The sequence below is a fragment of the Triticum dicoccoides genome, chromosome 2B (assembly GCF_002162155.2).
Source record: "Triticum dicoccoides isolate Atlit2015 ecotype Zavitan chromosome 2B, WEW_v2.0, whole genome shotgun sequence".
Lineage (NCBI taxonomy): Eukaryota > Viridiplantae > Streptophyta > Magnoliopsida > Poales > Poaceae > Triticum > Triticum dicoccoides.
This window is the reverse complement of record NC_041383.1, coordinates 409473902-409540018: the sequence shown is the minus strand read 5'-3', so window position 1 is coordinate 409540018 and position 66117 is coordinate 409473902. Positions and strand designations below refer to the sequence as shown.

The window sequence follows — 66117 nt, the reverse complement described above, 5'->3', positions numbered from 1 at the left end:
GACATTGGGTGTGGTGTTTTGTTTTCAATCATTTGCTTCGTATTCTAACAGGGATTAGAGTATTGCTTCAGTACAACCCCTTGAAAAAGGTTTTTGAATTTTTATGTAGATCAAAAGGAGTATATAAGTTATAATAAGGGGTGATGTGGTCATTTTCATTCAGTGCAGATAACGTCAACTTCGATCTACTAACGCCATGATCGGTTTCCATATTCCTCGCGGCAGTTAGTTGCATATTACTAGATATATGGGCATGAGTTGAAGAACTGTATGCGAGTATTTATTCACATGGTCAATCAATATATTGATAACAGCTGTATGGTTGAATCTCGTGGTTGTATTTGCCTATCTTGGCTTACGACTTGAGTGATTTTGAGATAAGTGAACCACATTTGCACCAGGAAATTATGTGTAGGAATTGTGGAGGAGATTTATTCCATTGGTTCGTTAGTGCAAATCGTTGGGTGATTATCTAAGTGATGATAACATAAGTTACAATAAAAGGTCAAGATGTAATAATCGAAACAAGCACCTTCTAATTTCTAATCCCTGTCTTGCTATCGAAACAATGAAAACAGGACTATCAAAAAACAGGGTTTCGTCCCACTTTATATATACAGCACAAAGGGAGTAGGACTCTCAGCCCCCATTTCTAGGGCGTGTTCGGAGCTCCTCCCACTCCACGCTTCATAAATTCTTGAAGCAGATCTGAGCCGAACGAAATATCTGCGAGAAGCTAGCTTCAGGAAGCTACGACCGATTGCGGTGCAAAAACGCGAAGCAGCATCGGCCCAGCTCCACGGATTGGAGAATTGAAAGTTCGCTCAATTTACAAGGTGTTGCCACCGCCAAAGAAAACGGTTCGCTGCCCCCTCGCTCGAACAAAAGAATCTAGTGATCTCCAGCGAATCAGTACACCTCTTCCCACCTGAATCGATGCATTGGGCCTGAATTTGCTGCCTCTAGCCAGCCCAGTCGGTGCCAAATGGGCCACAACCCTCCCAGCTAGGCTCCACCGCTACGAGAAGTTGCCGATTCAAGCAGAACGGTTTTTGAATCGCCAGGTGAAGCTAGAAGCCACAAAAAGAAGCTGGATTTGAGAAGTTTTGTGAAGCTGGAGGAGATCGGAACACGCCCCTAATCTCTTATAAATTCTCATACCCTCTAACCTTACAATGTACTCCCTCTGCTCGCATATGCAAGATGTTTTGGATATTTCGATATAGACTGCATACAAAGTGAAATGAGCGAACAAACACAGTGAAGCGTGTTTATAAACATCTGATTCAGAAAAAAAACTGGAATATCTTATACTATTTGTTCCACATGTGAGTTGCCCTCACCAGACATGGTTCTAAAACGGAAGTGGTGTTTCTGCACACGAGCAGATGTAGTCCCTTTATCTGTGCCGATGATTATTGCATTGGGATGTGTTCTTAGTTCTTTTTTTGGGAGATACGGTAGCGTGGAAAATGGGATACAACGCGTAATACGGAAGGCAGTTTCCTGTACCGTGGGTCAGGATAACGCGAACGGTCAGCTAGACGTAGCCTCTTTGACGTATGTCTGCTATTTATGGGTCCTGCTATTCTCCCCCTCGAGTAGTGGGTCTGTTTGACGTGGTTCAGACATTTTTTTTTAGCTCTTTTTGCTTCCGATTCTCTGTAAACAGTCGCGAGTAAGCAGTACCGTATCACGTGCATGCCACAAGCCCCTTTTGTCCTCGGATTTTCTGGGAAAATATGGTATGCCCAATGTGCCTACCCCAACTGTTTTTCTGGAATATATTAATAAAAGATGAAAAATGAAAAAGGTATAATTTAAAATAAAATATTCTCCCATTTAAGAAAACCCTTACATTTGAAAAATGTTTGCAAAACTTACAAAATGCATGTCAATGTTTCAAATGTTTCTATAACTTTCAAAATGCTCACCAAATTGAAGAGAGAAATATTCAGAGACTTTTAGAAAAAAAGTTATTAATTTTATATGTTCATCGATTAAAAAAATTCATTGCATATTTGAAAGATGTCCATGGTTTATTTAGAAAAATGTATATCACTCATTTGAAAAACTTATCGCGCACATTAGGAAAATGTCCATAACATATTTTAAAATGCCCCATCATGTAGTTTGTAAACTTTTCGTAGTCTATTTGTTCTCGTGGATGTTCTATGCGTTAAATGGAGCATTAATTTGTTGAGTGCAACACATTTCAGAATCGAGCAAAGGAGATGGCAATATAAATCTCTAATGCCACACACCAGTAGTTCCTTGGAGCCGGGATTTAAAAAAAATGTTTTTTTGAAGTTTTCCAAAAATATTTTTTCCCTATGAGTACATACGGATGTTTCTATGTACCTATGGAGCTCGGATTTTCAAAAATAATCAAAAAACATATTTCAAATTTCCATAAATAATAAACTATTAGAGTTTTCACAGTGTACATATGGACGTTCTCTATGTACCTGTAAAAGTTTGCTAAATAATACGGAATATGATATATTATACACTACCCATGAAAGACATCCGACCCCGAAACAACATATAAACCTTTTTTTTATGTATTTGTCTTTTTTATAGCTGACATATCGTTTTTTATGAAATTGCATACAGATATACCAAACATTTATATATACATATACATAAATTTTCAAACTGTAAAGTTAATATTTTGAAACTTTTAGAAGTAAGATCCCTGCAGTCCGTTCTCCAGACTGACTATTTGGATTGTAGTACTACCACTGGCGTAAGCACTAATAAAGAAAATAAAGAGTACTAGTTTACTTTTTAGAAGAAAACATAAGGTTACTAGTTTGTTTCAGGGATTCTGGGCCGGGAATAAGTAACAGGGGCAGCAGCATTATTAAATCCCTGGCAAAAAGTGGGCCATGCGACAGAAGTGGATCAGAATACAAATCAATATACAAAGCTAAATACACAGCACACAACGAATCTTGCAGCAAACGAACCGGGTGGATAAAAGGAGCATCTCAGCTCGCGCTCAGGTCGACACTTTCGTTCTAAAACACACTTCATTCCTTTGAGTGTCTTCTCTCTTTATTTATTTATTTAGTTATTACTCCCTCTATCTTAAAATATAAGATCATTTTTACGCTATCATAGTGTTAGAAATGATCTTACATTTTTTTCGCCGAAGGGAGTATTATTTATATGCTTTGAGTTGTTTATTTGCTAACCTGATGAATAAACAACGGAATGTGAAGTGAAACCACCGAAGACAGGTGAGACCGCTTCGTCCCGACCGCTCCCGCGAGCGGCTGGGCAAAGCCCTAGGCGCCGCCGGCCCTAGCCCTCCCCCTACCTCTCTTTCCCCTCGTCGCCGCCAGAGGGCGCGGCTGGGCAAAGCCTGGTCCGCCTCGGCGGCGGCGGGGCTTTCTTCCCTCCTGGCTAGGCGGCGCGCGGCGCGGGACGCAGTGGTCGGCGGGAGCACCATGCTCGGCATGGGGCGCGGCGGCGGCGAGGCGCGCGGGCGGCGTAGGCGGGCGTGCTAGCTGCGGTGGCTGCGCGGGCTAGGTGGGGCGTGCCTGTGCGAGGATGGCGGGGCTGGACCTCTCGATCCAGATCTGGATCAGATCCCTCCGGCGGGCTGCTCGTGGGCGGCTCGGGCCATGGCGGTGGGGGGTCGTGGCTGGAGGTCGTCGGCGAGCTCATCGTGCTTCGAACGGCGGGCTGGATGGAGGCGCGTGCAGGGGCCCGATGGTGGCGGATGGTCTCGGCCAGATCTGTCCGTTGCCGCACCTCGCGGTGAGGGCCGTGGGCGGCGCGGGTTGGTGGCCTCTGCAGCGCTCCGACGTGGTGTAGGCTCCGACGTGGGTGGTAGCTTCGACGTGCTGGCTCGTGGTGGCTTGGACGGCATTTTTGGGTGGCTGTGGGTGGCTCACCGGTAGCGGGAGGTGCGTGTTCGGCGGCTCTGACGCTTGGAGCCCGGCGGGCGACGCGGGTTGGGCAGTGGTCCGGTGTGGTTGCTGCTCCGGTCGTGGATGGCTCCATGGCAGCTTGGCAGGTCGGCTGCGGTGGTGGCTGGCATGTTTCGGCGTCGGCTCGTCCATAGGCGGCTTGTTCGACCTTCGACCCCTCTCCTCATCATCCGGGTGCTACTTTTGTCGAAGGGCTGGCCTTCTCCCAGCTGCGGTCCATCACTCGTCCCGTGCACGGTGCGGCAGGATTGAGCCCGTCCCGCGCACGGTGCGGCAGGATCGACCTCGTCTCGCGCACGGTACGGCAGGACCAAGCTCGTCTTACGCCTGGTGCTGCAGGACGAGTCGATGGAAGCCAGTGGTGGCTGGCCTATTGGGTCTCGGCGTTGAGAGTCACCCAGGGGTGCGTAAGGTCCTACCTTTTTCGCTCGTCTCTTTGGTTGGGGTAGCGGCGGGTCTCGGGCGAGACGGTGTCGAGGTCTTGGATGCCGGGGCGGCGGCCCTGGTGGTGGTAGCGCGATGCTTTTGGGCAAAGCCCGTGGCTTGGTGCTGCCCGGTGGCCATGGTCGTGTGGGCGGCGTGGTAGCCGGGGTGTGGCGTCCGGTGGCGGTGAGTGTTGGCCGTAGTGAAAACCTGTTCCATCTTCGCACGGACCGGCGGCGGCGTGCTCGTACCCTTCTTGAAGGCGTCGTCGCGGCTCTCATTGCCCGTCGTGCGGCTCCAGGGAAAACTCTGATGCTTGGATCGGGCGGTGGCGGCGCTCCGGTGTCGTATCCTTCCTGAAGACGCCGCCTTTAAACCCACGGTTCATCGTATGCGACTTCATCTCTTTGCAGTGGTAGTGTTAGGAGTAAAGTTGCTGCGCTCGGCGTCTATGTATCCGGCCTTGGATGTGTGCGTGTGTTATGGTGGTGTGCGGTTGTACCGCGTTGTTGGTGATATTTGTATATATAAAGCGGGACGAAAGTTTTTTGGTAAGTGAAACCACATGACTGGAAACGGTTTGAATTTTATTACTCTTGTCGAATGAGATGAGATCGGGGCGCAGAAGAGTGATGTGCGCTGTTGTAAGACAATAGACTTTGGGGGGAACCGGCACAACCCTCTAGGGGTGGCCTATCGTATATATATATAATGAGGTGGTATACAACGTTACAATATACACATGTAAATACAATCTAACACCCTCCCTCAATCTTAGCCACTTTCTAATGAATCTAGAAGGGTAAGATTGCGCCTGCAAGTCTCAAACTGTGGCAAAAGCAATGGCTTGGTGAAGATGTCAGCAAGTTGATCCTTGGAAGAAATAAACTTGATATGTAGTTGCTTCTGAGAGACACGTTCACGCACAAAGTGATAGTCAACTTCAATGTGTTTCGTTCGGGCATGGAATACCGGATTTGCAGAAAGGTATGTAGCACCGATGTTATCACACCAAAGAACAGGAGGCTGTGATTGGGGTATACTTAACTCCTGAAGCAAGGACTGTACCCAGATAATCTCTGATGTGGCATTGGTCACAGCCTTATACTCAGCCTCAGTACTGCTACGCGAGACAGTAGCCTGTTTCCGAGCACTCCAGGCAATCAGGTTAGAGCCAAAGAAGACAGCATAACCCCCCGTGGATCGCCTGTCATCCGGATTGCCAGCCCAGTCTGCATCAGAATATGCTGAAAGACAACCAGAGTCAGACGGCCGAATATGCAAACCATGAGCCACCGTGAAATGAATATAGCGCAAAATCCGCTTAACAGCAGACCAATGAGTGTCACGGGGTGACTACAGATACTGGCAGACTCGGTTAACAGCATAGGAAATGTCTGGTCGCGTGATCGTCAAGTACTGGAGCCCACCAACAATACTCCGGTACTCGGTCGCATCAGAAGAAGAAAGAAGCACACCATCAACATCATTGAGCTTATCAGTGGTAGACATGGTTGTAGTCGTCGGTTTGCACTTAAGCATCCCAGCTCGCTGCAACAAATCCAGAGAGTACTTCTTCTGCGTCATAACAAGGCCAGCAGCACGAGAAGTAACCTCCACACCAAGAAAGTAATGAAGCTTCCCAAGGTCCTTGACCGCAAAATCAGCACCAAGTGAGCGAACAAGCGCAGTAGCAGCCGACTGAGAGGAGCTGACCAAAATGATATCATCTACATAGACCAACAAGTACATAGTAACCTCAGGCCTTTGAAGAAGAAACAATGAGGAGTCAGCAGTTGATGATGCAAAACCATGAGCACGAAGAGCCATTGCAAGACGAGCATGCCAAGCACGAGGAGCCTGCTTCAGACCATAAATTGCCTTGGACAGACGACAGAGATGATCAGGGCGATCCGGATCAGAGAAACCCGTAGGCTGGCGCATGTAAACCTCCTCCGCCAAGACACCATGAAGAAAAGCATTTTGAACATCAAGCTGACGAAGAAACCAACCTCGAGTAACAGCCAGAGAGAGAAGAAGTCTGATGGTAGTAGGCTTGACCACTGGACTGAAGGTGTCTTCATAGTCAAGTCCAAAACGCTGTCGAAAACCACGAGCAACCAGACGAGCCTTATAGCGCTCAATGGACCCATCAGAATGCATCTTCACTTTGAAAACCCATTTGGAATCAATGACATTTACCCGTGATTGTGGAGGAACAAGAGTCCATGTCTGATTGCGAAGAAGCGCTTGATACTCCTGCTCCATGGCCTCTCTCCAATGAGGAATGCGCATAGCAGCTTGATACGTGCGTGGCTCAGAGGATGGATCTGCGAGAGCAGCAGACATGCACGCCGCTAACCAAGCAACTGTGCCATCATGACGTTGCTTAGGCTGAAAAATGCCACTCCGACTGCGCGTATGTGGACGTAGAGCAGCAGCAGGAGCCGGCGGAGGCGAAGGTGACGGAGACGTGACGGTCGCCGGAGATGCAGGAATCACCTCAGGCGAGCTCGGGACAGACGACTCCGGGCTGCATGGCGAAGACTGGCCCGACGACAGGGGCTCAGAGGCCATGGGCGAACCGAGGGTGGGCGAGGCCAGCTCCGGTGACACCGGCCCAGACGGCCTTGGCGAGGCGAGAGCAGGCGAGGCCGGCCCTGGTGAGAAGGGCCCAGACACCCTGGCGAGGTAGGGGCGGGCGAGGCCAGGCCTGGTGATGACTGCCCCGATGCCCTGGGCGAGACGGGGACCGAGGAGGCCGGCCCAGTCGGCGGGGTTGCAGGGCGCGACGATGGCGAAGGCAGCCCAGAAGCCAGAGGCGACCGGGCCAGGACGTCGATCGGCCGTGCATGAGCACGGAAACCGAGGCCATGCAGGGGCGCCATGTGCTCCTCATGCACAACAGAAGGTGCCGAGGATGAAGGCGATGGCGACGAAGAGGAAGATGGCGCTTCCAGAATCTCCAAACGAGCCCCACGACCAGTGCCTGCACCATGGTTAGGCAACAATAGAGGAGAATATGCAACATCATCAAATTGGTCAGAAGCAATAGAGGATGAATGCATGACAGGTGGCTCGGTAGTGGACACAGGGAGGTTGGCAAAGGGAAAAACATGCTCATCAAACACAACATCCCGAGAGATGTAGACACGATTAGTGGGAACATGAAGACATTTGTATCCTTTATGAAGAGAGCTATAACCAAGAAAAACACACTTCTTGGAACGAAACTCGAGCTTACGCTTGTTATATGGACGGAGATGGGGCCAGCAAGCACACCCAAACACCTTGAGAAATGTGTAGTCCGGTTGTTCATTAAGGAGAACTTCAATGGGAGTCTTCATATTCAAAATACGAGTGGGAGTACGATTGATGAGAAAACATGCAGTGGTGAAAGCATCACTCCAAAAACGAAACGGAACAGATGCATGGGCCAAAAGAGTCAGACCAGCTTCAACAATGTGACGATGCTTACGTTCTACTGAACCATTCTGCTGATGTGTATGTGGACATGCTAAACGGTGAGTGATCCCAAGCGACTGAAAGAAGGAGTTGAGGTTGCGATACTCGCCACCCCAGTCTGACTGAACATGAACAATTTTGTGCTTGAGAAGGCGTTCAACATGTTTTTGGAACTGAACAAAAATGTCAAACACATCAGATTTACGTTTGATAAGATAAAGCCAGGTAAAGCGGCTGTAAGCATCAACAAAACTGATATAATAATTATGACCACTAACAGAAGTCTGAGCAGGACCCCATACATCTGAAAACACAAGTTCTAAAGGATGTTTCACCTCACGACTGGACTCCGAAAAAGGAAGTTGATGACTCTTCCCCTGCTGACAAGCATCACACACTGCTACATCTTTATTACTAGACACATTACGAAGCTCATGACGACGCAAAACATGCCGGACAATAGGTGTGGCCGGGTGGCCAAGACGAGCATGCCACTGTGACGGAGATACTCGAACTCCACTGAAGACGCGAGCGACGCCAGGATGCTCCAGACGATAGAGACCTTGGCAAAGCCGCCCACTAAGAAGAATGTCCCTCGTGCCCCGATCCTTAATAAAAAGATCAAAAGGATGAAATTCACAAAGCACATTATTATCACGAGTGAGTTTAGGAACTGAAAGAAGATTACGTGTCACAGATGGAACTCGAAGAACATTGCGAAGTTGAAGACTCCTATTGGCATGTCTAGTGAGAAGTGATGCTTGACCAATATGAGAGATGTGCATACCTGCTCCATTGGCGGTGTGGATCTTGTCGGATCCATGGTAGGGTTCACGAGTGTGAAGCTTCCCCATCTCACTGGTCAGGTGCTCTGTCGCCACAGAGTCCATGTACCAGTGGGATCAATGGAGTAGGACTGAGTGTGTCCCTGTGGCTTCTGCGGCGGCGGACGATCAGCCATGGCGACCTAACGAGCAAAGTTGCGTGTATCCTTCCCGTCATCGCCAAGACCAAGAAAACCCCGCTGGAAGCGCTTGTGACACTTCGAGGCCCAGTGCCCATCGCGACCACAAAGCTGGCACACACGTGGACCGCCAGCCCCTGGTAGCGTCGCAGTAGGAGGAGGGGCCGAGGCGGGTGGTGGTGACTGCCCCGAAGGAGCCTTGGATGAAGCAGAGGAGCGACCACCCTTGGTGGCGGCGTTTGCCGAGAGGGCGTCGTTGCCCCTGGATCGGCGCGTCTCGACTCGTTGCTCAGTAAGCAGGAGGCGTGAAAAGACCTCGTGTGCTGGCATGGGCGTGGAGTTGCCCCTCTCATTGATGATCTCGACTAGGGCGTCATACTCCTCATCAAGACCATTAACGATAAACGAGTTGAACTCGGTGTCGGTGAGGGGCTGTCCAATGGAGGCCAGCGTGTCAGCGAGACTCTTGACTTTGTTGTAGAACTCAGTGGCGGTGGAGTCAAGCTTCTGACACTCCCCAAGTTGGCGACGGAGCCCAGATACACGAGCCTGCGACTGTGCCGCAAACGAGCGCTCAAGAATAGTCCATGCCTCGTGGGACGTCTTGGCGAAGACAACAAGCCCAGCAACGGCCGGAGAGAGCGACCCCTGGATGGAGGAGAGGTTCGCCTGATCCTGCCCTATCCAGACACGGTGAGCCGAATTATAGACCGGACCATGCACGCTGTCAACCAGCGCAGGAGGGCAAGGGAGAGAGCCGTCGACATAGCCAAGCAGGTAGTGACTCCCAAGAAGCGGAAGAACCTGCGCGCGCCAGAATATGTAATTGTCCGACGACAACTTGATGGTGATGAGATGGCCGAAATGAAACGGCGGCGGCGGCTGCGATCCCATCGAGGAGACTGGCTGAGGTGAGAACACCGTGGAGACAGTCGGAGGGGCAGCCGGCGCGGTGACAGAGGGCGCGATGGCCGCGGTTGACGCCGCGAAGCCTGCCAGCGCGACGTCCTCCGCCACCAGCGGCGCAGTGGCCGAGGGCGCGACAACCGCGGTTGACGGGGCGGCGGTGGTGTGGGCCACAAGCGCCTGCCCGGGCGAAGTAGCAGCCGGCGGAAGCGCGAAGAGGGAGCCGACGCTCCGTGTCCCGATCGGCGCCTGAAGGGAGGCGGCATCCAGCGGCCTCGAGAGAAGTGCCGCGAGGGAGGCCGGCAGAAAACCGGTGGCGGTGGAGCCGGACGCAGCGGCAGACGTCATAGCAGTCGGGCGACGGCGGCGGCGGGCGCGGCGGCGGCGGCGGTGGCGGCGGCGGCGGTTTAGGGTTTTTAGGCGGAAGCGGACGTAACCTAGCGTGATACCATGTAAGACAATAGACTTTGAGGGGAACCGGCATAACCCTCTAGGGATGGCCTATCATATATATATATAATGAGGTGGTATACAACGTTACAATATACACATGTAAATACAATCTAACAGCTGTGCACGGTTCCGTTGAGCGGGCTCCATTTTCTTTTCCCATTGAGGACTGACTGTGAAGCCGGACGGACGTGGACGTGGACGTGGACGTGACAGGAATGTTTGCCTTGCCTCGGGCTCGTCCTGCTCTGCTGCTGCTAAACTGCAATCATCTCTCTTTGTCAACAAGAGGATTGTAGCCAAGTCGGGTGATGAGATGAGAGTGTCATCATCTCTTTGTACTGGGAATCCATCCATCACCCTTTTCTCGACAATGAGCACACAATTGATGATGCCACTAGCAAATGTCCAACCCAACTGCTCATAAAATATGGTTGGCACTGTTGATGGAAGTGACCACCGTATAGGGGGGAGAGGAATATACCGCAGGATGGTAAAGTACAAAGAGGAAGGGATGCTAAGTACAGTGTTGATTAGTACTCCTAGCTGATTGATGGACAGGTGCCTCCGCTGCTGTGTTGGTGTTGCTGCTGTGGGCTGCAAGGAGATTTGGATCATGCCCAACCCAGATTATATTATACTAGTACCTGTATCTAGATCACTCCTTCCTAGGCTCATCATAGAATGTAGCAGCTTCCACTGAAAGACCATTGGTTGTCTGTCTGATTTGGTCCCCCTGTGTGTGTTGATGGCATTTTACGTATGTGTGTGCTTGTTCTAATCTCACTCATGATAATTCATCTGTTGCATCGCCATGATTTTTATGCACAAACACTGCCGATGGATGTAGAATTTGTATCTGCTCATGCAAGTTGATGATCTGTACTGGCATATAATCCTATATGCATGCAGTATCTCCTAATGAATCAGCCCAATTATGCAGACAAGGCAAGATGATTTTTTTTATTACTTATTTTTTTTTAAAAGGTGTGTATTATATTAAATAATCAACATAGGTTCATTACAATCATCACCGACCAGTCGCAACACGCAGGCTGGAACTGAACCGATCAACACACCCTTACTCACACCACTCCTACCCAAACTAGCGAGAGCGTGGGCAACCCTATTGCCATTTCTAGAGATCTTATCAATAGTAAAATCAGGAAGTTGGCCCAGCAAACTCTGAATTTCCCTACACAAGCTACCAATGGGAGATCTATTAAAGTCCTTTGAAGAAATTTGTTGGATGACATTCACACAGTCGCTCTCAATAACTACTGGCTGGTCTATGAACTGCATGGTATCTCGGATTCCTTCAAGACAGGCTTCAGCTTCGGTCGCCTCAGCACTAGCGCAGTTAGTGATTGTGTTCCAAGCAGATCCAATCACCGCCCCATTTGTATCTCGTAGAACAGCCCCCCAAGCTCCATGGTTTGTCTCCTGAATAAAGCTTGCATCAACATTTAGTTTGAGCCAACCTGAGTTAGGTCTGGCCCATTGATAATCTGCAACTCTCTGTTTAGTCTCACGGAATGAAATGTCTGGCATCACTTTTTCTTTTCCTTTAAAGTCAGGTAGCGACTGTCCCGATCTGATCGCCGCATAGGAGCTAGCATAACTTTCTAGGAATTCTGCTGATGCCTTTATTGTATCTTTCCCGTCACCAAATATAATGTTATTTCTAAGGTGCCATGCTCGCCACCAGATGAAAAGGAGGTGTGTACGCTCCTCCTCATTCGCCTTATTACTTAGGTGCTGACACGACAAGTAAATATATTTTTGATAAATGAGCCACATGAAAGTTTTTTTTGGTTTTGTTTTTTGAAACCAAAGCCAGCCAGCCAGCCACCTGGAAGTAGATGAGCTGCACCAAGATCAAAGATCACGGGAAAGGCTCCTGACATCCATCTGTCAAAACAGAGTTTCCTGAGCAGGCCATGCTTCGGACTTGGTGAGGCCTTCATTAATTATAATTATATATAACAACAATAAAACAAACAATATAAAGGTGAACCAATCATAAAAATCATTAATAAAGTGACAAACCATTAGACAACAAAATCAAGTCTATCCAAGTTGTCATGCAGAATTATGGAACCTTCACTACTCGCTATACAAAAGGCAATAGTAATAAATTAGAGTCAGTGTTGCATTCACTATCATTCTGTGGCTTACAACAAATTACACTAATAGCTACCAGTTACAATGCTCTGATGCAATGACCAAGCACGCACAAAAACTCCGCGGTTCACAGTTCCAATCAGCTCTCCTCAATCTCTGGATAATTTGACAAACTAAGGTGAACTAGACTTGCAGTAAAATAGTGGCCACAAGGGCGCCAAAGCAGACGGCTAGGCTAAGCTCCAGTCTGTTGTGGTTGACACCTGAAAAAAAGGGATAGTCACTTTTACAGGCTCCAGAATGCACCACGACGGAGAAAGAAGAATATTTTAGCTTACCGTTTTGCGCCGATGTTGCTGCAGGCCTCTCTGGGATTATAGGTCCAGGAGCAGCCGCTGACAAAATTACCAAAAGTCAAGTGAAAGCCCATCTTCAATAAAAGCAACAAAAACAGCAGGAAGCTTGTGACGGATTGCAACTGTCGATGCACATTGAAGTACTCCAATGACACAACCACTTGGCTCAACTGTTCGCAGCACACAACTTTACAGCCCAGATGAAAGTTGTAGGCAATTTATAATAAAAAAAAGGCATAATGATAATGATTTCATTTCACGTTATTTCAGCAAAAGAGAGATAACATACTACAGCAGATTTAGATAGAAGATTTCAATTTGTAAGTAGCCTACTCTGCTGAATAGTTTAAATTTTGAGAAACAACCACAAGAGATCAAGTATGTAAACAACTGCATAATCAGCACCATAGGTAGATAACATACATTTATTGCATGTCGAAGCCGATGCTTGCAAAGAAGGCGACCATGGGGCAGCTATGTTATCATTCAGATCACATGTGAAACTAATCCCAGAAGAAGGGTCAAATGATGCATCAGAGGGCATACTTGGAAGAAGGCATCCAGATTCTGCATCCAACCACAAAGCACGGATCAGCAACAATATATCAAGCCTAGTTTCTCAAGCTGTTTTCAAACTTATGGTGCGAAATTCAATGTAACTAGTAAGGCCTAAAACTAATATCCCAACCAGTCTGGGCAGTATAACAGAACTAACTTGTTTGGGACTAAAGGCTTTGTTGTTGTTGTTATATAACTGGCAGCTATTTATCTCAGTGTATTGGTTTCTTCTTAGTAGGAATTAATATGAGCATATTAAGAGTTTAAGATTTCAACTTATATATGTCTTTCCATCTCTGGATGGTAGCAAGTGGAGTCCTCTCCCGAACTGATTTGAGACTAACTACAATTCCGTATTGAACTGATTCATACAGCTCTTTTTAGTCAGAAATGATTCATATGGCTGATTAGAACAACAAGAGTTGGCGTAGGCTAGAGCTGAAACCCTTTTTTTTTCGGAAAGGAGGATTACCCCCGGCCTCTGTATCGAGCGATGCACACAGCCATTTTATTATATTGTTCAACAGAACCCAACAAAACAAATACATGAATCAACCCAAAGCCAATGTCCTGGCAACAATGTCGCTACACCTAAAGCCCTGACCTCGCATCAACACACACCATCTAATCCGGTAGCCTCATCAGGCTGCCTGCCGGCAAGCCGAGAGCAACCAGTCTAGCTAGAGCCTCTGCGCGCACCGCATGCGCACCCTAGAATCAACCGCCACCATCTTCCCCCGTCCCACCTGCAGGAGCGGTCAACGCATTCACCTCGCCAGGCCATTCTGCCATTGACGTCACCACGACGCCAGACAACGCCACCATCCTGCGTGCGTCCATCAACATGTGTCTGTCGCCGAGACTCCGCTGCGGTAGATGCAACACCGCTCCTCCTCTTGTCCCCTCCAGCCAGCACCTGCTCCAAAACGTTGCCCCCGGAGGAACCGCCAACGTCCGATCCGGGAGACCCAGATCTAGGGTTTCCCCCGGAGCATCCGGAACGAAGTGATGACGGTTGCAACCAACGATGCCTTCTACAAGGAGACGACACCTAAGATGCCGCCATCGTCCCCCATGACCGAGGTCGACACAAATTTCGCCAGCAATCGAGGCACTCCAAACCAGCAGCAGGCCAGATGAGCTATGCCGTGACAGCGCACGCAGCCGTCAGTACGCCAGCAGGGAACCAGCAACCCTCGCTTATCCCTCAACGCACCGCCGACCGACCATAGGCAAAACCGACGACGGATCTGGGTGGGGATCAGATCCACGGCCGCCACCGCGCCCACCATCGCCTGAGACGTGCGATATGCGGGCTATGGAGGCTAGCACGGCCACGGCATGACCAGGGGCGCTGCCCTGGCCACTGTGCGCAACTCCCCCTAGGCCACGCCCCAGCCACACCAGGAGGTCGCCGCAGCATCAAGCCGCCACCGCGACAAACACCGGAGGCAGCAGCAGATGGGAAATCAGCAGCACAATGAGGTCTCTAGCGGCACTAGGGTTCGCCCCTGGCGTCGCCCTGGGGAGACGACGCGAGGGGGTTGCGAATCCGTTTCTCTTCGTCTGTTTTGACCTTTTCCCAGACGTTTTGAAACCCATAAGGCCATAAGATCTCGAAACCAGGCCATGGTTCTGGCACATGGATATTTAACTTCCATGCACCCATGTCCATGGCTAGTTCTTTGGTGCTATTCCAATCGTTCAAATCTCTCTTTACGGACTCCTCCTGTATCAAGTTTGGTCTACCCCGACATCTCTTGACATTATCAGCACACTTTAAGCGTCCGCTATGCACTGAGACTTCTGGAGGCCTGCGTTGTATAAGCCCAACCCATCTGAGACGATGTTGGACAAGCTTCCCTTCAATCGTGCTGCCCCAACTCTATCACATATATCATCATTCTGGACCCAACCCTTCTTGTGTGGCCACATATCCATCTCAACATGTGCATCGCTGTTACACCTAACTGTTGGACATGTCACCTTTTGGTTGATCAACATTCAGCACCATACAACATTGCAAGGACGAATCGTTGTCCTATAGAACCTGCCTTTTAGCTTTTGTGGCACTTTCTTGTCACAGAGGACACCAGAAGCTTGGCGCCACTTCTTCCGTCCAACTTTGATTTGATCGCTCACATCTTCATTGATATCACCATCCTTCCACGACCCCAAATATCGAAAGGGTCCTTTTGAGGTGTCACTTGCCCATAAAGGCTAATCTCCTCCTCCTCCTCCTTGTGCCTAGTATTACTGAAACCGTACCTCATGTACTCATTTTAGTTCTACCAAGCCTAAAACCTTTCGATTCCAAAGTCTGTCTCCACAACTCTTAACTTTCTAATAACCCATGTCTGACTATTGTTGACTAGCACCACATTATCCGCAAATAGCATACACCATGCGATATCTCCTTGTATATCCCTTGTGACCGCATCCATCACCAAAGCAAAAAAGACAATGGCTCAAAGCTAACCCTCGGTGCAGTCCTATTTTAACTGGAAAGTCATGAGTGTTGCCATCACTTGTCACAACATTATCCTACATGTCCTTGATAAGGGTAATGTACTTTGTTGGGACTTTGTGTTTCTCCAAGGCACACCACATTACATTTCGCGGTATCTTATCTTAGGCCTTCTCCAAGCCAATGAATACCATATGCAGGTCCTTCTTTTGCTCCGTGTATCACTCCACAAGTTGTCGTACCAAGGAAATGGCTTCCACGGCCGACCTCCTAGGCATGAACCCAAACTGAATTTTGGTCACACTTGTCATTTTTCTTAAGCGTTGCTAAATGACTCTCTCTCATAGCTTCATTGTATGGCTCATCACCTAATGCCATGGTAATTAGTACAACTTCAAACGCCCCCCTTGTTCTTGATTGGTACCAATATACTCCGCCTCCATTCTTCGGGCATCTTTATGATCACAAATATTTTCCCTTTATTACTTTACATCTAAATGATCGCAAACATATACTACAAGCTGATCAATCACATTTCCTCATTCCGATTTCCGCCTTTAGGAAAGGAATCATGGTTTACACCCTTATAAAAAATTGTGACATGGTTCATGGGTGGCGGCATACTCTCCGGATAGGCCCCCCACCTACTTCGCTTTAGGCATGGTTTTGGTTTTTTATGACTTTGCTAGATGCCGGCATTTTGTGTGTCTGTGTGTAGCCGTGTGCATCCTAACTATGCAAAGGTTGGATGTGTCTCATTTCTTGTATTCTCTTGATGCGACAATATGAGTCAGTAAAAGCGCTCTTTATCAGGAAAAAAAAGAAAAAATGTGACGACTTGAAATTTATATCGCTGGCCTCCTATTAATACATATTTATCTGGCACAATGTTTAACATATACTGTTATTTTTTATTAGACTCGGTATGTTTGAAAATACAAGCATGGTGAGTACTGAATACGCAACATTAGTCACATTGCAAGTAACACCGTATTCGTCAAAGCGTAAACAAAATGTGGTATGACACGCAAAAAACGTTAATATTTTTTCTGAGAACAAAAAAAATGCATACTAGCCAAAATATATATAAAACAACTTGAAATGCCAAATTACCTTGAGATCCAACTGCATGCCAAATCATAGGGGAGTCGGTCAAATGCACATACCCAAGACAAAAAAAAAAGATCAAGAATTCAGTCATTACAGATACATAAGATGCAAATTAAAATATGACTCTACTGCAAGTATCTAAGTAAAATATACTGTCTAACTTACCTTGAAGTGAGAAATCCTTCAATGTTACTTGGCATGAGCTATAAACATTTGTGCTGACCTTCATATCTTGTAATTTTGCCCCAAGGACTGAGGCACAATTCAAAGCTTGCAAATTTGTTATGAAACTTTGCTTTTGCAAGTGAGATACGTAACTGTCCATCGCCTTGCAGCATACAGTAATGTTTTTAACTGTACCACCACACTCCTTTGCAACCTTACTTGTGTCTGGGAAGCTTAGTGGGCAAACTGGAAGGTTCAAATGAAAAAAGAAAATCTCAGCAGAAATGCTGCTGCCAGTGAAGAATTGAGAATAAAATTGAACCTAGCACCTATTTAAATAAATTAGAAACTAAATACAAATATCCAGGTATGGCACCTGTTCCTCAAAAGGCAGAGTACAAGAAACATTTTTAATCTGACAAATATACATTCATGGCAATTCTGATGTATTACTGCACTAATAAATATTTTATTCTTTCGATCTAATTGATATGTTCAAGCCCTGTCACACCCAACACCTTGCTGGTAATGGCCCACATATTGTGAGAACCTTGCATATTGCTAACACGAAGATTGAACTGAAAAACTCAAGCTCCTATTGAGTCATAGGCCTTAACGCAGTCAACTTCATATATGAGCAAATCATTCCATTTATCCGCTCGGCCAAACGAAAAATTCAAGCACCCATGTACACAATATTTGGTGTCTTGCTTTAAATTGCGATATTTTTGTCTGAGCAAATAAAGTATGGTGGTATGGTGCTTAAAGCTAAATGTCTGTCGCAGCCTTTTCCTACCTATATAGCCATGAGAAGATTGTAATATTTCACACACACACATATACATATAGTAATGCTATGCATGGGTATTATCTTTGTGCTCCAACAGTATGTTCTATGGGGCTAGACAAGTGGAACTGGTGACACACTATCAGTTTAATGGGTGCAAACATTGGCTTTCTGTTACAAAATTCAAGTAAATCAATCTGCCTGCTCAACAGGATAATGACATAAATGTATGCAGTCGTTCTAAAAGACTAAGATCTACTGACTGATGGGATGATAATTCAAATTTAAGCAAGTTATTAGTTTGAATGTACGTACCTCCATTGACATTACAGTTTGATATCTGCCTGAGCATTTTGGTTGCGGATGATGGCTCAAGCCTGCTGGATAACCATCTAAGTACAACGTTCCTGCAACTGTCAACTTTGGGACTGGCAGTGTCGCTTGTCAACGCAGCGTCCTTGGAAGAGATTTTGCGGGCAGCATCACTTATAGCACTCTGGCATGTCTGGCTGCAGCACTCGTTAACAGGATCGACCTTCCGGCAGGCCTCGAGGAGCTTTGATGAGTCGACGACGCTCTCAAACGCATCAACGGTGCTAACGGGGCACGACCCCTCGGTGGCATTGGAGAGGTGGACGGAGCAAATGCTGCGGAGATCATCACTCGCGCCCTGGCTCATGAGCAGCTGCTGGACGTCAGAGAGACAGTAGTTGGCAAGAGTGGGATCCAAAGCGAGGGACCCCGTCTGCTTGCTGGACTGTCCTATGAGGATGGTGAGAGTGGCCTGGAGCTGGGGACAGCAGATGACATTGGCGAGGAACGGAGCGAATGAGGCGAAGCAATCGACGGCCGTGGTGGTCATCAGGCCATTGATGGCAGTGAAGTTCAGTGAGCATTTGCCTGCATCGAGGGGGAAGGAATTCAGTTCACAGCTTAACCTGACACTGACAAAATCGAAATAGAAATGTGCAGTGAGTTGGGACCTGACAACTTGGGCGTAGAGTTGTTGTAGAAGGGCGCGAGAGGGGCAGGCGCGAGGAAGGGGACGAAGGGCTGGGGGGAGCCGGTGGGCGAGAGCTCCGGCATGAGGCCGCCGCTGTCGTCATCTTCCTCCGCGTGGTCGATCCGGTGGAGCACCGGCGGGCCCTGAGCAAATGCCTGCCCGGAATTCCCCAACAGCCCATGTAAACCTGCACATTGACAAGTTGGCAGCCCAAATCAGTGGCTTGTTCCCGCAGCCAGGATTTCCGCAAACCCCGCCTTCCATGACAGATCAAAAATCGAGAATCAGCACCAACACTGGCTAGGACCAAGCATTCGTATGTTCGGCGGCTGGGCACACTTCAGTGATTTGCAAGAAAGGGAAGAATCGGAGTCTGGCTAGGCAGCAGATCAGCAGAGTGCTACTCACATAGGCAGGAGAGGAGAGCGGCCGCCACGGACAGCCGGCCTGCGGGTCCCATACGCCGGCCGTAGCGCACGGCGAAGGCGGCTGCGGCTGCGGCAACGAAGAGGAGGAAGAAAGAGCAGAGGCCGGAGAGGGAGGGACGGAGCCGCTGCTTGTGTGTGAGTGTGAGAAAAAAAGGGAAGTGGAGAAAGTGGACAGCTAGGGGAGCGCCCCGAATTGCTAGGCACACCCAGGATAAGATCTGCTGGAGCATTTGCCTTCTTGTTTCAACGCTAGTACTAGAACGACAAGAGAAATTCAAGATAGTATCAAACGTATTCTTATTTTACTTTTTTTTTAAATCTTATAAGGTGGGCCACAGACAATTTTTGTCAACTTCTCCATGAGTCAACACTTGCTTAAGTCAGCCACCTCGAGCCTCTCTACTTTATTCCTTAGGCGACAAGTTGAGTACGTAACAATATATTGTTTGACATGCCATGTGTTTCTTTGTATCATTTGACCATATAATGTACAAAGATCCTGTTTGTTATTGTAGATGGAGTAAATTTTACTATTTGCCCCTAAGCTTCTTGTTGTGACAGAATACCCCATTGTGTAGAATTTTCACATTTTACCCAATTTGACGAAACGTTGTTATATAACTTTGACGCTTTATCCCTGTCCTCGGGCTGCGCCCCGCGGCCTGTCAACAAGGCCAACATAAGGTGTAATGAAAAACTGAACCCCAAAAATCGGCCAGAGTAAGTCGTTTATGTAGCAAGCCAAATCAGCGCTGAAGCATGGGGTCGACTTGTTGGATTGGGAAAAAAATAAAAGGGGTAAAAAAGTGGCAGCAGTTTATTTAAATTGAGAAAAAATATGAAAATTCTGCTAAATGGGATATTTTCTGTCACAACTGCGAAACTTAGGGGTAAATGAGATTTACTCTATAAATTAATATCTTGTTGTTTCCTTTTGGTGATAGTATCGCCGCATATATGCTAAAAAATGGTATACCTTGAATATCCAAGATGTGTTTTTGCAGGTTATCAATGATCATGTGGCATCGCATGATTGTAAGGCTTTTACCTGTGAAGTTTATAATGACACTGCTTGCTGTTGTGGCAGATGCAACATACTTAACTTCCTACAAGATTGAGAAAGTCTATGCTCTGTTTTGAAACAAGAAGGATGACTGAATGGTTTTGCTCCCAACATTGTCTTGTCTGATCCAGCATCATTCCAGCATGGGAGTGAGTGGTATGCTTTGGGGGTACATATGCACGGGTAGACGTGAGGAAAGAGGAGTTGGGGTGCTGGGAATTGAATATCAGCATCAATGCTCTTCAATACGCCCTGCCACCACGTTGCCTTGTCGCTGACGTATGGGGCCGTGCACGCGCAGTGAATTTCCCGCGGTCGCCACCCGTTGTCCGTTGATCAGGTAGATCATGCCCACAATTACTACTCGCACTCGCTAAATATAAGAGTGTTCATTATATTAGTAGTGTCAAAAACGCTTCTATATTATACTGCTCCCTCCGTTTAAAAATAAATGATCTAATTTTATACTATGATTCAATTTTAATATAAAATTGAGTCATCTATTTTGAAACGAAAGGAGTAGGATGGAGAAGCAGTAACTTTCTACTCGCTGGAGACATGTCCCTGACAGCCGGTACCCACGGCCTTTTAACCCGGCGCTAACGTACCAGTTGGATGTTTGATGCTTCTCGATGGGGGAGCGAGCATACAGATACACCCATGGAAGTCAGAGATGACCGGCGACTAATGGACGTAACCGCTTGAGTGCCTTCAAACCAAATCAACAATATGGCCCTTTTACGGCTATATTTCTTGGGTGGTGATGTGCATGATGTTGAACTCATGTTACTAATGGAGAGAGGCCGACTGCGAAGAGCTTTCTAACAGTTCCACTATGTAGCAGCGAACCATTCACCACACAGATGCTTTGAGATCCGTGCGTGAGTGGGCCCATCCATATGTATAACCCTATATTGTGGTCGTCTATCTCTCGTATCTCTGCATGTAGTCGAATTAGTGTCAGGTTGAATGGGCCCGTATCAGCTACACAATACATACGCCTATGATTTGCGAACCAATTCGTGGTTGAATGGTTAGAGGAACAGTGACATCCCTAGCTTACCAGGATTCAAGTCCTGGTGCTCGCATTATTCCTGGATTTATTTCAGGATTTCCGGCAATGCGCTTTCAGTGGGAGGAGACGTTCCTATCGATGACGAGACGCCTACGGTGACTTCGTAAATCTCGAGATGATATGTCGACGCAGTCTCTCGGAGGTGCTTATAGGGGTAGGGTGTATGCATGTATGTATGAGCGCTTGCGTGTGTACTGTGTTTAAAAAAACATATGCATGTGATTTTGTTACAGAAAGGTACCGGTGGGCCCCACAAATACGGACAAGCTCCTACCATATAAATTTCATGGCTTTTATTTATTTTTTGATAATCTCAATCATTCAGATCTTTTGAACCAGAATTTTATTTTTTATTTTTTTATATGTTTGAATTCCTGGCGACAAGACCCTCCGAACAAGATCAATTTGTGATACAACTGAAAGTACTCTAAATTTATTATTTCAAACCATATTTCAAATATATGAAATTGATTGTTTCAACGAGCAACATGGTTATTTCAAGTATATGAAATTTGTATTTTTAAATATATGAATCAAATTTCACTATGTTTTTTAAGTTGCTTATTCCAGTGTAAGAAAATGTATTATGGGTTATTCCAAATATGTGAAATCGATTGTTTAATTGTGTGGAGGAATTTTTTTTCCACTATAATTGGGAAAAGTATTTTGATATAAGTGATTTTTACACTAAAAATGAGTGAAATATGTGTTTTAAAAGAAGTGAAATTTGTTTTTGAAACAAGCAAAGTCTATGTTTTGAAAGGAGTGGAATTGTCTTTTAAAATAAGTGAAACCGGTGTTTCAAATTTAGTGAAATTAGCATGTTTTAATGAGTGAAATCATTTAAAAATTCAGTGAAATTGTTTTTGAAAACGAGTGAAATATGTGTTTTAGAATAAGTGAAAACAATGTTTAAAATTAGTGAAATTAGTTTTTTCTAATGAGTGAAATCAATTATTTGGAATTAGTGAAACAGTCAAAATCACTTATATGAAATAGCAAAACAACCTTATGTATTATGAAAGTGATTTCAAAGATAATTGAAATATATAAAATAAAAAGTAGCTCAAATATATCCAAGATTGATCTTGTTTCGAAGTCTTGTCAGCATGAATTCAAATATATAAAAATAAAATAAAAAATTGACATTTGGTTCAAAACATATCAATCGTGCAAAATATGAGGATGAAAATTAAATACATGTCATATGTATGGGGAGAGACAACATATGCATGCATCTCTCCACTCTTAACTCTCTTTCTCTCCTCTATAAATGGCTGACACAGAACATAGTTATTTCTTATTCATATATACTCTTCAATTTATTTGTCTTTATTTAGCCAAGTTTGATGAGCGATCTCCAAGAGGGAATTGTGTTTGATAGTTGAGTTCAATCTTGAAGTAATCTACCGCAGCGAAAGAAAATGGAGAAGGCTTGTGTTGTGTTGTTGCCACTAGGGATAAACAAATGTTTGTGTAGATGTCCTTTGAACATAAGGTGAAGACAATATCTCATCTACTTCATGGCATCATACTTAATGCAACACTCCATGTTTTACTTAATACTTTAAGATGCGTGTTGGATTGCGGTCTTGAGTGGAGTATTAGATATAGATGTCGTTATATAATTGAAAGGATCGATATAATTGACTAGAGGGGGGGGGGTGAATAGGCAACTAATAATTTTTAGCTTTTCTTTGCCAAATTAAACTTTGCATCAAAGTAGGTTGTCTAGATATGCAACTAGGTGAGCAACCTATATGATGCAACGACAATAAGCACACAAGCAAGCAAAGGATATAACACAATATAGCTTGCTCAAGTAAAGGTGAGAGATAACCAAAAGTGGAACCGATGGAGACGGGGATGTGTTACCGAAGTTCCTTCCCTTTGAGGGGAAGTACGTCTCCGTTGGAGCGGTGTGGAGGTACAATGCTCCCCAATAAGCCACTAGGGCCATCGTATTCTCCTCACGCCCTCACACAATGCGAGATGTCATGATTCCACTATTGGTGCCCTTGGAGGTGGCGACCGAACCTTTACAGACATGGTTGGGGCAATCTCTACAACTGAATTGGAGGCTCCCAACGACACCATGAAGCTTCACCACAATGGACTATGGCTCCGCGGTGACCTCAACCGTCTAGGATGCTCAAACACCCAAGAGTAACAAGATCCGCAAGGGATTAGTGGGGGGAATAAAATTTCTCTTGGTGGAAGTGTAGATAGAGGCCTTCTCAACCAATCCGTAGTGAATCAACAAGTTTGATTGGCTAGGGAGAGAGATCGGGGGAAAATGGAGCTTAGAGCATCAATGGAGCTTGGAGGTGGAAGAGGTAGGTCAACTTGGAGAAGAAGCCCTCCTTTTTATAAGGGGGGGGGGGAATCCAACCGTTACCCCCCAATCAGCCCCGCAAAGAGCAGTACTACCGCTGGGGGCAGTGGTACTACCGCTTGGATCAGTGGTACTTCTGCTCCCCTCGCGGTACTGCCGTGCAGACAGGGAAGGCCAGAGGCGAGCAGGATCTGGACCCAGGGCGGTACTAGCAGCGGTGGTAGGGCGGTACTACCGCTTGCGAGCAGTACTACCGCCTCTACTGTCGCTGCCAGTGCCGCAAAACCCGACACGAGGCGACATCCTCGAGTCGAGGCGGTAGGAGCTCAGAACAGCAGCGGTACTACGACTGAGAGCCCCCAGGCGGTACTACCGCTGCGTAGCGGTAGTGCCGCATGTGGCTCTTGAGCAGTACTACCGCTGGGTCCGCGGTACTACCGCTGGGACCAGATTTCTCAGGAAGCAAGGAGGAATCCTCCAAAGAAGCGGGAAGGCTCTGTGGGTGCAAAGGGGATGTGTACGTGTTGGTTCCACCCTAGCCTTACCAATGCGGACCCCCTCTTGATAGTGTGGTGACTCCTATGAAACAAGTCCACCAAAACTAAAATGAAAGAGCTACATTGTCTTCGCTTAAAACTCCAAGGGGAAGGAATCATCTCGTGCCAAAGGAAGAATCTCTAAAATACTCAATGCACACGATTAGTCTGCAAAAGCGTTGTCATCAATCACCAAAACTACATAGAGAGAGACATGCCTTAACAATCTCCCCCTTTTTGGTGGATTGGTGACAACTCGGGATTTGCACAAAGGTAGGACATGAAAGTAAATCGAATCCTAGAACTACAAAATATAGACGGGCCCCCACTGAATGTGTGCACCTAATTAGAGGTGCCTTTGGAATGCAAGGCACACACAATAGGATCAACACCCCCTATATTTTATAGTCCGACAACATTAGCAACAAGAAAAGGTACATATAGCTGGATTCAGAAGGGTAGGTGTTAGCAAGGTATATAACAGGATAAGCATGCAACTCACATACTACCAAAGTACTCGACGAACATAGATAATAAGGGATAAGGTAGCATATCTCTCACACCATATGAACGGAAACCAGGTCTCACAAGCACAAACCAAACCAAAGCAAAGGACGAGAAAAGAGTTTGCGAGAAAGAAAGACAAGGGGAACAAGCCACACAAACACACGCTCGCAACTCAACAACGACAAATCCCTAGACTCTCTCCCCCTTTGGCATCGAGACACCAAAAAGGCAAGGAGCGCTGCTACGGCTCCAGGTGATAGCAAACTGAGGATTTCTAGCATCACATCCCAGCGGGATCGTCTGCACCGCCGTCATCGATAGGAAACTGCTCGGTGTCTGAATCGGTCCATGGGCAGTGCTGCTGAACCCACTCCTCCTCATCGGTGATCTTTCCCTCAGATCCGCTGGCAACTGTTGCACCCAACTGACGCATGAGCTCCTTGTGATGGCTCCTGGCCTTCTTCTCAAAAACATGAGCCATATATTGCCCATGAGACTCCATGCAGAAGAGTTTCTTCATCTTGCGCTTGATCTTCTTTGCCCATGAGGGCTCCACTCTAGAGGGCTCATAATCCGCATCATCGTCAGCATTAGTCTCACCCTCTGTCTCCAGGTCAGCAGTTCCAGATGGAATCCCAGACTTAGGAGCCGGGGTGCCCCAGTTCTCCTTCTTCCTCAGACGCTTGATCTCATGAGAGACTAGCTCTCTAGTCTCCAGCACAACATTAGGATAAACACGCGCACAAGCCTTCTCAATTAGCAACCTGATGAACGAACCATAGATAGGGCACTTACACTCAGAGATGGCTGAGATTAGTTCAGACCACATGACATGAGAGATATCCAATGATTCTCAAGTGTTTTCCTCCTTCTCACGCTGGCAGAAGAGAAGCATGTCCACGAGAAAAGAGTGAACCATATCCAAGTTGCCAATACAAGGGAAGAGAGTCTCTCGGAAGATGTGATGAGGATGTCCATGAAAGCAGGTAACTCATAGGTCTCCTTTTGAGTCACGGGGTAAATCTTCAAAGTACAGTAGGCCCAAAGAGCTTGCTTGTGAGTGCAAGTTGCATTGCGGTGAGGGCGAAAGCCAACTGGGTTCTCAAGTCCTTGATCTTCAACCCCAAGTAACTCCATGCAGGCCTTCCACTTGACAGAAAGTAGCTTGCCATTTGTCATCCAAGTCAGAGTCGGCATAAAACTGAGCCACCAAATGAACATCAAAGTCCTTGTTGAATTGCATGATCCTAAGGATGTTCAGCTGAGAACACATTTGAAGGGCTTCGCCAATGTAAGCAGGATCCTTCTCCATAACATCAATGTCGATGGAGTGAACATCAACATAGAGATTCTTCTTTGATTTGATCACAACAAAGTAGATGGCATACTGAAAGCGGTTCCAGAACGGGCGGTCGACCAAAGTGGGTTCTTGATCTTCCACATAGGGGTTGCAGCGACGCCTTTCCTAGAACTCCTTGGCATTCATCTCTGTCACAGTCTTGCCCCTAGGCTTCGGCTTGTTAGCAGTAGACTTCTTGTGCTGAGAAGGAGGTTGAACACTTGAGGATGCAGTCGTTGTCTCAGAAGTGCGATAGTGCTTTGAAGTTGAATGGCCTGGGTTGACACGGCGGACATGCTGCTCAGAAGGGCCATCACCTGGAACCAAACACACAGACATAAGAAAAAACATGAAAGAAAGAGCATAAGCCAACAAACAAAACAACATGGATTGAAATTTGGTATGAGTATGATGGAAGTGGGCATCCAGCAGTAGTACCACGATCAGGAAGCGGCAGTACGGCCCGAGCGGTAGTACCGCTGCGGGGGAGCGGTAGTACTGCTCCAGGTGGGGGAACAGTGGTTCCCTACCGCCGTGGACAAATCCGGCATTACCGGGATGCCAAATTCAAAAATAATCCTACCAAATACCAATCCAAACAGTCTAGACGCCTTCTCCATCCTACTCAAGCCTTGATTTAACCAAAAATCGAGAAATGTGATGCCTATTGCCCCTAAAGACTAGATTTGAAACCTAGGCAAAGAGAGAACGGGAACGGGGCAATACCATCATCCATGGCAAGAGGACAAGGTGGGAATCGATTCCACCGAAGGAAATGGAGAGGGACGGCTCAGAGACGGCGGCCCGCCGGAGCCCTCCCGCAGTGAGTCGGCGCTGGCGAGACGAAGAGGACGAGTGGGTTGTGCGAATGGGTATGGGGGAGAAAGACAACTCCCCCTGCCCCGACATAACCCCCAAGGCCCGCCCCGCAGCGGTAGTACCACCGGGATGGGCGGTAGTACTGCTTGATGACCATCAGCGGTAGTACTGCGCACCTTCGGTGGTAGTACATCTCAGCCACGCACTCAAGGACTAGACACAAAAAGGCTTAGCTCACGAAGGAGAAAGAACCGACAAGAAGAGAGAGCAAACTCCCAGGCAAAAAAACACCAACGAGAAGACAAGAAACACACTCCTCTCCAAGAGAGGGCGGTGGCCGAGGCCACCTATGTTTGAGTCAAGAGGTATGGCACCGCGAAGATTTTAACCTTTGGCCCATGACCAACACTCATCTTTGAAGCACAAGTACCATCAAAAAAATGGCTAATGTGAAAGACTTGATCAATTTATGCATAATGGGGGGAGGGAGAGTTCATTGAGAGAACAACACTCACCCTATGTCCATGCCTACACCTAAACAAGATATCAAGTTGAGTATGGTAGGGTGTGCAAGAGTTCAAGATACATTGCTCGAATCAATGATATTTAGCTCATGCCTTAACTCGCGAAATCTTGCTTCATCCAAGGGCTTCATGAAGATATTTGCAAGGTTATCATGAGTGTTGACATACTTGAGCTTGATCTCCCCTCGCCTAATGTGATCCCAGAGTGATACCGAATCTCAATATGCTTCATCTTGAAGTGTTGCACCGGGTTGAGAGAGATCTTGATGGCACTTTCATCGTCACACCAAAGAGGCACTTTGTCACAAATGACATCGTAATCCTTAAAAGTTTGCCTCATCCATAGAAGTTGAGCACAACAACTATCGGCAGCCACATACTCCGCTTCGGTGGACAAGAGAGACACACACCTTTGCTTCTTAGAAGACCAACTCACCAAAGAGCAACCAAGAAATTGGTACCCTCTCGAGGTGGAATTCCTATCCACTCTGTCTCCCGCCCAATCTGAGTCTGAATAGTCCAAAAGATTGAAGTTGGCTCCTCTTGGGTACCATAAGCCAAAGTTTGGGGTATGAGCCAAATATCGAAAGATTCGCTTGACCGCCACATAGTGACTTTCCTTAGGTGTGGCTTGAAACCATGCACAAATTCCCACACTCAACATGATATCCGGTCTAGATGCACAAAGGTAATGCAGGGAGCCAATCGTGGAGCGATATACCTTTTGATCCACCGCTTTACCATTGGGATCTATGTTAAGTTGGCATTTTACGGGCATTGGAGGGGAGGTCGGCTTGACATCACTTAGCTTGAATCTCTTGAGCATGTATTGAGTGTATTTTGCTTGGTTAATGAAGGTGCCTTATCTTCCTTGCTTGATTTCGAACCCGAGAAAGAACTTCAACTCTCCTATCATGGACATCTTGAACTTTGGGGCCATGAGAGCGGAAAATTCCTCATTGAAAGCTTTGTTAGGGGAACCAAAGATAACATCATCAACATATAGTTGGCATACAAACAAATCCCCTTTGACCTTCCTAGTAAAAAGAATGGGGTTGATTTTCCCAATTTCAAACCCACGATCTTGCAACAACTCGGTAATATGCTCATACCATGCACGTGGGGCTTTGTTAAGGCCATAGAGTGCCTTGTCGAGTTGGTACACATGATCGGGGAAATAGGGATCCTTGAACCCCGGGGGTTGTTTGACATACACCAACTCAATAATGGGACCATTAAGAAAAGCACTCTTCACATCCATTTGTTGCAACTTGAAGTTCTGATGAGAAGCATAAGCAATCAACAAACGAATAGATTCAAGGCGAGCAATGGGAGCAAAGGTTTCATGGTAGTCGATACCCTCGACTTGGGAGTAGCCTTGTGCTACCAAATGAGCCTTGTTGCGAACAATGATCCCATGAGCATCGATACGTCTCCAACGTATCTACTTTTCTAAACACTTTTGCCCTTGTTTTGGACTCTAACTTGCATGATTTGAATGAAACTAACCCGGACTAACGCTGTTTTCAGCAGAACTGCCATGATGTTGTTTTATGTGTAGAAAAGAAAAGTTCTCAGAATGTCCTGGAAATCCACGGAGGCACTTTTTGGAATTTATAAGAATTTTTGGCGAAAGAATTAATGCCAGGGGGCCCACGGCCTATCCATGAGACAGGGGGGTGCCGCCCTAGGGCGCGGCCTCCTATCGCGTGGGCCCCCTGGACCTCCACCGACCTCAACTCCAACTCTATATCTTCCGTCTCATGGAGAAAAAAATCAGAGAAAAAGTTTCATCGCGTTTTACGACATGGAGCCGCCGCCAAGCCCTAATCTCTCTTGGGTGGGCTGATCTGGAGTCCGTTCGGGGCTCCTAAGAGGGGGATTCGTCGTCGTCGTCATCATCAACCATCCTCCATCACCAATTTCATGATGCTCACCACCGTGCGTGAGTAATTCCATCGTAGGCTTGCTGGACGGTGATGGGTTGGATGATATTTACCATGTAATCAAGTTAGTTTTGTTAGGGTTTGATCCCTAGTATCCACTATGTTCTGAGATTGATGTTGCCATGACTTTGCTACGCTTAATGCTTGTCACTAGGGCCCGAGTGCCATGATTTCAGATCTGAACCTATTATGTTTTCATGAATATATGTGTGTTCTTGATCCTATCTTTCAAGTCTATAGTCACCTATTATGTGTTATGATCCGACAATCCCGAAGTGACAATAATCGGGATACTTCTTGGTGATGACCGTAGTTTGAGGAGTTCATGTATTCACTACGTGTCAATGCTTTGGTCCGCTTCTCTATTAAAAGGAGGCCTTAATATCCCTTAGTTTCCGCTAGGACCCCGCTGCCATGGGAGGGTAGGACAAAAGATGTCATACAAGTTCTTTTCCATAAGCATGTATGACTATTTATGGAATACACGCCTACATTACATTGATGAATTGGAGCTAGTTCTATATCATCCTATGTTATAACTATTGCATGAGGAATCGCATCCGGCATAATTATGCATCACTGATCCATTGCCTACGAGCTTTTCATATATTGTTCTTCGCTTATTTACTTTTCCGTTGCTACTGTTACAACTACTACAAAAACCCAACATTTATCTTTACTATTGCTACCGTTGCCTTTATTATCATACCACTTTTGCTACTAAACACTTTGCTACAGATACTAAGTTATCCAGGTGTGGTTGAATTGACAACTCAACTGCTAATACTCAAGAATATTCTTTGGATCCCCTTGTGTCGAATCAATAAATTTGGGTTGTACTTCACCCTCGAAAGCTGTTGCGATCCCCTACACTTGTGGGTTATCAAGACTAATTTCTGGCGCCGTTGCCGGGGAGCATAGCTCTATTCTCTGAGTCACTTGGGATTTATATCTGTTGATCACTATGAAGAACTTGAAAGACGCTAAGACCAAGATTTTGCCCTCAACTACGAGGGGAGGTAAGGAACTGCCATCTAGCTCTACACTAGATTCTCCTTCCGTTATTAGTAGGCTCGCGACACCTAAACCTGCTACTCCTATGAATTCTAATATGTCGCATGTTATTGATGATGCCACTTCTGCTATGCATGATGAAACTACTTCTATGCATGATACTACTTTGCCATTAGGTGAATTTCTAGATGAACAACTTGCTAGAGTTAGGGGGGAATGAAAATATTGAAGAACCTATTATTGATGATAGTGATGATGAATGTTCCCCCAATGATTATGTATTACCTGTTGTTCCTAAGGGTTATGTTATGAATGAAGCAGATGCTATGGAAATTCTTGCTTGCAATGATAGAAGTGATCTTAAGAAATTATTAGCTAAATGGAAGCAGCAGTCTCTTAATGCTAGAATGAAACCCGGTCCTGCTTTTGCTACTTCACCTATCTGTGTTACTGATAAGGATTATGAATTCTCTGTTGATCCTGATATTATTACTTTAGTTGAATCCGATCCTTTTTATGGCCTTGAATCTGAAACTGTTGTGGCACATCTTACCAAGTTGAATGATATAGCCACCCTGTTCACTCATGATGAGAAGTCTCGCTATTTATATATCCTTAAGATATTTCTGTTCTCATTAAAGAGTGATGCTAAGACTTGGTATAATTCTCTTGCTCCTGGTTGTGTGCGCAGTCCCCAGGATATGAGTTATTACTTCTCTGCTAAATATTTCCCTGCTCATAAGAAACAAGCTGCCTTGCGGGAAATATATAATTTTGTGCAAATCAAAGAAGAGAGTCTCCCACAAGCTTGGGGGAGGCTTCTCCGGTTACTTAATGCTTTGCCTGATCATCCTCTTAAGAAAAATGAAATACTTGATATGTTTTATAATGGACTAATCGATGCTTCCGAGGACTACTTGGATAGTTGTGTTGGTTGTGTTTTTAGGGAAAGAACAGTCGACGAAGCTGAAATTTTATTGAATAATATGTTGACTAATGAAAATAATTGGACTCTTCCCGAGCCAATTCTTGAAGTAATTCCTGAACCAATTGAGCCAACTCCTGAGCCTATTCCTAAACCCACTCCGAAGAAGAGAGGTGTTTTATTTCTCAGTCCTGAAGATATGCAAGAGGCAAAGAAATCAATGAAAGAAAAAGGTATTAAAGCTGAAGATGCTAAGAATTTACCACCTATTGAAGAAATACATGGTCTTAATTTACCGCCTGAAGAACCACATTGTCTTAATAACCCGACACAGGTAGTAAAGGTAAATTCTCTCTATAGATATGATAAAGTTGAAATACCCTCTACTAAATTTCATAGCCCATACTTAGATGAATTTGATGACTTTGTGGCTAGACAAGAAAATTTAATGCCTATGTTGGTAGAGAGTTAAAGAATAATGCTTTCGAGATAGGACGCGTAGGTGATAATCTAGCTAGAGTTAAAGATGAACTTCACCGCGTTAGCAAATATGCTTATATGGTTGCTACTCAAGCTGAGCAAGTACTCAAAGCTCAAAATGAGTTGCTTGATGAATTGAATAATAAAAATGACTTTGCCGTTAGAGTGGCTACTAGAACTGGTAGAATGACTCAGGAACCTTTGTATCCTGAAGGCCACCCTAAGAGAATTGAGCAAGATTCTCAGAGAAATAATTTAGAGGCACCTAGTTCTTCTAAGAAGAAGAAAAAGAAAAACGATAGAACGTTGCATGCTTCTAGTGAACCTACTGTAGACACACCTGAGAATCCCAATGATATTTCTATTTCTGATGCTGAAACACAATCAGGTGATGAACATGAACCTAGTGATAATGTTAATGATAATGTTCATGCTGATGCTCAACCTAGCAAAGATAATGATGTAGAGATTGAACCTGCTGTTGATCTTGATAACCCACAATCAAAGAATCAACGTTATGATAAGAGAGATTTTCTTGCTAGGAAGCACGTGAAAGAAAGAGAACCATGGGTTCAGAAACCCATGCCCTTTCCTCCTAAACCATCCAAGTCAAAGGATGATGAGGATTTTGAGCGCTTTGCTGAAATGATTAGACCTATTTTCTTACGTATGCGCTTAACTGATATGCTTAAAGTAAATCCTTATGCTAAGTATATGAAGGATATCATCACAAATAAAAGAAAGATACCTGAAGCTGAAATTTCCACCATGCTTGCTAATTACACTTTTAAGGGTGGAACACCAAAGAAACTTGGAGATCCGGGTGTTCCAACTATACCATGCTCCATTAAAAGAAATTATGTCAGAACTGCTTTATGTGATCTTGGAGCCGGTGTTAGTGTTATGCCTCTCTCTTTATATCGTAGACTTGAATTGACTAAGTTGACACCTACTGAAATATCTTTGCAAATGGCTGATAAATCAATTGCTATACATGTCGGTATTTGTCAGGATGTGCCTGTTGTGGTTGCAAATGTCACTATCTTAACAGACTTTGTTATTCTTGATATTCCCGAGGATGATAGTATGTCTATTATCCTTGGTAGACCTTTCCTTAATACTGCAGGGGCTGTTATTGACTGCAACAAAGGCAATGTCACTTTTCATGTTAATGGCAATGAGCATACGGTACACTTTCTGAGGAAACAATCTCAAGTTCATAGCATCAATTCTATTGAAAAAGTTCCAACTATCATTTTTGGAGGTTTTGAATTTCCTCTCCCTACTATCAAGAAAAAGTATGATATTCTTATTGTTGGGGATTTTCATATCCCCGTTGAGGTAACTTAGTGTTATTCGAAGTTTCTCCGGTTCCGTGTTATTCGGAATGAGTTTGTTAACAAGACTTGATCAACCTTGTTAGCAGGTTCATTTTGATGATCACGAGATGGATGAAACTAGAAGGCACAACCTTCTGTACACTCCTTTTACTTTCTGTTATTTAGAATAAATAAAGAAAAAATAGTATTATTCGTCTGTTTCCTGAATTATCCGTGCATTAAAAAAGAGTCCGAAAATAAAAGTGCTCCAAATGCCCTGCAAATTTAGTATGATTTTTTCTGGAATATTTGAGGATTTTAGGCACTAAAAACACTGCAAGAGGGGCAAGCACCAGGCCACAAGAGAGGAGGGTGCCCCCCCCCCTTGTAGGGCGCGCCCCCTGTCTCGTGGGCCCCTGGTGGCTCCCCTCCACTTATGCCAGCACCCACACACTCCATCTTCTACCCAAAAAAATCCCCATCCAGCTCAAGCATGAGTTCTAGCTCGTTTTGCTGCAATTTTCGATCTCCTAGCTCAAAGCTCCATTCACAAAACTGCTTTGGGAGACTGTTGCTTGGTATGTGACTCCTCCATTGGTCCAATTAGTTTTTGTTCTAGTGCTTTATTCATTGCAAATTCTTGCTGCTTAGGTGACCATGTTCTTGAGCTTGCATGTTAAATTTTTGAGGTCCCAAGCAATTCCAATGCATGATATGGGCTCTAGGCACTTGTAGGAGTAGTTGTTATCAATCTTGTTTAGTTTTATCCACTTTTATTTTGAAGTTACTAAAATTTCAGAAAATTTCAGAAAATGTTAAGGAGGCTTTTTGAAGGCTCTTCTAGCCAAAGCTCTGGGGAAAAACAAGCCAAAGAGAAGGAAAAAGGCAAGTATAATCTTCCTCGCTTAGCGGAAGTATGGTCGTGTGAATGGCCATGCGAGGATTTCTTGAAAGAAGCCGGAATCCATGAAGACTTTTATGCTTTAATCGAGACTGCAGGCCTCACCGGTTTCATCAACGACCGAATCGATCAGTATCTCTTACTCACCAATACTTTCGTGCAAAAATTTTATTTTTATCCTAAGAAGTCACCGCCTGCAGTATCATTTCACTTATATGATGAGTTCAAAGAAATGTCTTTACGCCATTTTTGCGCGGTATGTAGGATACCTTATGGGGGAGAATTAGAGGAACCCCATCGTGAAGATGTGGCTAGCTTTGTTAATACTATCGCTTTAGAGGAGCCAAAGAAGGGTTCCGAAGCAAAAGTCTCTAGCATACACTTTCCTGTTTTACGCTACTTTGCCATATTTGCTAGTAGATGCTTGATTGGTCATGGTAATAGTGGAAACTTGAGTGTTCGTGATATTATCATTCTTGAACATGCTTTGCTTGGAGACAATAGTTTTAATATGGGTGCCGTCATTGCTAAACGGCTAGCCCTTAATCGTACAAAAGGCCCCATATTTGGAGGTATCTATGCTTCACGTCTTGCTAAACATTTTCAGATACCCATTAGGCAGCATGAGGAGGAGGAGACAATATTGCCTCCTCACATTTTAGATTACAAGAGCATGGTAGCACATAAGTTTATTGTTGACAACGAAGATAGGATGCTCTTGTATAAACTTAGATTCAATAAGAAACACTTTGAGATTATTATTTTGCCTGCGCCTCTGTTGTTTGATTTGCTTACAGAAAAATTTCTCGTCACACCGGAAGCGGTGAACAACCATCGAGCCCAAGCTTTTACTCCAGAACCTGAACCTGAGCCGGAACCTGAGCCGGAACCTCAGCTGGACCCTTATTGGGCATCATCTGTCCAGTGGGATCCGGAGATGACCAGCCAGTGGTATCCTGATTACACCTCTCATTACACCGGGGAGAGTAGCGGCGGTCCTTGGTATTAAACCAACTTAGGCCAAAAGCCTAAGCTTGGGGGGATACGTATTTCTCACCGACTTTACATTCATGTTCACACACTAGTCGTCGGTGCTCATACTCTTTCATTGCATTATCCATGCTAGTTTAAATTTCTTTTTCTAGTTTTCTGCTTGTGTGTTTGATAAACCTTGAGAAAAACCAAAAAAAATAGTTAGTTTAATTTCCTTGCTTGTAGTGGGATTAAAATGAAAACCCCAAAAGATTTCTAGTTCTTCTTCTTACTTGTTCGGAGCTTTCCCGTGTAAATAGTTTTATTTTCTTTTTTTGGGGGGGGGGGTCGAGAAGACCATATTGAAAATGCTTAGTGGCTCTTATATGCATGATTGTCTATTTAATTTAGAGCCCACATTACTTGTCTTCTCTCTTGAGTTGAATGATTGGAGATTCCAGCTTAGTCCAATGCACGTGCACTCTTATTATTATACACATCGTTTGGTCGTGCGAGTGAAAGGCAATAATGACGATATATGATGGACTTATTGGGATGAAAAAAAGCTGGTATGAACTCGACCTCTCTTGTTTTTGTAAATATGATGATTCATCGTTCCTAAGTCAGCTATTATGAAGTAAACATATTTGCAATGACATTTAGAGATTATAGTTACTTGTGCCATGTTTGATTAGCTATGAGTTGTAATGGTTTACCTTGCGTGCCAACATGCTATTAGAATGATTATGATGTGGTATGATGGGATGGTATCCTCCTTTGAATGTATTAAGTGACTCGACTTGGCACATTTTCTCGCATGTAGTTGAATAAAATCATCATAGCCTTCACGATATTTATGTTCATGGTGGATTATATCCTACTCATGCTTGTATTCGGTGTGAATTAATTTTAATGCATGCTTACGACTGTTGTCGCTCTCTCAGTTGGTCGCTTCCCAGTCTTTTGCTAGTCTTCACATGTACTAAGCAGGAATACTGCTTGTGCATCCAAACTCCTTAAACCCCAAAATCGTTCCATATGAGTCCACTATACCTACCTATATGCGGTATCTACTTGCCGTTCCAAGTAAATTTGTATGTGCCAAACTCCAAACCTTCAAATGAAATTTTGTTTTGTATGCTCGAGCAGCTCATGTTACAACTAGGGCTGCCTATATCTTCCATGCTAGGTGGGTTATTCTCAAGAGGAGTGGACTCCGCTCCTCATTCACGAGAAAGGGCCGGTAACCGGGATGCCTAGTCCCATGATCCAAAAAGATCAAAGCAAATCAAAATAATTAAACAAAACTCCCCTAGGGTTGTTGTATGGTGGAGGCACTCGTTGTTTTGAGCAAGCCATGGATTGATGCTTGTTGGTGGTTGGGGGAGTATAAACCTTTACCATTCTGTTTGGGAACTGCCTATAATGCATTTAGTATGGAAGATATAGCCATCTCTTAGATGTTGCGTTAACAGCAAAAGTATACCGCTCAAAATGTTATTCAATCTCTATTTTAAAATCGAGCTCTGGCACCTCTACAAATCCCTGCTTCCCTCTGCGAAGGGCCTGTCTATTTACTTTTATGTTGAGTCATCACCCTTCTTATTAAAAGCACCCGCTGGAGAGCACATTGTCATTTGCATGTATTATTATTGGTTTATATTGGGTATGACTTGACTGGATCTCTTTTACCATGAATTACAATGTTTAGTTAGTCCTTGATCTTTAAAGGTGCTCTGCATTTATGTTTTGCGGTCATAGAAAGGGGTAGCAAGATACCATTTTGTTATATCATGTTATAATTATTTTGAGAAAGTGTTGTCATCCGAGTTTTATTATTATGGCTCGCTAGCTGATTATGCTATTGATATGAGTGATTGTGAGAGCTAAGTATTATTGTGAGTATGGTTAGTTCATAATATTTGCTGAAACTTGAATGCTGGCTTTTCATGTTTACAACAACAAGAGCAAACAGAGTTTGTAAAAGTTTTTCTTTATCACTTTCAGTTTATCAACTGAATTGCTTGAGGACAAGCAAATGTTTAAGCTTGGGGGAGTTGATACGTCTCCAACGTATCTACTTTTCTAAACACTTTTGCCCTTGTTTTGGACTCTAACTTGCATGATTTCAATGAAACTAACCCGGACTGACGCTGTTTCAGCAGAACTGCCATGATGTTGTTTTATGTGTAGAAAAGAAAAGTTCTCGGAATGTCCTGGAAATCCATGGAGGCACTTTTTGGAATTTATAAGAATTTTTGGCGAAAGAATTAATGCCAGGGGGCCCACGGCCTGTCCACGAGACAAGCCCCCCCCTAGGGCGCGACCTCCTATCTTGTGGGCCCCCTGGACCTCCACCGACCTCAACTCCAACTCTATATCTTCCGTCTCACGGAGAAAAAAATCAGAGAAAAAGTTTCATCGCGTTTTACGACACGGAGCCGCCGCCAAGCCCTAATCTCTCTCGGGAGGGCTGATCTGGAGTCCGTTCGGGGCTCCGGAGAGGGGGATTTGTCGCTGTCGTCATCATCTACCATCCTCCATCACCAATTTCATGATGTTCACCGCCGTGCGTGAGTAATTCCATCATAGGCTTGCTGGACGGTGATGGGTTGGATGAGATTTACCATGTAATCAAGTTAGTTTTGTTAGGGTTTGATCCCTAGTATCCACTATGTTCTGAGATTGATGTTGCTATGACTTTGCTACGCTTAATGTTTGTCACTAGGGCCCGAGTGCCATGATTTCAGATCTGAACCTATTGTGTTTTCATGAATATATGTGTGTTCTTGATCCTATCTTGCAAGTCTATAGTCACCTATTATGTGTTATGATCTGACAACCCCGAAGTGACAATAATCGGGATACTTCTTGGTGATGACCGTAGTTTGAGGAGTTCATGTATTCACTATGTGTTAATGCTTTGGTTCGGTTCTCTATTAAAAGGAGGCCTTAATATCCCTTAGTTTCCGCTAGGACCCCGCTGCCACGGGAGGGTAGGACAAAAGATGTCATACAAGTTCTTTTCCATAAGCACGTATGACTATTTACGAAATACATGCCTACATTACATTGATGAATTGGAGCTAGTTCTATATCACCCTATGTTATAACTATTGCATGAGGAATCACATCCGGCATAATTATCCATCACTGATCCATTGCCTACGAGCTTTTCATATATTGTTCTTCGCTTATTTACTTTTTCGTTGCTACTATTACAACTACTACAAAAACCCAAAAACATTTATCTTTACTGTTGCTACCGTTACCTCTATTATGATACCACTTTTGCTACTAAACACTTTGCTGCAGATACTAAGTTATCCAGGTGTGGTTGAATTGACAACTCAACTGCTAATACTCAAGAATATTCTTTGGCTTCCCTTGTGTCGAATCAATAAATTTGGGTTGTACTTCACCCTCGAAAGCTGTTGCGATCCCCTACACTTGTGGGTTATCAAGCATCTTGCTTGTTGTTGAATATCCACTTGGTTCCAATGACATTATGATTCCCCGTTGGCCTTGGCACGAATCTCCACACCTGGTTGTGCTCTAAGTTGTTGAGTTCTTCATGCATGGCATTGAGCCAATCCAGATCCTCGAGCGCCTCATAGACCTTTTGGGGTTCGACACAAGAAACAAACCCGTGATGTTCACAATAGTTTGCTAATTGTCTGTGAGTGCTTACCCCTTTCTTAGGCTTCCAAGCACATTCTTCATGAGATGATCTTTGGTTGTGAGCTTGGATGCAATCTTAGCGGCACGACGCTCCAATTCCTCCTCAGGAGTGAGATGAGGAGTGGAAACTTGATCATCTTGAGCATCGTCTTGAGCTTGTTTTTTATCTTAAGCTTGCTCTTGATCTTGAACTTGCTCGGAAGGGAGAACTCGACCTTGGGCATCACTTGGTGGCTCACCACCATCTTGAGGTTGATCTTGCCCTTGTTCTTGTTCACTTGGTTGAGGGCCTTCACTTTGTTCTTCGGAAGCATGTGGTACTTGGGTTGGTGACGACTCCACTTGAGTGGAGCATTGTCCTTCTCCTTCGGCCACAAGGGGTTCCTCAATGGGTAGGATATGACCAACACCCATTCTTCTTATGGCTTGGGGAGGAATTTCATCACCTACATCACAAGTACCACTTTGCTCCACTTGGGAGTCGTTATTCTCATCAAACTCCATGTTACACTTCTCCTCAATGAGCCCCGTGGACTTGTTGAGGACACGGTAAGCACGAGAGTTTGTAGCATAACCAACAAATATGCCCTCATGGGCTCTAGCCTCAAATTTAGACAAACAAACACCTTTCTTGAGAATGAAACACTTACAACCAAACACCCAGAAGTACTTGAGGTTGGGCTTGATACCGGTGAGTATTTCATATGGAGTCTTGTTCAAGCCTTTGCGGAGATAGAGCCGATTGGATGCATGACACGCGGTGTTGATGGCTTCCGCCCAAAAGTTGTAAGGAGACTTGAACTCCGCCATCATGGTCCTTGCCGCATCCATCAACGTTTGGTTCTTCCTCTCCGCTACACCATTTTGTCAAGGGGTGTATGGTGCGGAATATTGATGCTTGATCCCCTCGTCAATAAGAAACTCATCCAAGGTGTAGTTCTTGAACTCGGTGCCGTTTTCACTTCTTATTGTCAAAATGTTTGCATCGTGTTGACGTTGAGCTTCATTTGCAAAGTCGATGACAGTTTGTTGAGTTTCACTCTTCCTCTTGAAGAAATATACCCAAGTGTACCTTGAGTAATCATCAACAATCACCAAGCAATACTTTCTACCCCCAATACTATCAAAGGATGGAGTCCCAAAGAGATCCATGGGAAGGAGCTCCAAGGGTCTCTTCGAGTAGATGATAGTCGTGGGAGGGTGAGCATTTTCATGTAACTTTCCTTTGATACAAGCACTACAAGCACGATCTTTGGCAAAGCTAACGTTTGTTAGTCCATGGACATGGCCCCCCTTGAGAATACTTTGCAAAGATCTCATATTGACATGGGCTAAACGGCGATGCCAAAGCCACCCCACATCAACTTTAGCCATTAGGCATGTCGCGATCTTAGTGGGTTGCTCCGAAATGTTAATCACATAAAGACCATTCTCGACATGCCCAACAAAGGTACTTTAAGAATCTTACTCCACAAGAGGGCCACGGTATCAATATCAAAGAATGTGGCAAAGCCCATGAGTGCAAATTGACAAACAGAAAGTAAATTGTATGCAAGGGACTGAACAAGCATGACTTTCTCGATCGTGAGATCATGAGAAATGACAACCTTGCCAAGACCCAATACCTTGGAAGACGAGGCATCACCCCACTCGACATTGGTGGGCATAGATGGGATCTTGTGCACGTCCACCACCAAGTCCTTGCTTCCGGTCATATGGTTTGTGGCTCCACTATCAAGCAACCATGACCCCCCACCGAAAGAAAACACCTACAAGAGATCAATGCTTGGTTTTAGGTACCCATTTTGTAATGGGTCCTTTGATGTTAGTAACATGGGTCTTAGGAACCCAAATAGACCATTCAATGTACTCATAAGGAGAACCAACAAATTTAGCATAAACATGCCCATCACTAGCACGACACAACACATGAGAAGGGTTAAAGTTGCCGACTTTGTTGGAAGGGGTGGCATTGCCCTTTTTGACATTACCACCCTTCACATTTTTCTTATTCTCCTTAGAAGCACCCTCTCCCTCCTTCACAAAAGTTTGCTTGAGAGGAGGAGGTCGTTTGGCCTTGTCATTCTTCTTCTTGTTCTTGGACTTGGGTGCAAACCCAACTCTCTCCTTGGCCACAACTTCCTTTTGATTGCTCAAAAGGTCATTGAGGTTCTTCTCACCTTGTATGCAAGACACAAGGCCTTTCTCAAGTTGCTCCTTCAACTTGGCATTCTCCTCCACAAGATGCACATGCTCACAACACGGGTTAGTAGCATTTGCATTATAAATTAAGACCATATGAGGAAAAGTGGATTTCTCCTTGGTTAGCTTCACTTGGAGTTGATCATGAGACTCCTTGAGGCTAGCATGAGCACCCTTCAAGGCCTTGTGAGCCTTGTCAAGTATATCAAACTCCTCCTTGAGTCTAGCATGGTAAACCCCAAGTTTATCCTTCTCGGAATCGAGCACACGGGATACAACAAGAGCATGATCAAGATCTTTCTTTAATTAGCATGGTGATCGTTGTGTGACTCCTCAAGAGTCAAACGATGAACACGCTCTTCCTCAAGCGCATTAGAGAGATCCGATATCTCATCGACATAGTCACGACTATGACCTTCCATCTTAGAGATGGTTTCTTCATGAGCCTCGATCATGTCATTGGCTTCACCAAGTTGTTCCAAGAGAGCAACGAAGTGCTTCTTGGATTTTCCCTTGAGCTTACTCATAAAAGACTCAAATTCATTTACTTCCTCATTAGACCCCTCACTTTCATCAATGCAATCTGTCAAGGAAGGATTAGTAATGATGGTATTTTTGATGATGGGGGTTACCTTGTTGGTGGCTTTGTCCATGAGGCACTTGGCGGTGATGTTCTCGTTGGGTGAATCGAAGAGAGATACCCGCGGAGTACAATGGCAACGGAGGCCATGGCCATGGCTTCACCATCATCATCATCCTCATTGTATTCTTCTTGTGCCACCAACCCTTTGGTCGGAGTATTCTTGGTGAAGTTGTTCTTCTTAGGAAAGGGCTTGGCTTTGTCTTTTCGGATGAGCTTGCCACCATTGTCTTCCCGCTTCTCGTAAGGGCACTCCGCAACAAAGTGGCTCACATTGCCAAAATTGTAACATGTTCTCACATGTTGCTTGCCCTTGAAGCCATTTGAGTTGTTCTTGTTGAAATTGGGCCTTGAGTTCTTCTTGCTCCAAAATTGCCTTGAAGCAAGAGCCATGTGCTCATGGTAATCATATTTCGTATCTTTGGGGTTGCTCTCCTCATCTTCCTCTTCATCCTCTTCTTCCACACTAGCCTTGGCCTTCAAGGCAAGGTTGGGCTTCTTTGCTCTTAAGAATGCAACACCGCATTGTCGGCGATCTTGTCCAAGATCCTCATCGCCACAAACTCATCCAACACTTCACCTGAGGACAAGGTGTGGAAGTCCGGCCTTTGACGGACGACGGAGGACATGGTCTTGTGGTAAGACATCATGGCCTTGAGGAATTTGCGCTTGATCCAATTATCATCTGTATCCTTGCTCCCATGATCTCGGAGAGAGACCGCGAGAGTGGTTAATCTCCGGTAAATCTCATGAGGTTCTTCATCTTCATTCATTGCAAACTCATTGGCTTCATCTTGCACCACTTCATAGTTTGAGCATTGTATGCTTGCGCCTCCCTTGTAAATGGAAACAACATGGTGCCATGCTTCCTTGGCCACGGAGAAGGGTCGAAGATGTGCAATATCTTCGGATGGAATTGCATCTTGGATGAGGAAGAGAGCATTCTCGTTGAATTGATGGTCCGCGGCTTCTCTCGGGGTGAAGTTGCTTGGGTCATGCGGATAGAAACCTTGCTCAATGATTCTCCAAAGATTAGTATTAACATGGTTTAAATGACGTTTAAAGCGATAGACCCAAGAGTCAAAATCCTCATTTTTCACAATCTTAGGAGGAGGACCAACATGATTCAAATGAGTGGAGGGAACCAGTCCTCCATAAGTAAGTGGAGGTTCAACTTGGGCAAAGATGCCGCTACCATTTCTACCACTAGATAAAGGAACTTTATCACAAGAAGCTTCCCCCTTACCGGAGTTTAGCATCCGCCACCTTGTTAGTGGGAGCGGCCACTTCCAAAGGTGCGGTGGATAATTTAAGGCCATCAAGAAACTCTTTGAACATGCCTTTGACCTCGGTCGTCATGGATGTTTTCAGTGTGTCCAAAGTCGCATTGAATTCCTCACGTGAGACTGGGGATCCCCCATCGGCCATAGACGAAGACGGATTCACACCGGGGTGCTCCTCCTCACCGTCTATGGTGTCAACCATACTCTTTGGATGGTAAAGTCCTTAATAAAGAGAGGAGGCTCTAATACCAATTGAAAGGATCGATATAGTTGACAAGAGGGGGGGGGGTGAATAGGCAACTAGATTTTTTTAGCTTTTCTTTGCCAAATTAAACTTTGCATCAAAGTAGGTTGTCTAGATATGCAACTAGGTGAGCAACCAATATGATGCAACAACAATAAGCACACAAGCAAGCAAAGGATATAACACAATATAGCTTGCTCAAGTAAAAGTGAGAGATAACCAAAAGTGAAACCGATGGAGACGAGGATATGTCACCGAAGTTCGTTCCCTTTGAGGGGAAGTACGTCTCCGTTGGAGCGATGTGGAGGCACAATGCTCCCCAAGAAGACACTAGGGCCACCGTATTCTCCTCACGCCCTCACACAATGCAAGATGTCGTGATTCCACTATTGGTGCCCTTTGAGGCGGTGACCAAACCTTTACAAACAAGGCTGGGGCAATCTCCACAACTGAATTGGAGGCTCCCAACAACACCACAAAGCTTCACCACAATGGACTATGGCTCCGCGATGACCTCAACCGTGTAGGGTGCTCAAACACCCAAGAGTAACAAGATCCGCAAGGGATTAGTGGGGGGAATCAAATTTCTCTTGGTGGAAGTGTAGATCGAGGCCTTCTCAACTAATCCGTAGAGAATCAACAAGTTTGATTGGCTAGGGAGAGAGATCGGGCGAAAATGGAGCTTAGAGCATCAATGGAGCTTGGAGGTGGAAGAGGTAGGTCAACTTGGAGAAGAAGACCTCCTTTTATAAGGGGGGGGGGGACAATCCAATCGTTACCCCCAATTAGCCCCGCAAAGAGCGGTAGTACCGCTGGGGGCAGCGGTACCACCGCTTGGATCAGCAGTACTACCGCTCCCCCTCGTGGTACTGCCGTGCAGACAGGGAAGGACAAAGGCGGAGCAGGATCTGGACCCAGGGCGGTACTAGCAGCCATGGTAGGGGCGGTACTACTGCTTGCGAGCGGTACTACCCACTACAAAAAAAAGACACATCTGTGACATTTTGGGCCGAACGAATTTTTTTCTGTCATACTTATGACACTTCTATGATGATAATTGTGACAAAACCCGGTATCATCATAGATGTGGTGGGCTCCTACTTCTATGACAAAAAATCATGATAGAAAATGGGCTTTTCGTCTTGGGCGGGCCGGAGATGCAGCTGCATGACATTCTTTGGGCCGTCCATGACGAAAAAAACCATGGTAGAAGCGAGGGCGAGGAAAATATCAGGGTGTTCCCGGTTACGTTGGGTGGTTGGGGCCAAGCGATGCATGAAGGTTTGCGCGTTTCTCTCATACACGCACGCGCGTGGGTGCGAGGCATTGGGATCTAATTGAACCCGAGCGAGGCGTTCGCCTACTGAACCCGATCGATTGCACTGCAGGCTACGCGTTACTGAACCCGAGCGATCGATCGATGGCTGTTAACTGAACCCGATCGAGCGATTCCTTCACTACTGTTGCTAACTGAAGCCAATCGATGTTGTCTCTGGATGAACAATGAGTGTTGCCGGGGGGGTGTTTAGATGAACAGTTCCCGGTGAGGGTGGATGAACAGGACCCCGTGGTGTTGCCTTTGGATGAACAGGACCCCGATCGATCGAGCCGGTTGGGGCTGGATGAACAGAACCCCGTGGAGGGCTGGATGAACAAGACGACCCCGTGGAGGGTTGGATGAACAGTAGATGGTGGAGGGCTGGATGAAAAATAGCCCGTGGAGGGGTGGTTGAACAGGAGCCCATGGAGAGGGCTGGTTGAACAGTAGCCGGTGGAGTAGCGCGCGGTGGAGGCTGGATGAACAGGAGCCCGTGGATGAATAGTCACAGGTGGAGGCTGGAGGAGGTCGATGGTGGATGAATAGTAGCCCGTGGAGGCTGGAGGAGGTTGACGGTGGAGATGAACAGTATCCCGCGGAGTCCCGTTTTGCGGTATGCCACACCCCTCCCGATGAACAGGACCCCCGTTTCGGTCGTAGCGCTCCAACACAAGTCTGTTTCCTCCGTTTTGCGGTATGCCACACCCCTTCCGATCAACATGACCCTATTTCGACCGTAGGAGGTACAACAGAAGTCCGTTTCCTCCGTTTTGCGGTACGCCAGACCCTTCTCGATGAACATGATCCTGTTTTTAAACGTGGCCGGTCGAACACAAGGCCGTTTCCTCCGTTGTGCGGTACGCCAGGCCTTGTTTCCATCGGCTATTCCGTCCAAGCCGGTTGGCTCCACGCGTTCCGTTGCCTCCCGATGAACATGACGCGTTCCGTTGCCTCCCCATGAACACGACGATGACGCAGTTTCTCCATTCCCACCCAGCCATGTACACGAGCCCTGGCCATACGTATGCACGAGTAGGCGTTCGAGACCCCTCCCGTATGTACGTACGTGGTCGTATTTACTTTCTTGCACCCTGGCCGTTGTACGTACGTGTACATGCGACGTGCGCACCTCTACTACGACACGTGGGCGCCTCTACATCGACCAGTATGGACGTACACGTTCACGACCAGAATGACAACGCTATGTAAGCCTCGACCAGGTGGGTCCCGGCTATTAGGCACTTCCTTGCGTGCGAAGATGTAGCTGGTGGGTCCCAGCAGTCAGGGGGGTGAATCATTTTTTTGGACGCACTTCCTTATGTGCGAAGATGTAGCTGGTAGGTCCCAGCAGTCAGGGGGGAAACATTTTTTTCGTGAAATACGGTTGCCCGTCCAGTGGGTCCCTGCTGTCAGGTGGTGGAATCATTATTTTATGCATAATAAGGAGGCACTTCCTTGCTGCGGCTGTGGACCCAGCTGTCAGCCTCTCCACGTACAGCCAACGTCCGATGGAAGTTGTTCCTTGACCATGTTGACCGCGCCGCGCCGAGAGCACCAGGGCAGTGGACGACGGCGAGTCCTAGGAAGGGAACGACGCGGAACCGGGGAAGACGCGGCAATGGATGCCCATGCATAGAGGAGTATGACGGTGCACTAGTTCGACTGCGGTGTGAGGCTGCCATCGTCGCAGAATAACAGGGGGTATGGGTGAGTAGAGGGATGGCCTGGCCAGTGGTGGGAGTAGTAGGGGGCGGTGAGGCCTCCGCGGCATCACAGCCAGCCACGGGAGGCAGGAGCACGCGACACGACCGGCGCTGGTTTGGGCGGCTGGAGCAAGAAGACCAGAGGTTGAAGAAGCACTACGACCGTTGGACGGACATCGTACGGTCACTGGAGCTAGAATCGTTCATATTGACTAAGTTGACAAAGCCCTCTGTCCCCGTCAACTTAGTAGGCCCACAAGTCAGCCTCCCACCAAGGTGGGTCCCAGCTAGCAGGGGGGTATTCATTTTTTCGTGCGTAATAAGGAGGCACTTCTGATGGGTCTGAGCTGACAGCGGGGGGAATATTTTTTTCACGAAATACGGTGGCCCATCTGGTGGGTCCCAACAGTCAGGGGGAAATGTTTTTTTCGTGAAATACGGTGGCTGGGCCGGTGGGTCCCTGTTGTCAGGTGGAGGAACAATTATTTTGCATGTAATAAGGAGGCACTTCCTTGCGGCTGCCATGGACCCAGCTGTCAGCCTCTCCACATACAGTACTCTTCCGATGGAAGTCGGTCGTTGACCACATTGACCATGCCGCGCTGAGAGCACCACGGCAGTGGACGACCGCGAGGCCTAGCAAGGGGACGACATGGAGCCGGGGAAGATGCGGCAGTGGAAGCCCGCGCGGAGAGGAGTACGAGGGTTCATTGGTTTGGCTGCGGTGTGAGGCTGCCATCGCCGGAAAATAACAGGGGGTGTGGGTAAGTAGAGGGACGCCCTGGCCAGCAATGGGAGTAGTAGGGGGCGGTGAGGCCTGTGCGGCAGCACAGCCGGCCATGGGAGGCGGGAGCAGGCGGTCCCTGCTGGCACTGGATTTGGCGGCTGGAGCAAGAAGATCAAAGATTGAAGAAACATGACGGCCGTTGGATTGACATCCAATGGTTACGTCTGCTAGAATCGTTTGTTGGCGTATATAATAACTAAAAAAATCTTGCATACACATCAACTTAATAGGCCCACAAGTCAGACCACTCCCTCTTTTTTTAATGATTTATATATAGCTCATTGCAACTTCTTATGCAATTTATTGCAGTCCATTTTTTGGTTGGCCAGGGCCAATTTCACATATTTCTGTGGGTTCCAAACTATTTTTAATACCGAAATGTCAGGCCAGATTTAAAGTACTTTGAAGATATATTTAAATTAGGTTAATGCATAGTGAAATAGTAATTTGAAAATGTGAAAAAATTCAGAAATTATAAAGTAATTGCCAATTTGTCATCTGTTTTAATATTTACAACCCATTTCATATTACTTTCAAGATTTGCAGGCGTCTTGAAAGAGTTGCAGCCCATCAGGGCATAGAAAAATAAGTAGGCCTGGATAGGGTATTCTTCAGAAAAAATAAACTGGGCTCATTTTCCAAAGAAAAAATAGCTGGGATGGTCACATGGTGAACATAAAATATAAGCTTGGGCTAGACAGGCCACAGCCCAGTTCAAACCCTGCTCCGTCTCAACAATAACAAAAAAATACTGCTCGAGCAGCTACGTCCCAGGTGTCAGTTGATCTTGTGTTGTTCTCTTGTCTATTGACTATATATGCTCACAATGTCGTGGGTCCCAGATGTGAGGAAAACACTAGGATGAAGCATTTTGCAATTCAGAGGCTGGTGCCTTGTAGTGAGTGTTTTTGGCCATCCAGTCCAACACCCAAGTGTTGATGTCATTAGCTTCACCAGTGATGTGCAACATTGCATAGAACTGAAGAATGAGCTCTTCATTCCAATCCACTATGTCAGTGCAAAAGTTGAGCAAACCTGCATCATGAAGCATACTGAGGACTTGAGAGAAGCAAGGCATTGATTCTATGTCCACGTGAGGAATATGCTCGTGGTCGAAGACTTTGTCCTTGTTGTAAAGTAGTGAAGAATAGAAGTTGGCCTGGCTGGCAGTCCAGAAACGCTTCCTCCTAAGACGAGCATTGTCATATGGGTTGAATTCAGTGAAGAACACATGCTCGCCGAAGAAATCATCAGCCTTGAATTTTTGCTTCTTTGAGAAGGGATCCTTTGGCTTGGGGTGAGGGGTGTCAGTTAACTGCATCACCACCTCAGGAATCACAATCTCAGGTTCCTCATGCCGAGGAATTTCAGGCACTTCTTCAGTTGCAGCCTGGGTCATCAATTCTTCATTTACAATTTCATCAGCACTAGTGGCTGGAATTTCTTCATGGACAGACGGGGTTGCATGAGGTTCTTCAGATCCCATTTGCACTTCAGTAGCAGCAGGGGACTGAGGAATTGCTTGAAGTGGAGTGAACATCAGAGAGTTGGGGTGCTGACTTTCCCAAAAGTCATCATTCAGCACAGGTGTGGTACAACCAATGTCCACATCCTCATCTTCCATTTATTCAACACCTGCCTCTTCAGCAGTGAACTGAGGCATAGGTGAGGAAACAACTGGGGTTGAAGGGATCTTGTCCACTTCAATTTCTTCATCCAACTGCTCTGTTGAAGCAGCAGAAGGAGTTTCTTCATCGGATTCATCGGGAATCACATAATATTCAACAAACGGAACAAGGTCCTTTGATGGCATGTAAGAGACAGGAACGACATCAATTGAATTATCCGTTGAGCTAGTCAGAGGCTTCATTTTCTTTGGAGCTGAAGAGTCTGATGAAGCTGATGCCTTCCTCTTTTTCATCGCTGCACGCTTTGCAGCCTTGGTCTTCTTCACATCTGATGCAGATGGAAGGATCGGAGTGGGAGTAGGTGCAGGAGGTGCAGAGGACTTTGGTTCAGTTTCTTCAGGCGCAACTGATGCAGTTGCCCTGACTTCTTCATTTTCTTCAGGCGCACCACTAGTGGATGGCCTGACAATTTCTTCAGCAGCTGGAATGCAGTCATTAGCCCTGGTACTCTCATTTTATTTAGCAGCCTGATTGTCATCAACAGTGCTGGCATGTTCTTCAGTAGGCTGAGCAGATGCTTCAGCCTGAGGAACTTCAACGTGCATAGGAGCAGCAGCACTTGAAGTGAATTTCTTCATCAAATTGACGAACTAGACCTTGACGCCCTTCTAATCAACATAGTACCGATTGAATTCATCACTCAGTTGCTTGATTTCAGATTGCAACGCAATGAGTTGGTCAGGAGTGAGAGTGAGGACATTGTCCTTGAGATAGCGCTGCTTCTTGTACTGCGCTTTCTTCAGCCTTCTGCCTTCTGCCTTCTTCAAATTTCCACTTTTCTTCCTCAATGAAGGCAGTCAGAACATGACTTTGACTAGGAGTGAGGTTCATCTTCGGCAATGGCATGTTAGGGTCCTTGTGCCATAGGTCAATGAAGTCGAGGATCAACTTTGGATCCAATAGCAGTGGCACATTGCTACCTTTGGCTCTTGCGGCCCTGGCTTGCCTGTCTTTGATGATTTCAGCAAGTTCTTCATCATCCGCCTCATCTTCATCAGAGGGAACTTGGAAGGCGACCTGCTTCTTGTGAGGACTTGGTTGAAGGCCTCGTCCAGCAGTGGCCTTTTTCTTCAGCAGAGAGGGGCCAGCTGAGGAATTTGGTGCAGCAGTGGAGCTTGTAGATGCTCCTGAGGCAATAGAGATGCCTGATGTCCTTTGGCACGTGGCGAGATGCACAGGTGCAGAGGATTTGTAGGAGCAGCTGAAGATTTTGTCGGAGGAGGTGAGGACTTTGGAGGAGGAGGAGGAGACTGAGGAATTTGCCGTGAGGGCTTTGAAGAATCTGGTCTTGAGGGCATTGCTGAGGAGCTTGGTCGTGAGGGCATTGAAGAAGAAGCACTTGGCTTATGCACATGCTTCTTAGGCATCGCCTTTCTAGGCTTACTAGCATAGGCCTCAGCGGTGGTGGCAGCAGCAGCAGAGTCTTCATTAAATTTCCTCACTACTTCCTTTGCTTGTTTGGCCAGTTTGACCTTGCGCCTTGCCCATTCATCAGGATAATCCTCACCACGCTTGAGGCTGGTGGGATCTGCCAATTGGCCAGGTGCCAATGGAGGTCTTGGGCATGGAGGGTTGAGTGCGAATTTCTTCATGTACTTGGGAGTAACATACCTATACTCCCTCCATTCTCGTGCCCATCTCCTCTCAATCCTTTGAATGCGCACCTTGTGCTGCTTTTTGTCCTCCTTGCCAAATTTGGCTCATCGGGAGTGCAGTATCTAGCATAAATGTCCTCAGGGATTTCAAAAGCAGTATTGACCTCTGGCCTCTTTACTCCCTTCTGTGGCTTCTTGTCAGCCATTTTCTTCAGCTGAGGAATATGAACAACTCAAGTTTCTGAAGAGGTGTGCAACTTTTCTTTGAGGAACGCTGCAAATGAGTTAAGTTGATGAGAACCTAGTGATTCAGCAGCGGACATGAGTACCTGTGAACAGAGTATAGTTGCGAGGAATTTGAAGAGGTCATATGCGTTCTCAGAAGATTTTCAAAAAGAAAAGGTTTGAGGAATTTGACCAGATGAGTCTTGAAGAATTTCACTAAGCGTTCTTAATCTTAGGTTCCAGAGTTGTACAGATTGAAAATCCACACAATTGAGGAATCTTGAAGAAAATCATCGCTTAGAGAAACGGATCAAGAGCAGATGACATGTGAGGTGTTCATGTGTGTGAAGAGTTGAAGAACAAACACCTTTGAAGATTTTCAAGAAAACATATGGATCAAAGAGGGTAGTAAAAGTAACTTTTAATTACCCGAGATGAAGAACACGACGAACTGAGAAGTATAGATGTGAAGTTCGTCAGTTTAGATCTTCCACGCCCTAACTTGGCATAGGAAGACGACTACGGCGGCGGCGGAGTGAAGAAATCTGCAACGGGCGCGAGTACGACGGCGACGAGGTCGAGGCAGTGAAGCTCTTCCTCACCGGCGACGATGAAGTAGCGGCGGAGCTAGGGTTTGGGAAGCTTGAGTGGGAGTGAGAGCGAGCGAGTAAAAGTGATGTGAGGAAGAGGCAGGGGTATTTATAGTGGAAGTGAAAAACTGTACGCCCGAGGATTTTGGACGAACGTGCCCCTGGCCCTTCTCATTCGCTTGACATGTGTCACCCATGTACTGAGAGGTAGCGATCATGTAGGATCGTGGGTGAATAGATACGTATTGTCATGGGATGCGGTACGGTTTGAGCGGCAAAGCCGAAAATTCAGACCAGATATATTAAAATTTCCGTTCGCAATTTCTTCAGCTATCAAGGACACAGTGAAAATTTTGAATGAGTTTCAAATAGAACGCACATGAAGAATTTGTGAATAGACTAGGTTGAGTTTAGCATAGAGGGGGAAGGGTACGATCACATTCACTTAGTAGAAGAAATCAACTTGAATAATTAGCAATAAGTGAATACTGTAGAGGACATAAAACTTAACTCATTTCTTCATGTGCGCCAGCTCGACGCATGTAGAGGACATAAGTTTTATGTCCTCTACAGCATTCTTTCATATTGCAACTTTACATTGTCTTCACTCTTTCCGGTGTAATTCTTCATTTATGCTATAGAGGACATAAAACTTAACTCATTTATTAGCAATCTTGATAGCGCTCTCATTGTCGTAGTAGAGAGGCACATTCTTCAAGTTGATGCCATAGTCCTTGAGTGTTTGCTTCATCCATAGTAATTGAGCACAGCATGATCCAGCAGCAATGTACTCAGCTTCTGCAGTGGAGAGTGATACGTAGTTCTATTTCTTCGAGGACCAACAGACCAAAGATCGTCTGAGGAAATGGCATGTGCCTGATGTTGACTTGCGGTCCACGCGATCGCCAGCATAGTCAGAGTCTGAATATCCAATGAGATCAAATGAAGAGCCCTTGGGATACCATAATCCAAGTGTTGGTGTGTGAGCTAGATATCAAAGAATATGCTTCACAGCCTTATGGTGTGATTCCTTCGGTGTAGCTTGAAATTGGGCACACATGCAAACACTAAGCATAATATCCGGCCTAGATGCACATAGGTACAATAAAGAGCCAATCATGGAGCGGTATACCTTTTGGTCGAAGTCTTTACCATTTTCATCAGTGCATAGATGGCCATTTGTGGGCATTGGAATTTTGACCCCTTTGCAATCTTGCATGCCGAATTTCCTCAATACGTCCTTGAGGTATTTCTCCTAAGATATGAATATCCCATTGCGTTGTTGACAAATTTGAAGACCTAAAAAGAATTTCAACTCTCCCATCATAGACATTTGATATTCTTCACTCATCATATAGGCAAATTCATCACTGTAACGTTGATCAATATAGCCAAAGATAATATCATCAACATATATTTGGCACACAAACAATTCATCATCATAAGACTTAGTGAAAAGAGTTGGGTCGAGTGAACGGGTTTGAAGCCTTTCTTCATGAGGAATTCCTTCAAAGTATCATACCACGCCCGAGGGGCTTGCTTAAGGCCATACAGGGCCTTGTTGAGTCTGAAGACTTTGTCGGGATTCTTTGGATCTTCAAAACCTGGGGGTTGAGCAACATATACTTCTTCCTCAAGCTTACCATTGAGGAATGCACTTTTCACATCCATTTGATATAAGGTGATATTATGATGGTTAGCATAAGCAAGTAATATGCGAATAGCCTCAAGTCTAGCAACAGATGCAAAGGTTCCATCGAAGTCAATTCCTTCAACCTGTGTGTAGCCTTGAGCTACAAGTCGTGCCTTATTCCTCACCACAAGGCCATTTTCATCCTTCTTGTTGCTGTAGATCCACTTTGTGCCAATAATGTTGTGCTTGCGAGGATCTGGACGTTTGACCAGTTTCCAGACGTTGTTGAGCTCAAATTGATGTAATTCTTCTTGCATAGCTTGAATCCACTCAGGCTCCAGAAATGCTTCATCTACCTTAGTGGGCTCTATTATGGAGACAAAAGAAAAGTGCCCACAAAAGTTAGATAAATGTGAAGATTTTGAGTGTGTGAGAGGACCTGGTGCTTCAATGTCATCGATGATCTTCTCAATTTGCACTTTGTTTGCAATGCGAGGATGAGCGGGTTGTCTTCGAGGAATTTGATCCGCATTCTCTTCAGGAGCATTTTCCTCAGCACCATTTTCTTCAGGTGCGCCAGCTCGACGTTCATCACGTTCTGGAATGAATTCTTCAGCAGATTCTTCGATGGGAATGACATCCTCAGTAGCCTTGAACTTGATGGATTCCTCAGGTGCTGGTTCATCTAACACAGAAGGTAGGTGCTCTCTTTGCGAGCCATTAGTCTCATCGAACCACACATCTACAGTGTCAACAACTTTGTGAAGAACCTTGTTGAAGACACTGTAGGTGTGCGAATCCTTTCCGTAACCAAGCATAAAACCCTCATGTGCTTTCGGTGCAAATTTAGATTGTGATGAGGATCTCTAATCCAACATTTAGCACCGAAGACTTTGAAATAACTCACATTGGATTTCTTGTCAGTGAGGAGTTCATAGGCAGTCTTCTTGAAGAATTTGTGAAGATATACCCTATTGATGATGTGGCACGCAGTATCAATGGCCTCAATCCAGAAGCGACGAGGTGTCTTGTATTCATCAAGCATGGTGCGAGCCATTTCAACAAGGGTCCTATTTTTGCGCTCCACGACGCCATTCTGCTGAGGAGTATAAGGAGCAAATAACTCATGAGTAATACCAAGTTCATCAAGATAGCCATTGTCGGTGTCAAAACCGGCGGGGGTCCCGAACTGTGCGTCTAGGCAGATGGTAACAGGATATAAGGGACACAATGTTTTACCCAGGTTCGGGCCCTCTTGATGGAGGTAAAACCCTACGTCCTGCTTGATTGATATTGATGATGTGGGTATTACAAGAGTAGATCTACCACGAGATCAAGGAGGCTAAACCCTAGAAGCTAGCCTATGGTATGATTGTTGTTCGTCCTATGGACTAAAACCATCCGGTTTATATAGACACCGGAGAGGGCTAGGGTTACACAGAGTCGGTTACAATGGCAGGAGATCTACATATCCGTATTGCCAAGCTTGCCCTTCCACGCCAAGGAAAGTCCCATCCGGACACGGGACGAAGTCTTCAATCTTGTATCTTCATAGTCTTGGAGTCCGGCCGATGATGATAGTTCGGCTATCCGGACACCCCCTAGTCCAGGACTCCCTCAGTAGCCCCTGAACCAGGCTTCAATGACGATGAGTCTGGCGTGCATATTGTCTTCGGCATTGCAAGGCGGGTTCCTCCTCCGAATAATTCATAGAAGACCGTGAACACCAGGATAGTGTCTGGCTCTGCAAAATAAATTCCACATACCACCATAGAGAGAATAATATTTACACAAGTTCAATCTGCTGACGTATTTTGTGGCGTGACGTCACACCACCACCAAGCCTTTACTCGAATTGTTTTTATTGTACCACCTCAGCGTGTTTAGCGAAGCGGTTTCCTTGGCACGTCTTGTCGAAGCAGAGATCGTGTTCCCCTTATTCCGGGATTCTCATCAATACGGACATGGGTAACCCAACCACGCCATTGATTGCGGCGCTTGGGAGATAAGCGAGTTTTATCAGGCCGGTGGGGACGCATGGTTTCGTCCGCCCATATAAGGGGATAAAGATCCACCCTTTTACCTACGCCTTCTTCCTCCTTTGCTTATCCATCTTCGCGAACTAGAGCTCCAGCGCCCAAGTCCGCCCATCTCACCTCAACCTTCTCCAACTATGTCCGGAGCGGGAGGCAAGTGGATGGCCTCCTCCGTTACGGAGGGGCACATCAAGAAGCTGCGCAGCACCGGATATCTGTCCAGCGACATCGCGCACCGGCTCCCCGACGAGGGGGAGCTCATCCCCACCCCCAGGCCCCATGAGAGGGTAGTATTCCTTTCCCATTTCCTCCGCGGACTGGGCTTCCCACTCCATCCCTTTGTCCGGGGGCTCATGTTCTACTACGGCCTGGATTTCCATGATCTGGCCCCGAATTTCATCCTCAACATCTCGGCGTTTATCGTCGTGTGTGAGGCCTTCCTCTGCATCCAGCCCCACTTCGGCTTGTGGCTCAAGACCTTCAGTGTCAAGCCGAAGGTTGTGAAGGGCAGCCAAGCGGAGTGCGGAGGCGCCATGGTGGGCAAGATGCCCAACGTTACTTGGCTCGAGGGCACCTTCGTGGAAACCATTAAGGGGTGGCAATCGGGGTGGTTCTACATCGCCGAGTCGCGTGACCCTGAATGGGCAGCGGCCCCCGAATTCAGATCTGGCATCCCCATATGGCTCACCTCCTGGAAAGAGAGTGGCCGGACATGGGATGATTCGGAGGAGCTGACCGGACTCCAAGCCTGCATCCAAAAGCTAGTGAACAAGAAGCTCAAGCTTGTCAACGTAGTCCAGGTCATGCTCATCCGCCAGATTCTCCCGTGCCAACAACGGGACTTCAATATGTGGGAGTTCGATTCGGCGCAGCACCAGACTTTGAGCAAGCTCTTCGACACTACGTACGAAGAGGCCTAGAGGGTGCTGTTTAAGGGTGCCGAGGCTCCCGCATCCGCTACCGAAGATCGCGGATTCAGCTCGCAGCGTCCGGCTAGCGAGGTAAGCGATTTTACCCTTTACGGGACACTTGTTTTCCATAGTTTGACTCTATGCGGGATCTAAACTCCCTCTCCTCTGACAAGACTGGCTGAAGAAGGCCGAGCAGACTAACTGTCCGGCCCCTTTGCCAGAAGACCCAGCGGACGCCCGCTTAACGGGGCTGCTGGTTCCGGCACCCCACGTGGTGTCGGAGAAGAAGGCCAAGAAGAAGGCGACGGGCACTCGATAGAGTTCCTGTTTTCAGGTGTCATCGGACTTATCGTCCGGTGACTCCGAGGCGGACTCCTCCCACGAAGGCGAGGAGGAGAAGAAAGAGGCCTCTCCCCCAGCGGGGGAAGGGAAGAAAAGGAAGGCCTCCCCAATGAGGGAGGCCGAAGGGTCCAAGAAGGGAAGGACTCTTCCCCTGGACTGCTCTGCCAACGCCGGCAACGACGACGAGGACTGGCCTTCAAGGGCCAAGCCCTTGGTGAGATCGTAAGTATCTGGACTCCCGAATAACTTCATGATTTTTCTTTTCGCCACATGGTGTCTTTCTAATGCCGCATACAACCCTGCAGTCCACCCAAGGATGATCTTCCCGCTTCGTCGAGCGGGTCCTTGGGTGCGTCGGATATGGATTCCCTTCCGACCGCCTCCACCCCCCGTGATGCGGACGATGCCGAGGTGGGATCCCGAAAAGGGACCCGCCAGGAGGAGGAGGCCCCGGAGGTGCCGCAGGGCAACCTCCCGGACTTTGCACCGGACTCCGCACCGGAACTTGTAGTGGCTCCGGAGTCCGGCGGGCGGCCCCTTCGTAAGAAGGGCAAGACCGTGACGCCGGCGGCCTCCGTCCAACCGGAGGCGCCGGATAGCTTGCTGGAGGCGCTCAACGACGCTTCCATCAAAGAGGAACACCGCACCGTCATGAGTGCAGTGATTCAGAAGGTTCAGCTCGCCAAGAGCGGGCTGACCGAAGCCTGCAGCAGCCTTCTAACAGGCTTTGAGGTAAGAATTTTGATATATGTAAAATAGTACCGCATAGACAATAGCCCCTGATGCTCGGCTCGGTGTTCGGAAAGAAAAGCCTGACTGAGGATCTAAAAAGATATACGCAGGAGTCATAAAAAATATGTCAATATGGGATTGCAGGCTGTGCTGCTGACCTCTGCCGCACTGACTGCGGAGGTCAATACTTTGAAGCAAAGCCTCGAGCGGTCCGAGAACGAGCTCGACCGTGCCAAGAAGCAGCTCGAGGACAAGGAAGGTGAGTAACACCTTATTAAAATTGTACCTTACAGAAAAGGATTTGGTTGCAAGAAGAATGACAAGGATAACATGGGTATTGCAGGGGCCACGAACGAGGTGGCGACCCTGAAGGAGGCGGTGTCTGCGGCCGAACATAATGCAACCGCGGAGCGCACCGAGCGAGAGAAGCAGGAGGCGCGGGTGGCGGAGGCATAGCAAGAGCTCCAGGCTCTCGTGGAAAAACATGAGAGGTTGGAGCGCGACTCGAAGACTCGAGAGTCCGAGCTTGCATCGGCTCTTGAGAGTGCCAAAGCCGCTAAGGCCGAAGCCTACAAGGACCTCCAGGAAATCGAGGCGTTGAAGAAAATAGCGGTGGGTAAGGCATTTTTCATGCAAAGCAAGCATGTGAGTGTGAATTACCTATCACTTACCCGAATTCGAAGCTCTCCAGGAGCGTTCATTGATCTGCCCCGCAGCGTGTCTGATGCTGCCGCTTTCTACAGGGCCGAGGAGGGGAGCTCGACGGAGAAGGTCTTCTAGTCTCAGTATGCTGAGGCCGGACATCCGGTGCCCCTTAGCGACCAGCTGAAGCAGCTGGTCGAGCTCCACAAGGTGGTCGAACAGGCCATGAAGGGCCTCATAGTTCGGCTGTGGCCCAGGGAGGCCATGCCTGGGAGCTACTTCGGCCTGGTGCGGCGGCTGGTGGATGAGTGTCCATGGGTTGAAGTCATCAAGCACTCCGCCTGTATTGAAGGTGCCCGTCGCGCCCTTGCCCGCGCAAAGGTGCAATGGGGCAAGATGGATGGTGAGAAGCTTGTGACGGACGCGCCGCCGCCGGGCAAGGAGTATCGCACGCCCGAGATGTATTATAAGAGTGTCCTGAAGGGTGCCCGCATTATTGAGGGTGAGTGCTCCAAAGATGTAATATTTGAGTAGACTCGCATTTTGTTATCCTGTGCGCTGAAAACTTTGTTCATATGCACTAAGCAACGCTTGTTAATTTAAAATATTACCTTTTGTGCGGCCGTTTATCAAATCTGAGAGATGGCAAGTCATCGGCTTCAGCCCCCATGCCACGAGTGCTAGGGTGTTCGGGATAAATTTGAGCACTCTTGTTCCCATTTTTGGGTCCATCTAGGGAGGCGCTCAACACAACGAACGAGGCAACCGGACTTATAATGCTTGAACACTCTCACTTAGCCATAGAATTCTATAATTTTAAATTTCGACGAAGCCCCTAGTGTTCGGAAGGCCGAATTTGGGGCGCTATCCACGCCTGGGCCGGACAAAGCCGGTTCCTCGCTCTAAGCGGCATAAGTCTTTAGGGACTCGAAAAAAACCTCTCGAACAGCGACCGGCTCTCGCCTCATCATGACGGTCAGTTTTAGCTTTCTCCACTGAGGCGCTCGCCCAACTCAACTGGGGCGCAATCGCAGTGGTTCTCCCAGTGCTACCTTAGCCGATACAACGGAACGTAAGGTACCAGAACATGGGAGCCGGGCAAACCCAACTATTGACCCAAGACATGATTCGGAGCCGATGCATATAATGCTATAAGTTCGGGGTGCCGCACTTGTGAAAGTGTTCGGATTTATCACACCATGATGCGGGAAACATAAGCCCCTGGTGTATTTAGCCGTACCAAAGTGTACGGATGCAACATGTCATAAATGAACATATGTATAAGAAAGAAATGCAATTATAAGCAAAAAGGTGCTGCATTGTTTATTCAAGAAATACTGCCGTGAATGCAGAACGATACAAATAGTGCGGTAAGCAAGGGATGGGACTATTAAACATGTCCCCCTCCAGGGGTAGGCTGCGGAATGGTGTATAAAACATATTTAATGCTCGTAATGGAGACCACCTGGATATTTGTCGTAGCCTTTCTCCTTCCCTGGCTGTTGCATCGTGAGTTCGGCAGGTCTACTGCCGGACAGGGCCTCTGATGAACGGAGTCCTGTGGGTAAAAGAAAAGAAAAAGAGAAAAAAAAGAACGACACACTTGAGAGCCCCTGGTGTGGTTAAGCCGCATTCTGGGCCTATCGTGGTCATGCCCCTCCCCCTATGCCCATGGTATCTCCAGAGCGTAATGATGTACGCGAAGGACCAGTCTTGCAATTTTGCAGGGGCTGGGGTTGGGGCCGCATTGCTACGCGTGCTCGGAACGTGCCAGGTGGTCTTGTTGTAGGTTACTCCGGGCGCGTTTAGCCGTGTCCGGTCGCTTAACGGCCGGACTCGAGAATTGCCTTAAGAGGTTGCACTGTACTTCTGCCGCGAGAGCCGCTGTATGTTCCTCCGTTCGGAGAGAGCGTCCAGTGTTTCCGTTGACCGTGATGACTCCTCGAGGGCCTGGCATCTTGAGCTTGAGGTATGCGTAGTGCGGCACCGCGTTGAACTTTGCAAACGCGGTACGTCCGAGCAGAGCATGATAGCCGCTGCGGAACGGAACTATGTCGAAGATTAACTCCTCGCTTCGGAAGTTATCCAGGGATCTGAAGACCACTTCCAGTGTAACTGAGCCTGTACAATTGGCCTCTACACCTGGTATGACGCCTTTAAAGGTCGTCTTTGTGGGTTTAATCCTTGAGGGGTCTATGCCCATTTTGCGCACTGTATCCTGATAAAGCAGGTTCAGGCTGCTGCTGCCGTCCATCAGGACTCTGGTGAGGTGAATCCATCGACGATTGGGTCTAAAACCAATGCGGCGAATCCGCCGTGGCGGATGCTGGTGGGGTGGTCCCTTCGATCAAAAGTGATCGGGCAGGAGGACCATGGGTTGAACTTCGGGGCGACTGGCTCCACCGCGTATACATCCCTGAGTGCACGCTTCCGCTCCCTTTTGGGTATGTGGGTTGCGTATATCATGTTCACCGTCCGCACTTGTGGGGGGAAACCCTTCTGTCCTCTATTGTTCGGCGGTCGGGTCTCTTCCTCGTCATCGCTATGCAGCCCCTTGTCATTGTTTTCAGCAATTAGCTTGCCTGCCTGCTTGAATACCCAACAGTCCCTGTTCGTGTGGTTAGCTGGCTTTTCGGGGGTGCCGTGTATCTGGCACGAGCGATCGAGTATTCGGCCCAAATTGGACGGACCCAGAGTAGTTCTTTTGAATGGCTTTTTTCGCTGACCGGGTTTAGAGCCTCTGAATCCGGCATTGACTGCCGTATCCTCATTATTGTCGCCGTTAATGCGGCGTTTGTTCTTGTTGCGACGCGACGTGCCATTGCGGTCCTTGATATCCGAACTGCCAGAATTTTTGCTGAGGTTGTTGCTGCGGGCTAGCCAGCTGTCCTCTCCCGCGCAGAAGCGGGTCATGAGTGATGTGAGGGCTGCCATGGATTTCGGCTTTTCCTGTCCCAGGTGCCGGGCAAGCCACTCGTCGCGGATGTTATGTTTGAAGGCCGCGAGGGCCTCCGCATCCGGACAGTCGACGATTTGATTTTTCTTAGTTAAGAATCGTGTCCAGAATTGTCTGGCTGATTCGTCTGGCTGCTAAATTATATGGCGTAGGTCGTCAGCGTTTGGTGGTCGCACATACGTGCCCTGGAAGTTATCAAGGAATGCGGCTTCCAGGTCCTCCCAACACACAATTGATTATGCTGGCAAGCTGTTAAGCCAATGCCGAGCTGGTCCTTTAAGCTTGAGTGGGAGGTATTTGATGGCGTGAAGATCATCACCGTGGGCCATGTGGATATGAAGTAGATAGTCTTTGATCCAAACCGCGGGGTCTGTTGTGCCATCATAAGATTCAATATTCACGGGTTTAAACCCTTCGGGGATTTGATGATCCATTACTTCATCTGTGAAGCATAGTGGGTGTGCGGCGCCTCTGTATTGGGCTATATCACGATGAAGCTCAAAAGAGCTTTGTCTACTGTGTTCGGCCCGGTCGGACTTGCTGTGTCCGGCGCGACGGTTGTCGTCACATATCATGGGGCGCCCACGCGATCCGTAGATCGATCTTGATTGTCTTGCCTTATCCTCCAATATATCTCGCAAGTCCAGAGCGTTCCCCTGTGGCCTTGTGCTGTTCGAGCGATGTCGGGGTACGGTTCTAGTGGAGGGCCTAGAGGCCTCTCTGTCGTGGCCACGGGGTGGTCGGTCAGCCGTATTGTGCGCTGGTGATGCAGGTTTATATGCCTCCTCCTCTAATCAGGGGAGCAGCTTGCGTTTGGGGTAGCTTTTGGAGGGGTGTTCGAGCTCATGCTCTTCGGCAGCCAGGACTTCAGTCCATCTGTCGGCTAGCAGATCTTGATCAGCTCTAAGCTGTTGCTGCTTTTTCTTGAGGCTATTTGCTGTGGCCATAAGCCTGCATTTAAAATGCTCTTGTTCGATGGGATCCTCAGGTACGATAGATTCGTAGTCGTCGAGGCTTGCCTCGTCTCCGAAGGGAGGCATGTAATTATCATCCTCTACCTCTTCGTCTGCCGCTCTCTCATGAGGGCTGGCTTCTCCGTCCTCTTGTGCTGAATCTTGCTGGAGGGGGTTGTCTTCGGCACTGTCCGGGGTATTATTATCTCCGGTGCCGGAATCTCCATTCTTGCTATGGCGGGATTTAGAGCGGCACCGCTGACGCCGACGCTTGGGCTGTTTCTTGGAGGGGTCATCCTCCGCTGTTCCTTTGCCATTCCCATCCTTTGGGATATCCACCATGTATATGTCATATGATGAGGTGGCTTTCCAGTGCCCAGTAGGCGCTGGTTCTTGGTCGTCTCCCGCATCATCGTCCATACCGTCGATGTCTTCGGAGTCGAAGTCTAGCATGTCGGTTAGATTGTCGATAGTGGCTACTAAGTGGGTGGTGGGTGGGCTTTGAATTTCTTCGTCGTCCGCATCCCAACCATCCTGACCGCAGTCCGGCCAGGGCTCTCCTAATAACGAGAGATACTTTAGCGAACTCAAGATGTCGCCGAAAGGTGCGTGTTGAAAGATGTCCGTAGCGGTGAACTCCATGATCGGCGCCCAATCGGATTCGATTAGAGGGGTCGCGGGAGGTTCGGAGTCCGGCGAGGAGTCTGGCACCTCGGAGTCACGAGCTTCACAAGGGACAAGGCCAGTATTCGGCTCCATCTCCGTAGAGGTTGCAGCCCCCGAGGCGGTGTCTAGCCACCCATCCTCGATCTGCGCAGCTGGCTCCGACTCGAGGGTCGGAGCGGGCTCGTGTGCGGCCTCCAGGGCACTGTCCGGCTGCAGAGCTAAATCATGCCCATCGTGACAGTGTGGCGCACTCGACTGTGGCTCGAATCCATCAAAGATCAAGTCTCCGCGGATGTCAGCCGTGAAGTTCAAACTTCCAAATCTGACCTGACGGCCAGGGCCGTAGCTTTCGATCTGCTCCAGATGGCCAAGCAAATTGGCCCGCAGTGCAAAGCCGCCGAGTACGAAGATCTATCCGGGGAGAAAAGTCTCACCCTGGATTGTGTTGTTGGTGACGATCGAAGAAGCCATCGAGCCTATCGGTGACGACACAGTGGAACTCTCAATGAAAGCACCAATGTCGGTGTCAAAACCAGCGGATCTCGGGTAGGGGGTCCCGAACTGTGCGTCTAGGCAGATGGTAACAGGAGACAAGGGACACAATGTTTTACCCAGGTTCGGGCCCTCTTGATGGCGGTAAAACCCTACGTCCTGCTTGATTGATATTGATGATGTGGGTATTACAAGAGTAGATCTACCACGAGATCAAGGAGGCTAAACCCTAGAATCTAGCCTATGGTATGATTGTTGTTCGTCCTATGGACTAAAACCATCCGGTTTATATAGACACCGGACAGGGCTAGGGTTACACAGAGTCGGTTACAATGGTAGGAGATCTACATATCCGTATTGCCAAGCTCGCCTTCCACGCCAAGGAAAGTCCCATCCGGACACGGGACAAAGTCTTCAATCTTGTATCTTCATAGTCTTGGAGTCCGGCCGATGATGATAGTTTGGCTATCCGGAATTCTTGAACTCGGTCCCATTGTCACTTCTGATGTGCTTGATCTTCACACCAAAGTTGGTTGAAGCCCTCGAGAAAATCATTTGAAGACTTCCTGCACTTCATGTTTGTAAGTGATAATGTGCACCCATGTGTAACGAGAATAATCATCAACAATAACAAAACCATATGGAGATGCATCATTTAGAATTGCAGAATAATGATTGGGACCAAAAAGATCCATGTGAAGCAATTCAAATGGTCAAGTGGTAGTCATGATAGTCTTCGCTGGATGCTTGGCCTTGGTCATCTTTCCTGCTTCACAGGCTCCGCATAAGTGATCCTTGAGGAATTTGACATTCTCAATGCCAATGACATGCTTCTTCTTCGCAAGCGTGTGCAAATTCCTCATGCCAGCATGACCAAGTCATCGATGCCATAGCCAGCCTTCTGAGGCTTTTGCAAGTAAGCATACGGCTGGTTGTGGTCCTGTAGAGAAATCAATGATATACAAGTCTCCTCTCCTAAAGCCTTCGAAGACTTTGGAATGGTCAGCTTCCATGATCACAACACAATGATATTTTCCCAAGACAACAACCATATCGAGATCACAAAGCATTGAGACAGACATGAGGTTGTATCCTAAGGATTCGACAAGCATGACTTTGTCCATGTGTCTATCCTTTGAGATCGCAACCTTACCTAGACCTAATGCCTGACTTTTGCCTTTGTTAGCGAAGATGATATGCTTCAAAGGCGATGGTGATAATTGAGCATCCATCAATAGATTCTTGTCACCAGTCATATGATTTGTACATCCACTATCGAGGACCCACTCATTGGCTTTGGGTTGATCATCCTGCAGATGAATTAGTGCAACTTACGAACTCATATACTTCATGAGTGAAGAATATGACATCAATATCATCAAATCAATTTCATCAAGCAGTAGCATAGATAAATCAGTATTGAGGACGTGAGAAATGAAAATTCATTTCTTCATGATTAGCCTGCGTCCTGTCAGGCACTGTTCAGGTCTCCAGCAAATTCTTCAGACATTTTGGGCACGTTTGGAGACTTGACCCTGCATAAGAGATTAGTTCTTTTTCTTCACCACCCACATCTGAAGGGGTGGCAAAGAATTCATCACTCTGCGAGCACCATATGAGAAAGGTGGCATAGAAGCCAGTCCACTTCGTTTCACATGAGAGGGGTTAGGGTAAGCATATGAATAAGCAGAGAAATTCTTCAAGGACTTATCAACATAATGATTTGAAGAATAATGCTCATATTCATAGCCCTTAGCTCTACCCTACGAAACAGAGGGGTTAGCACGATGATGATCATGTGAGGATTTTGATCCAGTTGAGGAATTTTATCCATATGAAGAATTTGGTCCATATGAAGAACTTGATCTGGAGTTCCTATTCTTCACAGGTGGTGTCATGAGGACATTCACCTGAAGACTTTCAAGGCAACTTTTGGGAACCAAGATTTTCTTCATAGGGGAACCGTTCCTGCAGTTAGTGCCAACATATCTAGCAAATACTTCACCATTCTGATTTTTGAACAATTTATAGTTGGAGTCAAATGACTCATCAGAAGAATGAGGAGATTCACATGTAAAGCCAGATAAATTGGATGGATCAACTGGAGGTCCCTTTGCAGCAACCCATGAGGTTTTGGGGTACTGCTTAGGCTTCCACTATGTTCCATCAACATTGAGTTTCCTCTCAAAGGCAATACCCTCTTTCCTAGGGTTCATGTTGAGGATCTGCTTTTTAAGCACATCACAAAGAGTCTGATGCCCTTTGAGGCTTTTGTACATGCCTGTCATGTACAATTCCTTTAGCCCTGCATCATCAGTGATACTAGCAACGTCCTCAGATGAGGAATTAGTGATAGCAGAGACAGGTGATGAATTTTTAGCATTAGAAGCATTTGAACATTCAGGTGAAGAATTAGCAGATTCACGTTCAATGCACTTCAGACATGGAGGAACAAATTCTTCCTGAGTAGCACTGATTTGTTGAGCAAGTAATGAATCACGCTCCTTCTGAAGATCTTCATAACTCACTCTTAGCTTCTCAAGATCTTGCTTTCTTTGAAGAAATTCAAGAGAAAGCTTCTCGTGATCTGATAAGAGAGTGTTATGATGACCTTGAAGGTCGTCAAACTTGGTATGAAGTCTCTGAAGACTTTCAGCCAAAGCTTTCGACTGATCCATTTCTTCACCCAACATATCATCGCTCTTATTTAGCATGTATTGAACTTTTTCCAAAGCTCTTTGTTGTTTAGTGGCAAGGGAAGTAAGTTTGACATAGCTAGGTCCAAATTCATCTCCAGATTCATCATCACTGGACTCAGATAGGTAGCATTCAATTACCTTAGCACTGTTTGTCGTAAGGCAGGGTGTAGAAGATGATGATTCTTGTTCGAATGTCATCACATTTAGAGATTCCTTGTAATCCTCAAACCAAGGATCATGACGGGTTCGATGACCTTCATAGACCTCAGAGAGACGGTCCTAGATTAGCTTCGCGTGATTGAGATGCATGACATTCCTGAAATGATTTCAGGACAAACTGGAGCAGATGACATCCTTTGCTGTGAGGTTGAGTAGAGTGTACTTGCGAATGTCATCAGCCTCCGCCATCTTGCATAGATCGGTAAGACCAATCTCAGTGACGGTCCACAGTTTGCTGTCCATAGCCATGATTCGCTTTCTCATCATGGCCTTCCACCGAGGATACTCATGACCGTCAAAGATGGGACATGATACATTACTCAATCCTCCAGTCGACATAACTAAAACTCCAGGCGGTTAAACCAAAATCACACAGAACAAGGGAGTACCTTGCTCTGATACCAATTGAAAGTGTGTTATATGAATTCTTCACTGAGGAATTTGCTGGTGAGGAAATTTCTAAATGAAGAACTACTTGTAGCGGAATAAGTACTCAAAAGTAAACATAGCTGAACACACGCATAGTCATCATGATGAGATGAAGACCAGCACAGAGTACAGAAAGCGTAAACACAAGATAACACAAGATGAAGACGGACAGACTGAAGAAATTGAACTGAGGAAATTGAGAAAGTCTTCAGTCAAAGTATTCAAACAGATATGAACAAGCACACAACAACAGAAATGAGGAAATGAAAGAGTTGAGGAAATAGAACCAGTAAGCCCAGTGAAGACAATGATTTGGTAGACCAGTTCCAACTGCTGTCTCAGTTGTACATCTGGTTGGAGCGGCTGAGTATTTAATCTCGAGGACACACAGTCCCAGACACACAGTCCTCACCGTATTCTCCTTGAGCTAAAGTCACATAGACCTCGCCCAATCACTTGTGGTAAGTCTTCAGGTGACTTCCGGACCTTCGCAAACTTGGTCACTTGGCGATCCACAATTCCTCTTGGATGCTCTAGACCTTGACGCCT

The 66117-nt window shown here is 46.7% G+C and overlaps 1 protein-coding gene across 1 annotated transcript; it reads right to left on the bottom strand.

Annotated features, from left to right (window-relative positions):
* Positions 1-12161: 12161 nt before the first annotated feature.
* On the bottom strand, positions 12162-19294 carry LOC119363942 (uncharacterized GPI-anchored protein At1g61900-like). The gene is made up of 8 exons (XM_037629314.1): positions 19128-19294; positions 18700-18906; positions 18032-18616; positions 16930-17175; positions 16768-16779; positions 13053-13196; positions 12612-12668; positions 12162-12536 (listed from the first exon to the last, which is right to left on the bottom strand). The coding sequence occupies exons 1-8, from the start codon at positions 19177-19179 to the stop codon at positions 12457-12459; spliced, it is 1383 nt and encodes a 460-aa protein (XP_037485211.1). The 5' UTR covers positions 19180-19294; the 3' UTR covers positions 12162-12456.
* Between the last annotated feature and the right edge of the window lie 46823 nt (positions 19295-66117).

Excerpts from the sequence above, each read along its gene's own strand:
- LOC119363942 (XM_037629314.1), bottom strand. The coding sequence starts at position 19,179 with ATGGGACCCGCAGGCCGGCTGTCCGTGGCGGCCGCTCTCCTCTCCTGC. Across the intron at positions 17,176-18,031 it reads AAACTGTAATGTCAATGGAG|TTTGCCCACTAAGCTTCCCA; the intron begins GTACGTACATTC and ends TGAACCTTCCAG. Across the intron at positions 12,669-13,052 it reads GGCTTCGACATGCAATAAAT|CGGCTGCTCCTGGACCTATA; the intron begins GTATGTTATCTA and ends TAATTTTGTCAG.